Genomic DNA, 72,089 nt, shown 5'->3' on the forward strand with positions numbered 1-72,089 from the left:
ACTTACTAGCTATATGACCTTCAGCAAATGATTTAGTTTTTGTTTATTATAACTTTTAAATCATTTAATTTTTGTAAACTTCAAACTCCTAATTTATGATGCTATGATATTTAATGATTAGAATTCAATTCTCAGCTCAAATGTTACATTCTCCATGATTATTATCTGATAGCCACACTTCCTTCTCCCAGCCTGAAGGGATCTCTCCCTTCTACTTCAGCTTAGTGCCCTCCATTTCAGGGCCCTTTATGCATTTTTATATTCTATTTTGTATTCTCATTACATGTGAGTTTTTTTCCTCACCTTTGGGATTGTAAGTTCTTTTAAAAATATCCTTGTCAAATTGTTGGCAAAATTGGAAATTAGTATGGCAGAAACTAGGTATTGAACCATACTTAACACCCTATGCCAAAATAAAATTGAAATGGATTCATGATTTAGACATAAACAGTGATATTATAAGCAAATTAGAACAAAGAATAGTTTACCTCTCAGATCTGTGGAGAAGAAAGGAATTTGTGGTCGAGAACATTATTGAAAGCAAAATGGATAATTTTGATGATAGTAAGTTAAAAAGTTTTTGTACAAACAAAACCAATGTAGAAGAAAACCAAATTAGAAGGGAAGCAATAAACTGAGAAAGGCCTCATTTCTAAAATACAGAAAGAATTGGCTCAAATTTATAAGCCTTCAAGCCAGTTTTCAATTGATAAATGGTCAAAGGATATGAACAAGCAATTTTCAGATGAAGAAATTAAAATCATTTCTAGTCACATGAAAAAGTGTTCTAAATAATTATTGATCAGAAACATGCAAATTAAGATAATTCTGAGATACCACTACACACCTCTCAGTTTGGCTAAGATGACAGGAAAAGATAATGATGAATGTTGGAGGGGATGTGGGAAAATTGGGACACTAATTAATTGTTGGTGGAGTTGTGAACTAATTCAACTATTTTGGAGAGCAATTTGGAACTATGCTCAATGGGCTATCAAACTGTGCATACCCTTTGACCCAGCAGTGTTTCTACTGGGTTTGTATCCTAAAGAAATCTTAAAGGAGGAAAAGGGACCCACATGTGCAAAAATGTTTGTGGTAGCCCTTTTTGTAGTGGCAAGAAACTGGAAACTGAGTGGCTGCCCATCAGTTGGAGAACGGCTGAATAAGTTATGGTATATGAATGTATGGAATATTATTGTTCTATAATAAAGGATCAGCAGGATGATTTCAGAGAGGCTTGGAGAGACTTATATGAACTGATGCTGAGTGAAATAAGCAGAACCAGGAGATCATTATACACAGCAATAGCAAGATTAGATGATAATCAACTCTAATGGATGTGACTCTTTTCAATAATGAAATGATTCAGGCAAATTCCAATAGTCTTGTGATGAAGAAAACCATTTGCACCCAGAGAAAAAACAGTGGGAATTGAAGGACCACAAATATAATATTTTCACTCTTTTTATTGTTGTTTGTTTACATTTGTTTTCTTTCTCATTTTTTTTTTCCTTTTTGATCTGATTTTTCTTGTGCAACATGTTATTTATGGAAATATGTATAGAGGAATTGCATATGTTTAACATATATTGGATAATTTGCCAACTTGGGGAGAGGATAGGGGTAAAGAAGGGGAAAAAATTAAAACACAGGATTTTGTAGGAGTGAATATAGAAAATTATATATGTATATATTTTGAAAATAAAAAGCTTTAAATTTAAAAAATTAATAAATAAATAAATATCTTTATCCTCAGCACAGTTGTCTTCCCATGGTAAATAGGTAATGTGTTTGTACAATGAATGAATGAATGCATAAATATGTACACAAAAGTATGTAGAAGAGAAAAAGAGATAGAGAGCAAGGAAGTGTATGCAATAGATTTGTTTAATAAGAATTAGGAGAAAAACATATGGCCAGGGTTACTTTCATCTCTAAAATCCTGGCATCTTTAAATAATGATGTACCTTAAGAGGATTCTAGTACCAAATGTCTCCAGATCCCTTGATTTGAAGCAAGAGTGTTGCAAGGGAGCCAAGCTTCTCTGAATTGCATTCTTCTGCCATGTGTACAACCAGTCAGTACAGGGAATTACATTAAGGTATGCATTTCTTCCCATGTGCCTTATAACCATAAATAGTTCTGAAATACCCTTGAGGATAAGAGGAACAAGTTTCCAAGTATGTCAGCTTGTAAAAGGCATTAGAGGAAATATTTGGAGCAAGAGCTAAGGAGTCATACTTCAAAGCTTCTCTTGTTTTAGGTGTATAAGGTTCTTAGTCCAAAAAAGGTTTTGAATTTGAGCTTTTCTTTTGCTCCCAAACACTCCACTAACAATTATTTTCTATATTTTCTATATTAATTTATATTTTATATTTTAAATATTATTTTATATATTTAAAAAACTGAGGTACAAACAGTTTACTGATTCATTGTGGTAAAGAAGAAAAAGCAATGACTTTGGAATCCAAGGGCCAATGGCTAATACTTAATTATTGTGTGACTTTAAACTCCTAGGACCCCAGTTTTCTCAGATGAGGAATGTATTGGAGGCCCCTCTCAACTCCAAAGTGATGATCCTATTATACCAGGAATGTAAGTGTTTCACTTCTTATTTGTCCCATTTGATCTTCCCTGAGTCAGGTCTCCCAGCTTGGAATGACTAGGTACAATCAGATATATAACTAGCTACCAAAAGGCAGCAATGTCAGAAATGCTTATCACAGAATTTCAGAGATTGAAAGGAAGCCATCCATTCCAAATCATACGAAACTACCCAACAAGCAATCTAATCTTTGTTAGAAGTCTTTCAATGATTCAGAAAGTACCTCCCAAAGCAACCCATGCTGCTTTGAAGTATTTCTTTACTTCAAGCTTAACCAGTGTCTGAAATTTTTACCTGTTGTTCCTACTCCTACTTACTGGGGCCAAGAAAAAAAGTTAAAATACCTCTTCCATATGATAGCTCTTCTTATACTAGAATACAATTACCACATCCCCATTTGATCTCCACACTAACTATTCCATTTCCTTCAACCAACTCTTGTATTGTCTCTCACCATTTTGTTTTGTTGGCATTCTTTGTAAAAATGTGTGTTGCCCAAAAGTGAACACAGTGTTCCAGATATATTCCAAATAGGGATGATCATGGGAGAAAGAACTTGCTTTATACATTAGTGGCCCCCCCTTTTCTATTTCAGTTTGACACCATTAACATCAAATTGTAAAGATCCTATTAGAACTCATATTTTTTTTTTTTTTTTGGCTTTTAGTTCTACATGGTAACTTCCCTTCCTAATTAATTATTCTTTCTTTCTGGGTACAAAGTTTATTAGTTTTTATACTACTGAAAGACTGCTGTTGGTGCCTCTCTAAATTTTAGTGTTGTAGGAAAAAGTCTCACTCTATGCTTCTACATAATCAACTATCAAATATTGTTAATTTTCCCTTTAAATTATCTTTCATGTTGATCTCCTGTTTTTAATTCCCATTACCCCTAAAATATTATAACTCAATCAACTTTTTACTCCTATACAATAGCTTTTTAACTGACATTACAGTATTAGAACAGTCTTCTACCTCCTCTCTCTGGTTGGTTTACCACACCACCACAATGGTCATCTTTTAAAGGTTATTACTCATTATATCACTAAGAATCTTCTTTAAAATCCCTCAGTAGCTTCTTATTACTTAATATTATTATAATATTACTTATTATAGGTTAAAGTCCAAGTTTCATAGGTTAGTTTTCATGGATTTCAATAATCTGTCTCTAGCTACCCATATTTCCCTACTACTACCTGCAATTTACTCTCTGTTCCAATTAGGCTGATTACCTTTATGTCCTTCAGATTCAACATAAAAATTCTTGCCTACTTGAGTTTGCTCATTCCATATCTCTTACCCTTCCCAAGATTCTCTACCAATAAAAATTCTACTCAACCATTCAAGGCTAAGCTGAAGTCTCATCTCTCTGAAATCTTCCCTTACCACATCTATGACTTATCAACTCAAGCTCAGCCAAAAATACATTTGAACCTTTCATTATATGTCCTTTCACGTAATTATTAAAATATTTCATCTTTGTATAAGAACTATGTAACTTTCAGCCTATTTGTGCTTTTTTGCTTCTACATCCTCAATATTTTGCACATAAATGAACATTCTCAAATTAACATCTGGGGGATCCCTCTTCAGGATTATGGATTGGTCAATTTTTTCTCTTACTTGCACATAAACTTACCTTAATGGTAGCCTTCAATAGATTACACCTCTCCTCCCCACCAGCCTAAGTTTCCTCATATATAAAAATTGATACCACTTCAACATGGGATCATCTAATACAGTGGAAAGAATACTCCAAAATCTCTCTTTGTACACTTAATATCAAAGTTACCACGAGCAAGCCACTTAATCTTACCCTCAAATTTGTAATCTGTTAAATGTGGATAAAAATATTTGTAAAAACTTCTTCACAGGGTTAGGTTGGAAAATGGAATTGTTTGTGGGTACTGAGTGAAATCACATATGCAATTTGTAAATCCTAAGGTACCCTAAAATGTTGGTAAGGAGGAAGATGGATGTATAGATGGATGAGCTTTATGCCATTTTTATCTTTTTTTTTTTTTAAATTGGGGTTGTTACTTCCCCAAAGTCAATCACCAAGCTAATAAATAAGTCCAGATTTGGTATCCTGACCCCAGAATTAGTGCTGTATTCATTGCACCATCTAGTCTCCCTGGCCATTTTCATTCTTAAAAATAAAAACTTGGCAGCAACTTATATTTTCATAGTCTCTTGGGCAAAAGGAGATTATGGTTTCTGGTGATTTTCGTCAGCCTTGTTCATTAGATACTATGATATGGCCCATATGTAGACATCTTAGTAAGACAATTATTTTGAGAACACAAGTATCATATGTAATGTAATATTACTGAGACAACTTTCCAAACAACTTCCAAAACTCCATCCAAAGCCTGATGTCTGGAAGGTATCAGCTAGGTTCATCCTATGGTTCATGAACCAGAAATACATATTCTACTCTTTAGAAGACTCGGAAGAACATAGTACAGTCTATTTGAAATCTTCACTCACATTTCTCCAGGTTGTATGGATGGATGTATTCATAGGTGTTATTTACTAAATTCTTGGAAAAGGTAGAAATCCTCCTTCGTATCTATCCATAAGATGCATTTTTCATGGCAATAAGATTTAGTAAATGTGACTTTATGTAGGATAGTGTTTATTATTATTATTATACTATATGTTGCTTGAGATACAATTTTTCTCTAGGCAGTTTTTCCTTAATATAGGAACTTTGTTACTTTTATGTCTTCTAGATGGTTAAGATGAATCTGTCTGGCAGGGCAGAACCCTCATCTTCGGGGATCATCAGAAAAGCTCAGGTCCTTTCGCCTTTTTTTTTGTTCTTTTTAGTACAAATGTTTTCATTTGCATTATTATAGTTAATGTATATGTGTTTCTTTGTAGCTTCTCATTTCACTTTGTTTTGATTCAGGTCCATTTTTCTTTGCTTTCTTGTAGTTGTTACATTCATAAAATGATATCAAAAAAATTTTTCAGCAAGTCACTCTGATTAAGCCCTCATTTCTTAAATACATAAGGAAATGAGTCAAATTTATTTTTTTTAAATGAGTCATTTCAAATTGATAAAAGGTCAAAAGATATGAATAGGCAGTTTTCAGAAGAAGAAATCAAAGCGATTTAATTATATGAAAAAATGCTCTAAATCACTATTGATTAATGAAGTATAGATTAAAACAACTCTGAAATATCACCTCACACCTATCAGAAATGACAGATGCTGAAGGACATGAAGGAAAATAGGTATACTAATAAATTATTGATGGAGTTGTCTACCAGTCCAGTCAATTCTTGAGAACAATTCGGAACTTTGTCCAAAGCAATACTACTACTAGACCTATACTCCCACAGAGAGATCAGAAAGATAGAAAAGAGATTTATATGTACAAAAATATTTATAGCAGCTCTTTTTTCATGGCAAAGAATTGGAAATTGAGGTGATGCTCATCAACTGGGAATGGCTAAACAATGCATGGTATATGATTGTGATGGGGTACTTATTATGTTATGAAAAACTCCAGAGGGGGGATGGTTTAAAAAAAAAATGACAAGATTATATGAACTGATATAAAGTGAAGTGAGAAGAAACAGGAGACCACTGTAAGACACAGTAATAGTAACGTAATATTGATCAATTGTGAAAGATTTGGCTACTCTGATCAATATAATGACACAATATAATTCTAAATGACTCATCATGAAAAATGCTATCCACTTCAAAAGAGAGAACTGATCAACTCTGAGTGTAAATTGAATATAATTTTTATATAATTCAAATATAATTTTCTTATCTATTTTTGCTTTTTTCTGGTATGGCTAAATGGAAATATATTTTGCATGATTTCATATGTGTAATTAATTGATATCATTTTATTTGCCTTCTTAGCAAAAAAGTGATATGTAGGAGGGAGGGAAAGAATTTAGAACTCAACATTTAAAAAGAAAAGAATGTGTTAAAATAAATAAATAATTAAAAAAATTTTTTTAAAAAGAATACAAGTCAAATAAAGCAAAGAGCTTATAGAAAAGGAAAAAACAAGAAAATGTAGTTTCATCTCCTCTGGATGAAATCTATGCTCTAATAGAGTATTCTGTTTCTACCAACAATAATGAAAGATGAAAACTTTATAGGAAGATTTGATTATCTTATATCGGCCTCCAAAGGCTAAAACCCCCAGAATTTCTCTAGTTTTCCTCAATAATTTATCAGTCATCAATTACCTATAAAATGATCTAACTGCTTTTGGACAAATTTTCATTTTAAGCCTAGAGGTAGCTAGGTGAAAAAGTGGATAGAGCACTGGGCCTAGAGTTAAAATAACTTTTGAGTTCAAATCTGGCCTCAGATACTAGTTACTAAGTGTATGACTCTAGGCAAGTTACTTAATTCTGCTTGCCTCAGTTTCTTTATCTGTAAAATTAGGGTAATAATAATAATACCTACCTCCTAGAACTGTTGTAAGGATCACTGAGATAGTAAAGTGCTAGAGTACAGGAGGTACTTAATAAGTGCTTGTTTCTTTCCTTCTGTACTATCTAATTAGTTGGACTATCAAGAGGCAGCATGATATTAATGAAGAAAGTCAGGGACTAGCAGTTAAAAATAAATTTCTAGCTCTGACACAAACTGTGTAAATACAGGTAAGTCACTTCCTTTTGGGGTCTCACTTTATTTTAAAACTGAGAGGGTTGGAGAATTGCATGTAATACAACACATGTGCATACATATATACATATATTTGTTTTATGCATGTATGCATGCAATGAACTGTGCACGTGCATATATACATGCATGCATGTATGTGTATGTCTGTATTTAGATTTCCAAATTCCTAGGGGCTCACATTCTTAAGTTACAAGATTTGCAAATGCTATCATAGTTTAATAAAATGTGATCCTATTGTCTCTTACTTTTTGTTTTATCAGGTTGAAGTATCCTCATCTTTTTAATCTGTTGTCACATACAAGTAGGGCAACTAAGGGGTGCAATGGGTAGTGTTGGGCCTGGAGTCATCTTCCTGAGTTCAAATCTGGCCTCAGGCATTTACTAGCTATGTGACGCTGGACAAGTCACTTTATCTTGTTTGTCTCAGTTTCTGTAAAATAAGCTGGAGAAGGAAATGGCAAACCACTCACGATCTTTGCCAAGAAAACCCTAAATGGAGTCACAAAGAATTAAGATACAATTGGAACGACTCAACAGCAACACATACAAGTGATTCACACACATATGTACAAAGCCTGATGATTTCAGTTTCTTTTATCTGCACATTCTTCAGCTCTTTTGCTGCTTCATTGGGGTTTGATAACAACAATCAAACACAGAATTCTATTTTTTTTATAGCTTTTTATTGATAAAGCATATGTATGGGTAATTTTTCAACACTGACCCTTGCAAAAACTTGTTTCAACTTTTCCCCTCCTTCTCTCCACCCCCTCCCCTAGATGGCAGGTAGTACCATACATGATAAATATGTTAAAGTATATGTTAAATACAATACACACACACACACACACACACATTTATATAGTTATCTTGTTGCACAATAAAGATCAGATTTAGATAGAAGATAAAATAACCTGAGAAGAAAAAACAAAAATGCAAGCAAGCAGTAACAGAGTGGAAATGTTATGTTGTGGTCCATACTCATTTCCCAGTATTCTTTCCCGGGGTGTAGGTGGTTCTGTTCATTACAGACCAATTGGAACTGATTTGGATCCTCTCATTATTGAAGAGGGCCACATCCATCAGAATTGATCATCATATAGTATTGTTATATACTGTGTATATAGCTGTGTATAATGATCTCCTGGTTCTGCTCATTTCACTCAACATCAGTTCATGTAATTCTCTCCAGGCCTTTTTGAAATTATCCTATTGGTCATTTCTTACAGAACAATAATATTCCATAATATTCATATACCACAATTTATTCAGCCATTCTCCAATTGATGGGCATCCATTCATTTTCCAGTTTATAGCCACTACAAACAGGGCTGCCACAAACATTCTTACACATACAGGTCTTTTTCCCCTCTTTAAAATATCTTTGGGATATAAGTCCAGAAGTAATACTGCTGGATCAAAGGGTATGCACAGTTTAATAACTTTTTGAGCATAGTTCCAAGTTGCTCTCCAGAATGGCTGGATGTATTCACAATTCCACCAACAATGTATTAGTGTCCCTGTTTTCCCACATCCCTTCCAACATTCGTCATTGTCTTTCCCTGTCATTTTAGCCAGTCTGACAGGTGTGTAGTGGTATCTCAGAGTTGTCTTAATTTGCATTTCTCTGATTAATAATGACGTGGAGCATCTTTTTATGTGATTAGAAATAGTTTCAATTTCATCATCTGAGAATTGTCTATTCATATCCTTTGACCATTTATCAATTGGAGATGGCTTGATTTCTTATAAATTAGAGTCAATTCTCTACATATTTTGGAGAGGAGGCCTTTAGCTATAAAAATGTTTTTCCAGCTTATTTCCTCCCTCTAATCCTGTCCGCATTACAAAGACAGAATTCTAATTGTGGACAGACCATGGTTTTATTCAAGAGTGGGAATAACTTGCTTGGTTTCCAGTCTACTTCTGGATGACATCTGATATTTTGACTGCCAAGAACAACTGAAGATGACTCCTAGGTTGTAATGAATAATCTAGGAACCATTATGCTATACCTTGGATGGTTTTTCTGTAAAAAATTTCTGTAAAAATGCTATGACTTTGTATTTGCCCTTGGTGACGTCCATCTGCTACCTCTTGGTCTAATCATACAATCCAAATCTTCCTGCCATTTGTCCTTCTCATTTTGGCATTTCAAAATCCAAAGAACTTAGATATTACCAATAAACTTGAAGGTAATGTGCACACTCACATCTTCCAGATCACTGATTAAAAGGTTAAATTAAGGGACCTGACAACACTGAAACCTTTAATTTTACTTTATAAGCTTATAGATTACCAAGAACACAGTAAAATTTGATTCATTTTTCCTGTGACATTCATTAATTATGCATTTCAATTTTGTACTTCTGAAAAATAGCATTAGCCTGTTTACTTACTTGCTTAGATAATGAACTTCCTTCCGTAGAAAAAGGTGGCTTGATTTCCAAGTAAGGATGTAATAGAAGATAGAATAACAGCTATTTCTTATGTAGAGTGCAATATATTTGTTTTTTTGGGGCACATTTTCAGACATATTGATTGAATCATTTGACCAGAACAGAGTAAGTGGGATGTTACATTTCCCTTTATGTAGTTCAAGACTTCATTAACTTTTTTTGGCAGCTACTTTCTGCTTACAGATCAAAATTTGCTAACAATCAAATAAAGCTTCAACTTTTCAATAGATAAATTATTGTCAAAAAAACATATCTTACCCATTCTGTATTTGTATGGATGATATAAAAAAATGAATCATGGGACTTTACATTAACCATATTAAATTTCTTTTTTTTTTTTCAAATTGAATATAAATTTTATTCTTTTTATTCAACCATATTAAATTTCATTCAAAGTTTGTTCAAAAAAGCATTAATTAGCCCAAGTTTAAGAAATATTAATTGCTCCTAGGTAGGCCTAATTAATAAGGTAAAAAAAAATATGATCTAAGTTAATTCACTTATTCATTTCCATATCAAACTACCAAAGAATTATTTTATAGAGAAATTTTTAAAAACATAAAATTCAACAGAAAAATAATGAAAAATAAAAGTGAGAAGGAAGGAAAGCTAGCAATAATAGCTCACAGACTATTCTTGAAGCTGCAATCATAAAAATAATTTGATACTAGCTTAAAAAACAGCAACATTAATCCATGGAACATATTAAGTATACAAAACCAACCATAATAGCATAGTATTCAATAAACCCAAAGACCTAAAATACTAAGATGAACTCATTATTTGATTAAAACTGCTAGGAAAATTGGACACCAATCTTTCAAAATTAGAAATGTACCAACATCCTATGTTTTATCTAAAGAAAAACTCCAAATGAGTCCATATCTTAGAAATAAAGGGAAGTATAATAAACAAACTTTTAAGTTTATGGTAAAAATTGCCTATATGTGGATAGGATAAGAATTCATGACTAAATAACTGATAGCATCAGACAACATAAAATGAACAATTTTGATTACATAAAATTAAGAGAATCACATGTACAAAAATATTTCTGTACAAAAATACATAGAAAAATTCTTTTTGCAATACATTTTTAAAAGAATTTAGCTTTTGATTTTTTTACCCCCTAATGGAGAGGGTGGTGATAGGGAGAAAAAATGATTATTATTTATTATAAAAAATTAATTTAAATTGAAAAATAAAATAAAAATAATTAACTTAACACCTATAATGTACAATGCTAGCTACTGGAGATATGAAGATGAATTTTTGAAAAGCTCCTGCCTTTAAAGAATTCATTCTAATGGAAGTTCCTTGTTGTATCCTAGAAAGACTGTTAGTACATGATTCCATTATCCAATATATTTTCTGTGTTCCACCTAGCTTTTCACCATTCTATAAATGTTTTTATAAAAATTATGGATAAAAATGCTGGACTAAAGCAAGAAAAAAAAATTGACTGAAGCAGTCAGAAATATAGATAGATAAATCATTTTTCATGGCTGTAAAGTCAAGAGATTGTGGATTAGGTCAGAAAGCAATTAATTACATCTGAGATTATTCTTAATGATTACTATAGATCAAAATTAGCTCCTCTTTCTGAGTTCAAACCTGGCTTCAGACACTTCCTAGCTGTGTGACTTTGGGAAAGTCACTTCATCCTGTTTGCCTCAGTTTCTCATCTATAAAATGAGCTGAAGAAGGACTAGCTTCAAAGAGTGGCCCAGGGACCGCTAGTGGTCCCCAGTACATCGACACAGGCAATCTGTGAAGTCAAAACCATTTTTATAATAATATTAAGGTGTTTTCAGTTTTTTATATGGTAAATATCGATAGCCATAATTTATAAACAAAAGCACTAAGGGGAAGAGGGGGATCTTCAGTCATTTCAAAAGTAATAAGACAATACAAAAAAGTTCTGCTAGACTAGACTATTATTTTATATGAGAAATTATTATATAATAATTTTATATTAAATCCTCATTTCCTTCCCTCCTTCCCAGCTTCTAGTGCCTCCTCAACAAAATTACCTTGTATTGTACATATGGGTGTGTATGCATATTGCACAGATTATTTTTGTCTATGGAATGTAAGCTCCTTAAAGGCATTATATCTCATTTTGCCTTTGTTTTTCCAGCACAGTTCCTAGCACATAACAATGCACATGTTAACATTGTTTTTAAATTGACCTTTTGAATTGAATCAAGAACATTCATTCAATAGGAGTAAAAATAATAATTGTGTGACTCCAGGAAAGTCACTTCACTCTGTTTGCCTTGATTTCTCATCTACAAAATAAGCTGGAGGAGGACTAGCCTCCTCACTTAAACCTGTGTGAGAAATAATTCATTTGGATCCCCAACTATTTTCTTCCAATCGTCATTAATCAGTTTGATATTTTACATAAATCACGTAGGAATAATTAGATAGATAGGTTCTTAATTTACTTAATGTATTGTTCTGGCTGTAATGTAATGGCTTTAATTACTTTAATATAATGTTCACTACTTGTTTATTAAGTTAGGAGGCTCATTTGTACAATCATAAGAATGCTGAAAAAGATATCTCCATCTTGTTTTCCTCAAATTCCATGTCCAAAGCCAGCATGGATGGGATTCCTTGATGCTTTGGAAAATCCTCCAATTTATTTTTGTACCTCCAGACCTTCCTGTCTCTTGTCCAACATGAGCAAATGACCGTCTTATCTCCACTTAGTGGAGAGGCCCAATGCTTTGCCCCACCCCCCACTGTTATTTTTGACCCTCAAGAACAAGGTCTATAAACCAATGAGATTCTGTTTTTCCCTATCTCTCTTTTCCATATTTGGAAGCCCTACAAAAACAAGGATCTGGAAAAGGAAAAATGAGCAAGATCTGAGGTCCACTTCATTAAAGGGGACAGACACTTAATAAAGTATCATTGGCTCAGAGATCTGCCTCTTTTATTCTAGTTTGGACAATTGTAAAAACTAAACTGCATCTGAGTTCAAATGAAGAGACAGAAGGGGAAGAAAACTGATAGTCACACTAGTAAATATCTGAGATTACAATCAAATTTTTCCTACTCTAGATCTGGTGCTCTAGTCACTGTGCCATCTAGTGGCCAAGAGATGTCAAGGGATATTTGGAATAGCTATGAAGATGTAAAAAAAAAGGTATTTATATAGATCCATCCATCCATCCATCCATCCATCCATCTATCTATCTATCTATCTATCTATCCATCCATCCATCTATCTATCTATCTATCTATCTATCTATCTAATCTGTCTGTCCAGCTGGCTGCCCTATCTATCTAATTTAAATGTACCTGCATGGATGAATACAGAGAGGCTTGGAGAGACCTACATGGACTGATGCTAAGTGAGATGAGCAGAACCAGGAGATCATTATACACTTCGACAACGATATTGTATGAGGATGTATTCTGATGGAAGTGGATTTCTCTGACAAAGAGACTTAACTGAGTTTCATTGGAGAAATGATGGACAGAAACAGCTACACCCAAAGAAGGAACACTGGGAAATGAATGTGAACTATTTGCATTTTTGATTTTCTTCCCGAGTTATTTTTACCTTCTGAATCCAATTCTCCCTGTGCAACAAGAGAACTGTTTGGTTCTGCAAATATGTATTGTATCTAGGATATACTGCAACATGTTTAGCATATATAGGACTGCTTGCCATCCTGGGGGGGGAGGAGGGAGGGAGGGAGGGGAAAAAACGAAACATAAGTGATTGCAAGGGATAATGTCGTGTAGAAATTATCCTGGCATGGATTCTGTCAATGCGAAGTTATTATTAAATAAAATAAAATTTATTATAAAAAAAAAATAAATAAATAAATGTACCTGCATGCTAAATGATTATCAATTAATAAGGGATTCTCATCTCATCTGTTCTGCAGAAAAAGTCTTTTACCTTCTCTGTGCTTTGGGTTTTTCTATCTGCAAAATAAAGATCTTTTTCACCGACAAACAAGAATAACGGTAGAAATAACTCATTTCTTAATTGAGGCTAAGTGAAGTGAGAGAACCAAGAGAACACAGCATACACTAACAAGATTATGTGATGATCAATTGTGATGGACATGGCTCTTTTCAACAATGAAGTAATTCAGGACGATTTGAATATACTTGTGATTCAGAGAGCTATCTGCACCCAGAGAGATGACTATAGAGACTGAATGTGGATCACTACACAGTATTTTCACTTTTGTTGTTGTTTGCTTTTTTTCATTTTTTTTTTCCTTTTTGATCAGATTTTTCTTGTGCATCATGATAAGTATGGAAATATGTATAAAAGAATTGCACGTGTCTTAACCTACATTGGATTATTTGCTATCTAGGAAAAGAGGTTAGGAAAGAGAGGGAGAAAAATTTGGAACAAAAGATTTTGCAAGGATGATTTGAAAACTTATCTTTGCATGTAATTTGAAAATAAAAAGCTATTAAAATTTTTTAAAAGCAAATCAATTCTTAGGGAAACTTGGATAAATGAAGCATTGCTTGATGAAGGACTTTTAATAAAGTCAGCCTGCCTCATAAGAATATTATGTTTCTCCTATGGTTAGACATGTATTTGTAGGATAACAGGAAATTATTTTACAAAACTAATGCCTTACCCCAATTTCTAAGGACAGGTGATTCCTAAAGGGATCACAACATAACAAGATTATCTTGTGGCTCAACTATGAAAAAGGAGGATTTGAGAATGTACTTTTCAATTTGCTGGAAGGTAAAAATTCCACACCTGTCATCATGGACTTAAATTGTCTCTGATTTTGAAGACTCTTGACAGACAATATTTCTGTCTTTTTTTGTAAGATTCTTATTCTGTAAGAAATGATCAACAGGATTATTTCAGAGAGACCTGGAGAGACTTCACATGAACTGATGCTGAGTGAAATGAGCAGAACCAGATCATTGTATTCAGCAACAAGATTATGTGATGATCAATTCTGATGGATGTGGCATTTTTCAACAATGAGATGATTCAGCTCAGTTCCAATGATCTTGTGATGAAGAAAACCATCTGCACTCAGAGAGAGGACTGTGGGGACTGAGTGTGGATCACAATATAGCATTTTCACAACACTTTGTTGTTGTTTGTTTGCAATTTGTTTTCTTTTTCTTTTTTTTTTCCTTTTTGATCTGATTTTTCTTGTGCAGCATGATAATTGTGGGAATATGTACAGAAGAATTGCACATGTTTAACCTATATTGGATGATTTGCTTTCTAGAGGAGGAGGTTAGCCAGGAGGTTGAAAAATTTGGAACACAAGGTTTTACAAGAATGAATGTTGAAAATTATCCATGTTATATTTCCATGATATAGATATCCATTTATATCACATAAAGTCTCAGAGCTATTTAAAATGGATAGTAAAATAGACTTAAATGGACTTTGAGGGCTCCTTTCAATTCTAAATTTATGATCTTAGGAACTGTCAAGTGTGAATTTAGGATTAGGGTTAAGATCACTGAAGAGTTTCATACATCAACTCAACAGCTGCTGCTGTTCAAATTTTTATGTAAAATTGGCCTCTGTATAAACTGTCTAAACTTCATCCCAAATTAGTTGTACTTCCCCAGCTGCCAGCTTTAGGAGAAAAAAAAAGCATACTGGGTTTGGAGTCAAATACACTGAACAGCTGAAGCAATACAAAGGGGATTTTTTTTTTTTTTTTTTTACCATTTTGGAGCATTTGTGATCTCACCAGTGGCCACCTGTCATCACCAATCTTTCTATGATGCAAAAATCTACAAACAGCTCGTTTCATTCACCTCCTAGAACTGGCAGTACAATTCCAGTAAGTTTCCCCTCTGCCAGTTTAAAAATGTGTTCTCTGAGTACTAAGAAAAAATACTGGTGAAATGTTTCTAAGTATTCAATCCCTGAATCTGCCGGCCATGTAGCCCAGCAAGTTGTTCTCCTGCCACTGATTACACTGCCAACAAAAACTGGGTCTGTCTTGTTCACAGCAGGATGATGATCCCAGTAACCAGTTGGCAGCAGAAGCCAACCTGTCAAAACGTGGCACTGACACCAGCTCTTAGTGCCAGAGCTGCTGCAGGACACCAATATTCTGGCCAAAACTTCTTGCTCGCTGCTGAGTTGCTTAATTGTCTTATAATGAGAGGACGCAGAGTGAAGGTTCTAGAAGCAATAGCTAAGTACCTCTATCAGTTCTCTCTTACTCTGTCACTTAAAAGTTGATCTCATCGATGCAAAAACTAACTATAATCCTAAACGACCAGTGATAAAGTGAACTATCCACCTCCCATCATCCTAATGGAAAACAGAGCAGTAATGAATTAAGGAGTATGATTAATTTTTGAACATGATTAATAAGGGAATTTATTTTGTGTGACTATTCATACTTCTCCCAAGTTTTCTGTTTCTTCTCCCCCCCCCAAGCTGTATAGAAAGCAGAGAAAATTTTTGTTCATTGAAAAAATAATTTTTAAAAAAGCTGACTCCAATACTTTATGTGTATGAGGGAAATGCCCATATCTCCTTTTGCAGACCCTCACTTTGCTCTAGATTTCTAGATTTTTGGGTTTTTTCTTCACTTAAATAAAATTGCTTGAAAAGATCACAAAGAAAGACTTTTTCATTTTTATGCATTGCTCCAGTTTATTAAAAATTGGCCTCTGCACAACTCAGCAATATTTAAATAAAAAGCTAGAAGCAGAAAAGCTTATGAAAATGACAATTGTATGTAAAGCTCTGTAATTCAAACTCATAAATAAATATAAGTAGGAAACATTTCTCTATACAGTGACTGGCAACTTTTAATAATAAAAGCTAAATGAATCCACGTGCAAATAATAGAAAACATTTTTAGCAATTTGATTACAGAAAATATAGAGAAAACAACTTTAAATCATAAAATTCTTTTATTCATATTCCAAAAACATACCAAAAAGTAGGGGGTAGAAGAAGGCTTTAGCTGTGCCCTTAAAACATATGAGAAGGGTGTGTCCTCCCAATTCCTCAGTCACTGACTAGCATCTGCTTAAATGATCATTAATCATTCTAAGGCCTAAAGCTAGTCGAAGCAAGTACTAAATAACTGAGCCCTAAAAATGATACATTCTTTTAAAAGGTTTTAGTGTATTTTAAAATGAGGCTTTAAAAAAAAAAAAAGCATTTTTATTTAAACCACTGAATTTTCAGATAGAAAGGGACTTAGAACTCATCTAACCTAACCCTTTCAGTTGCATTATAGCAGGAACTTTAAATGCAAATAGTAAGAAAACAGAATAATGGGACAAATACATAGGATGATCATAACTACATCATTTTATAATTAGTTTTAATAATGAACTTGCCTATCTTTTGGAAAATATATACACCTTCTAAAAAATATTAAAGTGTCTTGTGCAATTTAAAAAAGAAAACATTATTGAGTGATTAGTTGGGAGAAAAAAGTCCTTTGAATTTAAAAGGAATCTGTCTTTTGATTTAACTATAGTCTATTGGTGGAATGTGTGGTAAAATAATAAAATACAGAGATGGGATTTGGTAATGTTAACAAGCGATCTAAAGCTTGGATGGGCTCAGCTGAGTGATCCTATACTGCCACCTGGAGAAAAATCACTAAACAAACTTATTTATCTTAGGGTTTTGTCATTTAAATGAGTTTGGCTTTTTTTTTCCCCATCCTGGTTTAGTTTCTATTTTTGGTAATCAAAGTCTACTTCATAAAATTTGAACAAACAATGCAATATATTCCTTTTAGCCTTGTGCTGGCTAACTTAAATCACCAGGGAAGGCAACCTATTGTAACACAACTCATCTTTTGAAATGTAACAAGTCCAATACAGTAACTGCTTGCTGTAAAACTCAGCTTAGAGAAATAGGAAACACTATTATCTCCCTCAACACAAGGATTTAAAGAGAGATTGAATGATATCATTTCACCTTTAGTACATTAGGAGGCCACTTCATAACCATTTTAGAGATGAGGAAATTGAAGAACTAGAAGGTTTTTAGGCTTTTCCTAAAAAGTTAAACAGCATATTGGTGACACGGCCCAACACAGAATGCAGATTTCTGGACATTCTATCTAGTACCCCTTCAAACAGTGAAATAGCTCCCATTAAAGGCAACTTTCTTTGAAGCTGCAACAGTGGTAACAAATGACAGCATTGGCTAACACTTTGCCACAAAAACGAAGTTCTTAATGCTTTACATTCATTGTGAATATGAAGTTAAAAGACATTCATTTAAAAATGAATCTAAAAACAACTACATACACAAAAATACAAAAAAAAAAAATTCAGGTATAAACTCTCTATACAATGTTTCCACTGATTATTCTCAAGCTGATCACCTAGAACCATCCTCTTTGCAGAGTTCTCTCTTCCAAAGATGTTAAGTCAAAGTCATCAGGAGTCCAAGAACCAAGTTTCTGGAGACTCCAGGAAGAAGCTAGAGAGGGCTTCTGCAGTAGAGCTCTTTAACATTCTCTATATAAAATATAGCTGCATGAGAGACAGTATGGAGTAGTAGATAAAGATCCTTCTCGGAAAACAGGAAGATCTGGATTCAAATCTTCCCCAGGCAAGTCACTACTCCAATCAACTTTTTAAGTTGCAAGGAAGTGGCTGACCTACCCTGCTAGACCAAAGTCCCTTGGTCGAAGCATCTATAACAAATGAAATCACAGATCCTTTCCCTGTCCCCTGTCATTGTGTAAGATATTGCCAGCTAGAAACTGAGCTATATCAGTCATCTTGTCACAGAAGAGATTCTTATTTCTTCCTTCCCCCCTACATAGTACTACAAATTGCAGCCTAACCTTTATACGTGTGATATCCAAGAGCACTGAAAGAGTAAGAAGAGACGTTCTGACTGCAAATTTTATACTTTCAGGTAATTGGTAAGTTCCATCTGAGGGATTTAAGTGGACACTCTTGCGGTGACATTTTTGATCCGCTGCCTGCATCTCAAAATTTGTGATGAGTCAAGCAATGAAAAGCAGAAAGCATAACTGTTGCTGAAAATAGCCTCCTTGTCAGAGTGGTGTCTGAAGCCATCTGTTCGCTGTCACAAATCCAATTTTTTTAATTGTTCATATGTCACAAAGAACTGTAATAGTCAGTTAAGGCCAACAATAAACTCCTTCTTGAGTCCAATAAAGTAACTCATTGCACGAAAGTGAACATACCGAGTCTAGTCCTAGAGTTGAGGCCCAAAGAAATGGTAAAGCTGCCAAGAATTTCTCTTCAATAGGCCTGCCTTGGTGCCATCCCCTACTCTACTTGTGTTGGAAGCAATTCCCAAGAGCCCCAGTTAAACCATATGCTAGGAGGAAGCAGGCTCCTGGCTTTTCTCAATATTACATTAGTGCCAATTAGCTTATGAGATTAGTTAACAGACACGCTACTTTCTGAGTAATGTGATACAGGATGAAGGCGTTTCAGAGAGGGAGAATTTGGCATCTGAAAATCCTGGAGGGGAATGGGGCAGCATAAGGGGAAGAGGGCCAGGCTGCTGGAATGGGCACTGAGGAAGGAAAAGGCTTGGGCTAAAAGAAAAGAATAAAACACCAAGCTGTTTTCCAACTTCACAATTTTGTCTGGGTTGAGTCCTGGACATGAAGTATTCAATTATTTTCTCCCTTCTGTGAAAATATGAATAACAGCCTTATAACATTCTCAGCTTCTACTCATGATGAAAAATGCTATTCACATCCAGAGAAAAACTATGGAGTCTGAATGTGAACTGAAACATACCAATTTCACTTTTGTTGTTTTTTTTTCCTTCTCCTGATTTTTCTCTGTTGTTTTGATTCTTCTTTCACAATATGACTAATGTGGAAATGTTTAATATGATTGTACATGTATTGTGTGTATACATATCAGATTGATTTGTCTTGAAGAGTGAGTAGAGGGAAAAAGGAAAAAAAAGGGAAATAAAATCTTATAAAAATGACTGCCAAAAGTTAATAAATGTATTAAAAAGAGAAAAAAAAATCCTCAATTTCTAACACATATCAGCTAAAATTGAACTGTCATGTGATATCACCATTACCTCCATTAATATATCATTTTTTAATACATCCAGGCTTCACATTGTCTGAAATGGAAATTCTAAATACTGTTCATTTTTTAAAAGCAGTCTAATACAAATGTTTCTTAAAATCATAAGCAAAGGGATTTTTAATATCATTCCCACTCTATTTCAAAATAGCATTAATCAAGTGATGATCACAACAAAAACTAAAGTCAAGAACCAAGTACCCATCTAGTGCCAAAATATAAACTTTTAAATTGATGAAATCTCCAATTAAATTTGTCAAAATAAATAAACTGGACTAATTGTGGGTTGCAGTGGAAATTGACTTCCATCTAAGAGTTGAAAATTCCCAATGAAATGTAATGAAATAGGCTCAATCACTTTTTTCCTGTGGTCTTTTGGTTTCAGAGCTTGATATATGGTAGTACACTAATAAATGTTGGATGAATGAAACTTATTACATTTGTATGGGAAATAGTGCCAATGGGTAATTATTGAGCATGTTAACTTCAGGTAAACCTCTCTATTAAGTTATGTCTAACAGACTTGTTATTAAGGTAAAAATCCATCTGGTAATCTATCAATTCAATTTTTTAAAAAATCACTCCTGCTTCATGTTTGACAGAATATAACCTGTTAAGTAAGGCACATAATTAAATTAGTAGTTGTGTGAAAATAGGAGTTCTGATCTTCTGACAGAAAAGAAGTGGCATATTATATGTGAATGGGTGAATACAAAATTAAAGACAGATTTATAGCCAGAAGGGAGGTCAGAAATTATCTATTCTACATTTTTTTGTTTTACTAGATAAATAAAATGACTTGCTCAGGATCATATAAGTTGTAAACGAGTCACATTTAAATAAAAGTTTTCTGATTTCCAATCTGATATGCTTGTCCATTATCCCATCTTCAGACTTACTCAAGTTTTCTATAAGCTTGATATGAATGCAAAGTCTGGTACTAATAATTATGTCACTTTGCCCTTTACTGACATCTCAAAAGAACAAAGTTTTTGGAGACATAATTTAAAAATTTCTCCAAAAAAAAAAGAAAAAAAGATATACAAACTCAATATTTTATGTATGAAAATGCAGGAAGTCATAACCTAAAGAATATGATTACCAAATCAGATTTGGTCTTTAGAATCACAAAGGAAAATAAATTCTGAATACCAAGACTATAATTCATAGCAATATGATCATTATTATTTCAAAAACAGCATTCTTATATTTAAATTACCTTCAGACTTGATGAAACAGAAAAGGATACAATAATATTCCAAGGACCGAGTCTCAACCAATTTGGCCAAAATCCTTTATACAAAGCAAAAAATCCTTCATTCTTCCATGTCTATTGGGGAAGAAAGAGACATTATTTAAATTGTGAAGTGGTCAAAAGCATTCTCAATTAACAATATATCTTATTTACTTCCTGTGAAAAGAAAACTTTCTAAGAAGATTTTTTTTTTTAAGAGACTCTTCCATTTAGGAAAAATCCAGTCCTTCATGTATAGACTGACACAAGACTAATGATTCACCCCACAGCATAGTGTTATATTCATAGAAAAGTTCCAAAAAACTTAGTTTGAGTCTAACCCATAGTCTTTCTGTAGTTTCTGATTGACTGATTTCCCTGCTGAGCTACATAAGGGCTTAGACTAGAAGAACAAGAAAGTCTTATAAAAAACAGCTATTCAGCTCTTTTCTGAGGGGAAAGAACTGAAAACTGAGGGGATGCCCATCAATTGGGAGATGGCCAATAAATTTATGTGATCATAATGGAATACTATTATGCTATAAGAAATGATAAGCAGGATGCTCTCAGAAAAACCTGGAAAGCTTTCCATGAGCTGATGCAAAGTAAAATGTACTGTACACAAAGGAGCAGCAATATGGTAAGATGATCATCTATATATATCATAAGAGTTCTTAGAAATATAATGTTTCAAGACAAATCTGAAGGATTTATGATGAAAGATGCTGTCTACACCCAAAGAAAGAACTGATGGTATCTGAATACAAATTAAGGCATCTTTTTTTTACTTTATTTTTCTTGTGGTTTTTTTGGGGGGAGAGGGGATTTTTTTTAAATCTATGTTTTATTTCACAAAATGACTATTATGGAAATATTTTGCATGGCTACACATATAATAACCTATATTTTATTGCTTACAATCTCAATGAGGGAAAGAGAATGGAAAAAGAAAAAGGGAGAGAATCTGGAACTCAAAGTTTTAAAAACAAAGGTTAAAAATTGTTTTTAACATATAACTGGGGAAAAAAATAAAACGCTAAAAAAAACCCAACAACAACAAAAACCACTGCCATTTTCATAGGCAAACCAAAAAATAGTCAAAAATTAGGAAAGCCTGCTCTCTTCTCCATACCTTCATACTTTTTAAAAACCTGTATAAAACCTCTGTAGAAACAGAGAAGTACAAGGATTAAAATTAAAATGAACTACTTACAGTGTATCTTCTAAGAAAATTTTGTCCATTTCTCCATTTACACTTTCAGGAACAATAGGGTTCTACTCAGTTCATATAAAGTCATTTCCTCATTACTTTCCTCATTACTTATAGGGATAAAAAGAAAATAAACTTTGCTTTCCTGTCACTTTTACAGATTAGAACAAATTAGAACAATGAGCCATAATGACTAAAACTTTGTGAAGTCTATTACCTTAGAACCTTTGAATATTACTCCACTTAGTTTGATTTTACTGGCAATAATCTTTGCTTTTTAATAAACATATATTGTGGTTGATCTAACAAAAGAAGCATCAGTGGGGGCTCATGGACTGTAATTTTCAGCAGATGCTAATCTAAAGTGTGCTTTGTTCTCAATTTGATCTCAGAAATAAACCTTTCAGAAAGAAAATGAAATGTCCTAGGGAAGAAATTTTCAATGCTACACCTGCCCACCCCATCCTCATAGTGATAGGTACGCATGCATACATTCCAAATTTATTCCTAGAAATTTATCCTTACCTGTAACAAGCAATCCAGGGTGCTTTTATAACCAGAACATGCTCCATCTTGTAATGCTCTCTGATTCATCATACGTGTTCTCACAACGTCAATAGGATTTGAAGCAAGAGCTCCAGCTAAACCACAGGTGAAGCTTGAGCTAGTAAGAAAGACAGATAACTTTTGATATCTGAATTAAATACTACTATCAAATATTGAGTAATAAGGCCTTCCTTCATCATATTAGATTTCTTGAGGGAGACTTCTAGACTTGTAGAGGGAGATGTGGGCTAGAAGATAATGATCAGGATTTTGGTGTCTTTGGTCAGGTTATGACTTATCATGTCTATTCAGGTTCTTTAGGTTTCACATCAAGAGTTATAACTTTGAATATCAGACAAAAATTCAGACAACTCACAGGTAATGAAAGAAAATCATAGATATAAAGAAGATTAAAATCCATCCCCCAAGAGAGAAGAATTTTAAGTATATTAGCAAATAGTTCTCAAAAGAACTGAAAATTATTAACAACTATATGAAAGAATATTCCTAATCACATTCTCTTTCCCTAACAAATACCACTATCTTTTTCATTTTAAATAAAATCTAATCAACTGTTGGAAGTCTTACATGCTGCATTTAGCTCAGGGCACACACATTCTAAGAAATTGGAAGGACTTGGTTTTGAAAATCTCAACATCTTATCCAAAATTGAAAAACTTTTAAAAAGAGACACATAGTGAACATCTGGAAGTTCTTACATATGTGTATGATTTCTCTTTTCATTATGATACCAATTAAAATTTTTAAGAATAAACTAATAGTATATGCATTAGTGATTTGAAAACTCTTTGAAAAAAGTGCTTTTGTACAGACTTTATTTTGAGTATCTATAACAACTTTCTTGCATATGTGATCAAATTAAATTTCCATAAGTGTGTATCAAAAGACTTCATGTCATGAAGATCTGGATTCAAGTCCTACTTCTATTAAATACTGGCTGTTTGACTGTAAGCGAGAGACTTAACTTCTCAGGGGTCCCAGGCAATTAAAATTCTAATTTGCAGAATAAGTAATAATCTGCTTTGGAGAGAAGCATTCCCAACAACTATGAAATCACAGGTCTGCCCCCGATAACTAAACAAGCAAACAAAAAGGATGTATTAAATCTTAATTTAATACTCAAACGAAGCTAATATATTTTTAAAGAGACATTACATGGACATACAGAAAGTGTGTATAGACAGTATCTCCCATAAGGCCAGACAGAATGAGATGCTTCTTGGTGATGTCATAGACTGGTAATTCCACTCCAACAACAACGGCGGCTCTCTGAGCAGTTAGGGATACCCCCTGAATAAAAAAAAATGAACAGAATATAGCACATTAAAGCTAATCTTATCCATTATGCTGCATAATTTTGCAGATAGTTTTACATACGAACTAAACAATGTTGGTATCTTTTTACCCAAGAAGAGACAAACCAAAAGATACTAAACTTTCAAGAGATAAAGCCTACACCAGAATTTATAGAATAGGAATTTATATTCCTATGAGAAGGAATCATTTTAACAGCTACTTTTCCTTTTCTCACACTTGCTCAAGTACTTGCTACAGTACTGAACTGGGGGGGGGGGGGGGGGGGGATGCGATAAAAAAATAAAAGTTTTAATGATAAAATATAAGTAGAATATAAACTATCTCAGAGTGTTATCATAAAGAAAGCACTTTGTAAACTGTAAGGGATATAGAAATGTGAGTTATTATTGTTAGATATTATATATGTATCATTAATATATCATTATTTTTATTATCATTATTAGGGCTAGAGAGAAGAGTAGGAACCAGACCTGAGATTTCACAAGTATAAGGAGCTACCTGATAAAGAAACCTCCTCTGCCATTTACCCTCTCAGAGAAATACCTAGAACACTGACAAGTTAAGTGATTTGCCCAGCCAGTATGTGTCAGAGGTCGAAGTGAGCACTGGTCGTTCTAGCCTGAGGTTAGCTCTCTACTCCTAAATTATTGCTGCCTTTCATCAGCATCATCATCATCATATATAATAAAATTTAAATACTTACCTTCCAAAGTCCTCTAGTTCCTTCTTGTTGGTAAATATTGATGAAATTGCCTATCATTCCTCCTTGAATCACATTGCTTTGAGCTTGCATTCTTATCTAAGGATTATTTTAAAGATCCAAGTTAGAAAAAACAAGCATTTTCCTCCAAATAAATGTACCTGAAGACTATTAATTAATAATGAGTCATAGGAAAAGGAATGTACAATACAAATAATTTCCCAAGATTCTCATCAAAAATATCTCCCACCCTTCAGGCTGTACCAGACCTAAAACTATATTATAAAGTGGCAGTCATCAAAACCATTTGTTACTAAATAGTGGATCAGCAAAATAGGTTAGGTTCATAAGACACAATAGTCAAAGACTATAGTAATCTAGTGTTTTATAAATGAAAAGACTCCAGCTTCTGGGACTCACTATTTGACAAAAATTGCTGGGAAAGTTAGAAAATAGCATGGAAAGAAAGTAGGCATTGACCAATCTCAACACTCTATACCAAGATAAGGTCAAAATGGATTCATGATTTATACATAAGGGGTGATACTCTAAACAGATTAAGAGAACAAGGGATAGTCTACATCTCAGATCTGTGGAGAAGGAAGGAATTTATGGCCAAAAAAGAACGAGATAATACTATGGAATTCAAAATGGATAATTTTGATTTAATATTAAAATAAAAAGGTTTTGAACAAATCAAAATAATGCAGCCAAGATTAGAAGGGAAGCAGAAAACTAGGAAAAAATGTTTATATCTAGTGTTTCTGATAAAGACTTCATTTCTAAAATATATAGAGAACTGACTCAAATTTATAAGAAATCAAGCCATTCTCCAATTGATAAATGGTCAAAGGATATGAACAGACAATTTTCAAAGAAACTAAAGCATATGAAAAAGTGCTCTAAATCACTACTGATTAGAAAAATACAAATTAAGACAACTCTGAGATACCACTACACACCTGTCAGATTGGCGAAGATAACAGGAAAAGATAATGATGAATGTTGGAGGAGATGTGGGAAATTGGGTCACTAATACATTGTACCATATTGAGTTTTACAATTATCTCATTTGATCCTCACAATAATCCTGTAAAGTAAGTGGTGTTAATGTCTCCATTTTGCAAATGAAGAAACTGGGACAAAAGCTAAGTGACTCGCACAGAATCTCATAGCAAACATCTGGTACCAAATTTAAAGTCAGGTCTCCCTGAATCCAGGCCCAGAACTCTGGGAGCTGTGATTCCCCCCAGATACTATCCTATGTCTCTAAGCTCCTACTGCACTTAATGCAGGAGTTCGCATATGCTGGTGTTCAGTCCAGATTCTGAATTAGTTACGAGCCAAGCCACTACTATTTTCAAACCGCTGTCCTGGAAAGTGTGCCAGAGAGGGTAACATGGGACTCCTGCATGATGCCCTTTATACCATCACCTCACTTGAACTTATCAGTGAACTTATCAGGTGGCAGGGAGTTCACACAGATAAGGTTCCAATATAAAGATTGCTTAATACAGTCTTGGGCATTTTTTTTTAAGAATGAGAAAGGATTTCTCTTGAATTCTTTCTTTCACAGCATGGGCACTTGATATACATGAATAGAACTGAATGAACTACTCGGCTAACCTGATTTTCTCAGGGACAAATGATTTGCTCCTAATCTGGACAGAAAAAAATATCATCATCATAATCTTAACTTTCTAAAAGATCTCTGATCTCTTGAGCTTTAGTAAAAGCCTTTATCCTTAAAAATTAAAAAAAAATTTCCCCCCAAACCTCTTACTTAAAATAAAGGGAAGCCATAGGAAAGTTAAAATTTAAGTCAGTTTTTCAGGAAAATAGTACTTGCGTTGAGCTAAAAATATGTTCTTTATATGAAAGTCAAAAAATACCCAACATAGGCTTAGAAACTATGGTTTTCAAGAAAGAACATTCTGCCTCAAGTTTTCACTTTCTTAACTTCCTATGATAGCAGCAGAGCCTGCTATTCTCTGTGTGGAATTCCCTTCCCAAATCCTGCTTCCATTTATTCAATTTTTTTTTTTTTTTTTGCTGAGGTAATTGGGGTTAAGTGACTCACCCAGGGTCACACAGCCAGGAAGTATTAAGTGTCTGAGACCAGATTTGAACTTAGGTCCTCCTGACTTCAGGGCTGGGGTGCTCTATCCACTGCACCACCTAGCTGCCCCCCATTTATTCAATTTTGACTCCAACAGATTAGCTCAAATTTTCTTTTACAAACCCTCCTCTAAAAGTTTCAAGCAGAATCAAGTTCTCTTTCCTGAATTTCTCTTATACTTTATATCTCTTTTTATCATACATTCATATTGCCCTAGGAGGCTTCTGATTCCTTTTTAAATTACTAAACCTTGAAAGTGAGCCTTTAATACTTATGACTTGTTATTTATAGCCAACATCATGATCTGTTAATGTGGTTATGGTTTTTAACTATAAAGGGTCCCTGTTGTATAGATGCATTTTTTATTTATTCAGTTATTAAAATGGAAATTTCACAAAGGAGGTATTAATCTGTTGTATCCAGTGTAAATAGCTGGCACAAAAATTTTGTTGAATGAATAGTCTCTTTCTAAACCCTAAAAAGAGGATTAACAAATACTACATTGAATACCATTATTGCTCCAGGAAATTATGTTCCAAAACAGCTAAAGTCCCTTAATTAATTGAACAAATCTTAATTTGCTTATCTTTTTAGTTTGCAAATGGCAGTTCTTTTCTGAGATGATCATTACCAAATATATTTTATAAGACAAATTAACCAAACACGGTCCCTGTCTTCTATGAAATCTCTATAATTTGTATTTATGAAAGTAACTTTAAAGGAGGAAAGAAAAATTCACCCCTAGTTTTTACATACATAATACAGGTATGTGGTAGAAAATATGCTTCTTAAAACATTTCTATTCCCAGAATCAAACACAATATCTGGTATACATCAGATTTCTAATAAATACTTGTTGACCTACTGATTCACTGAAAAATAATGTTCATAATTATAAAAATCAAGATTTAAAAATCATATTACTTTTGAAATGGGCTGAAAGATTTAAGGTTTGCCACAAAGTTACAAAGCTGGGCCATGTCAAGGTCAGGACTAAAACCCATATTTTCTGAATTATCAGTAGGAAAAGATGTTCAGAAAGCATGTAATATATATCCTAGATTTGTGCAAAGCACACAACAGCATCATTTCTGATGAATAAAATAAAATAAAGGGAAAGTAATATTAATTGGGAAAAAATAAAATTTTCTTTCCTTAATTCTAACAGAGTTCAGAAAATTAGTCCCTTTTTTAATTCAATTTCAGGTAGAAAAAAGATACAATTTTACATAGGATACGGACCTTGCCGTCATGGAATTTATTAGTAAGATAACATGGCACATGCACAGATAACTATAATATAAAATTATACATTATAAGTAGATAGGGAAAATAAAGACTATGTGAGTTAAGTGCAGAGGATTCTGGAAGCATTCAGAAAAAAGATATCATCTAAGTTGGACTTTAAAGAAGGATCCAGAGTCAAACACAATCAGGCCACAGAAAAAGAATAAAGGCAGAGAGCCAGGAAATCCCAGAATATGTACAGGGGTAAAAAGAGCAGCCCAGCTGAGCTGAAGTGTAGAGTATATTATGAGATAAAGGTGGAAAGATACCCTGCAACAGATTGGAGCCAGATTGTGTAGAGCCTTGAAGGCCAAGTTTGAGTTTGAACTTTACTCAATAGGCAATAGGGACCCCTAAAAAAGTTTTAAAAGTAAGGGAATCATATGATAAATCTATGTATAGGGATTAGTCATGAAGGGATGTGAAAGACTGAGGGAAAAAGAGATAATATGGAAACAGGAAGACTGCTTAGCCAGCTCAAAAAAAAATCCATAAAAATTAAGTTCTCAATTGGTTTATGTTTTAAGGAAGATGCTCTACTAATGTTAATACCTTTTGGCAGTTAAACCTCCTAGTGAATTATTTCTATTATGTACATACAGCAAAATAGGTTTTTCCTGCTAAAATTCTCATAAATTAAAGTTTTTTGTCCTTTGGAAGGAATATAGATCAAAGTTTCTTAAAGTGTGGGTAGGGACCCCACATGAGGTCATATAACAGAATGTGAAGATTGTGGAAAAAATGACAATAATAAAGGTATCAAATATTCTACCAAGATTTAGTTCTTTATGTAAAAATAAACAAATACATCCATCTCATTAATATGGAAATTTGCTTTCATCTTTAACAAATGGTAAAATTATATGTATATCAAAAGAATTGTTTTAAAATAAATTTCTTTATGATTTATTATCAGTTTAAATATTTTATTTGTATTTTATATACCTATATACTTAGGGTTGCATAAAAATGTCTCAGGTGAAAAAGGGCTATGAGTGGAAAAAGTTCAAGAAGCCCTGATATAGATGAATCCACAAAATATATAAAAACACATAAAAATAATAACTTACTTTCAAAACATCTGTTGGATTGGCAATGGATGAAGAAATAACTCCAGAAAGAATCCCACATATGACATTTAACAGGAGGGTTTCATCTATGAGTAAACAAAAGAAGATCACTATTTTGTCTTTGATTTAAATAAACTTTTCACTGAGAAAGTTATGACTTGGTTTATGCAAAGATGAAGGTCTCTTCATCTTTCAGTTTCCTTATCCATATAAAGGGGATCAAAGCAGGTGCTACTTTGTAGTTCAAATGAGCTAATAATGAAAATAAAGTGCTTTGCTACATAAATGTCAGCTCTCATTATTATCCAGAGGCTACATGGTATGGTAAGAAAGAGACCTGGTCCTGGAAAAAGAAGCCTTGATTTAAGTCCTCCATCTCTGACACATACTTATTGGAAGACTCTAAGCAAACATACTACTCTAGGCAACCAAGATTATAAATGGCAGAGGAAGTGTTTATCTGTATTGACAGAAAGAGTTTCCTCATCTTGAAGTTCCCTATACCTATGAAATCACAGCTCTCATTTTATCATCATCATCATCATCATCTACTAGCTAGTATTCCTTCTAACAGAATATAAACTCCTTAAAGGCAGGGGACTCTTGTTTCATGTTTGTATCATCAATGTCAATAGAATTGAACATAACTGTGACAAACATTCTTATCATTTTACAAATGAACTGAGAACAAAGTCACAGAGTCACATTTATTTAGCACCTACAGTGTGCTAGGCACTGTATTGGACAATGGGGATGCAAAGAAAGAAAATTAAATCAATTACTTCAGAGAGGCTTATATTGTCTCTGATGATAGCACAGAACTCAGAATTCCTAATTTTGACACATGAGTAGCCTGTTAAACTATGCTGCTCTGTGGGGAAACAAACGGTTAATAGAATCATAAAATTTCCAAGCTGGAAAGGATCTCAGTGATCATTTTATCCAGGCTTTGCATTAGACAGATGAGGAAAATAACTATAAACAGCTGCACAGATTTCTCCTCTCTGCCCTAAGTTCTTCCCATTTACTAAAGTTGTTCAAGCGCTGGCTGAATTTTAGCTAGAAGAATGGTTCCTGGGAGTGTTTGTTTAACAGCAGATAACCTGGTATGACTTTGTTCAGATAAAAGCCCACAATTCATTGGTAAATAACAGAAATGAATGAGTCTGAGTACAATCAACCACTCACAATCCCTTTTCTCATATACTTTTGCTTAATTGCTATGGAGTTTTGTTTTTTTTAAACTTGTTAATCTTGTTTGCTCTGGCTTTGATTTTGCTTGTCCTGTCTCGGTCTCTCTGTTTCTCAAACTTTCTCTCACTGTCTCTGTATCTCTCTCTGTTTCTGTCTCTCTGTTTCTGCTTCCTTCTCTCTCTCTCTGTCTGTCTCTCTGTCTGTCTGTCTCTATCTCTGCTTCCTTCTCTCTCTTTCTCTCTCTGTCTCTCTCTCTCTCTGTGTCTCTCTATCTGTCTCTGTCTCTCTCTCTCTTTCTGTTTCTCTTTCTCTCTGTGTCTCTTTCCTCTTGTTCACATATTTGAATGCCTGCATATGTTATTGAAAGCTAAAAAAAAAAAAAAAAAAAAAAAAAAGATAAAAACAACTTTGTGTAGTAATCAGACAATTTTTTCAGTGTATAAGAAATCCTGGTAACCTAGGCAGCTACGTGATTCAGTAAATAGACTACTGAGTTCAAATTCAGCTTCAGAAACTTAGTTATGTTAATGATCTAGAAAAAATAACAACAAAATTCATATGGAACAATAAAAAGTGGAGAATCTCAAGGGAATTAATGAAAAAAAAAAATCAAATGAAGGTGGCCCAGCTGTACCTGATCTAAAATTATATTATAAAGCAGCAGTCACCAAAACCATTTGGTATTGGCTAAGAAATAGATTAGTTGATCAGTGGAAAAGGTTAGGTTCACAAGACAGAATAGTCAACTATAGCTATCTAGTGTTTGACAAACCCAAAGATCCTAACTTTTGGGATAAGAATTCATTATTCGATAAAAACTGCTGGGATAACTGGAAATTAGTATGGCAGAAATTAGGCATGGACCCACACTTAACACTATATACCAAGATAAGATCGAAATGGGTCCATGACCTAGGCATAAAGAACGAGATTATAAATAAAGTGGAGGAACATAGGATAGTTTCTCTCTCAGACTTGTGGAGGAGAAAGAAATTTGTGACCAAAGATGAACTAGAGACTATTACCAATCACAAAATAGAAAATTTTGATTATATCAAATTAAAAAACCTTTGTACAAACAAAACTAATGCAAACAAGATTAGAAGGGAAGCAACAAACTGGGAAAACATCTTCACAGTTAAAGGTTCTGATAAAGGCCTCATTTCCAAAATATATAGAGAACTGACTCAAATTTATAAGAAATCAAGCCATTCTCCAATTGATAAATGGTCAAAGGATATGAACAGACAATTTTCAGAGGATGAAATTGAAACTATTACCACTCATATGAAAGAGTGTTCCAAATCATTATTGATCAGAGAAATGCAAATTAAGACAACTCTGAGATACCACTACACACCTGTCAGATTGGCTAAGATGACAGGAAAAAATAATGATGAATGTTGGAGGGGATGCGGGAAAACTGGGACACTGATGCATTGTTGGTGGAATTGTGAACGAATCCAACCATTCTGGAGAGCAATCTGGAATTATGCCCAAAAAATTATCAAATTGTGCATACCCTTTGATCCAGCAGTGCTACTACTGGGCTTATACCCCAAAGAGATACTAAAGAAGGGAAAGGGACCTGTATGTGCCAAAATGTTTGTAGCAGCCCTGTTTGTAGTGGCTAGAAACTGGAAATTGAATGGATGCCCATCAATTGGAGAATGGCTGGGTAAATTGTGGTATATGAATGTTATGGAATATTATTGTTCTGTAACCAGCAAGATGAATACAGAGAGGCTTGGAGAGACTTACATGAACTGATGCTAAGTGAAATGAGCAGAACCAGGAGATCATTATACACCTCGACAACGATATTGTATGAGGATGTATTCTGAAGGAAGTGGATTTCTTTGACAAAGACTCAGTTTCAATTGATAAATGATGGACAGAAGCAGCTACACCCAAAGAAAGAACACTGGGAAATGAATATGAACTATTTGCATTTTTGTTTTTCTTTCCGAGTTGTTTTTACCTTCTGAATCCAATTATCCCTGTACAACAAGAGAACTGCTCAGTTCTGCACACATATATTGTATCTAGGATATACTGCAACATATTTAACATATATAGGACTGCTTGCCATCTAGGGGAGGGGGTGGAGGGAGGGAGGGGAAAAATCGGAACAGAAGTGAGTACAAGGGATAATGTTGTAAAAAAATTACCCTGGCATGGATTCTGTCAATATAAAGTTATTATAAAATAAAATAAAATATTAAAAAAAAAAGAAACTTAAGTTATGTGACTTAGACAAGTTGCTTAACCTGTGTGCCTCAGTTTTCTCAATTATAAAATGGAGATAATAATAGTACCAATCTCCCAGGATTATTGGGAGGACAAAATGAGGTCATTCTGAAGAGTTTAGCACAAGATTTGACACATGATAAACAAGAGTTTACTCTCTTTCACACACTGTTCACAGGATCATACATATAAAGCTGAAAGAACTTTAGTCCAATGTCTTCATTTTATAGATGAGGAACTGAGGCTCAAAGAAATTACATGACTTGCCAGGAAGTAATGCAGGAAAGTAATTTAGAGTTTTAGTGATTTACCAGGGGACTTGTCTACAGTGACACAGCTAGTATGTGGAAAAGAATATAAACTCTGGTCTTCCTGATACAAAAACCTAGTCCTTAAACCATTAAGCCATGTTGTGTCGCAAAGAAAAATATGTCATATCCTTTTAAAAATAAAGTATTTATTTATATATTACTCAGAGTTGTTTTTGATAGTATAATGCCAGAAATGAATAGAAATAATCTGATACCAAACTGTAATGAAATCAAGAAGGAAGACAACTGGGCTTCTACCCATTAGGAAATAAATTTTAAAATATGTATATTTCCTCACTCACCTTCTGGTCGATCAGCAAACATTCTCTTCAAGCTCTGATAAATGCCTATCTTTATTGTACCATAAGAAGCTTGCCGTAACATTGCGGGGGCGATCCTGGTGCAGCAAATGTACAAAAGAAATATAAAAGAAGAAATACCAATAGGAAATATAAAAAATCATCTGCAATTACCCTAAAAATTCAGGCACCTATCTTACAGAGAATCTATTAGAAAATGTCTAAGGTCTTTTCAACTTGAGATATTATGAACTTTTTCCTATGAGGGCATGGTATCAAAGTGGTAATACTAGATTTGGGAATCAGGAAGACCCGACTATATTCCCAACTACTAACAGTTACTAGTTGTGTGACATTGTGGCAAGACACTTGACCTCTATGAGCCTCAGTTTCCTCATCTGTAAAATGGAGATAATAACAGCTTCTCCTCATAGGAATATTGTGAGGATAAAATATGTATAAAGTATTTTGCTAACCTTAAAACTCTATATAAATGCTAGTTATTATTATTTTTCTTATGTATAACAGGCTTGTCTTTCACACTAAAATTGTATTAACCAATTTCTTAATTCAATGCCTAAGTTCAATCATCTCATCTTCACTCATCTAGGAAAATAGGTACTTTTTTTTCATCATTTGTGGTAGTTCAATAAATATAAATTAGTAATCAACCTTTCACACCATCAGTGAAAATATAAGGGAAACACATAATTTTATCAACTGCTGCCAAAATTAGATATATGAAAAACTGTGATGTATAAAAAGTTTAAGAGACATAATTTATGGGTAATTAATCATTTTATTAATCATACCAGAATATTATTAACAAAATAATTAATTAACTAGAAGCTATATGTCTTGAACATTTTCTACACCACAAAATAATATATTTATCATAAAGGGTTTCCATTTCTGTCTGCAAAGTATCATGAAATATGGTCACTGATTTTCATGATTCATTTGATAGGATCATAGACTTTGGGTTGAAAGGAACCTTAGAGATTATCTAATTGTATGCTTTCATTTTAAAGATAAGGAAACTGAAGTCCAGAGAGATTAAGTCATACCAAAGTATCACAGTAGTTTAGCAGAAGAGCTTGGATTCCTATGTACATCCTCTGATGCTAAATCTAGTACCCAACCTCTATCCATGTTAATATAGTGAAAATATCACTCATGGTAGCATGACAAGTATCCCTGTTGTATTTATCTAAGGTACTAGATCTCTGGGATCTCTGGAGGTCCCAGAGATCCTTTCAGGAGTCCAAAAGATCAAAACTATTTTTAAAATAATATTAAGATCTTATTTGCCTAATAATAAGTAAAATTATTGTTCTTCCCTTTTCCAAATGCATAATATGTTAAGTTGAATTTTCTTCATTTACCTCAATCAAAACAACAAATCACAAAAGACTGAATACAGAAACAGATAGGTAAACCCAACTATCTTCTATTAGGTTAGACATGAGAGAATTTTTTTTTAAATACCTTTTTATTTTCAAAATATATGCAAAGGTTCTTTTCAATATTCACCCTTGCAAAAACCTCCTATTCCAAATTTTTTCTCCCTCCCATTAACCCATCTCCTCCCTTATTAAAGCAGCAAGTAATACAATATAGATTAAACAAGATATTAGAGAAATTTACAAAAATTTATTAAACAATGTTACTTTTATTACTATATTGGAAAATATGTATTATTAAATGTGATACTTATAATGATATATAATGAGCTTATTATTATTTCAAATGAATACATATTTTAAAATTTTATCCATTCTCATTTTGTTACAGTGAATATTAATAGATATAACTACATAAAAACTTTTTGGGATTCTCAATAATTTTTAAGACTATAAAGAGGTCCTGAGGCTAACAGGCTTTAGAACTGCTGAACTAAATAGACCACACTCCTAAAATGAAATCTATCTGAAAGTAAAAACATATAAAAAATAGATATAGATGAATGAAAAAACATAATTGATTAAAGCTTATTTATGCAAGGCAGATGTAAAAGGCAAAGTTTTGCCTCTATACAGATCAAATATCAGACATAGGACTATGTGTTATTATTGGATTTGTATTGTATTATAGTATCATATACTATGATATAGAATATGTAATACTATATTGATTACAGAAAGTTCTCACTAAATCAGGATAGCATAAGTAAATAAAAGCAATTTGAAACAGTGTGGAATATCTGTATTTGAAGCATTATTAATTAAGTAATGCCAAATGCAGCAGATGACAGAAAAATAAGTGTATAGAAATGAAAAATATGGATGAAAAATCTTGAGCGTCATCACATTTTTAAAGATCATAAAAATCACTTTTATTTTTTCTGTAAGCATTACTTTGGAGAACTTTATTGATTTTAGAAGTTTCCCTTACTACTAAAAAACTAAATGCACAATAAAATTTTATTTACCCAGAATATAATGCTTTCAGTCCTTCTTCTCTGAATATCCTTACTAATGCATGTAACATTCCTCGATATCGAATTTCCTTGAATTTGGCATCATTTGTCTGTCCCTGAATCTGGAGACGTGTCTTGGTTAAATCAATTGGAAAAGTACCTTAAAATTTAAAATACAGAAATTAGTAACAGAATTAATTTTTAAAACTTCATTTTAGGCTATGTAAGAAGAGGATAAGAATCAAACAATAGCAGACATAGGATAATTTATTTTTTCATATTCCTCTGTGTTCAGAATCAGTCAACAAAATCGTGCAAGACATTTATCAGTGTTACACACATATGTTTACCTGAAAATATGATTAATATATACATATATGAAAGCACACACATATATTTATACAATACATATATACACACATACACATATATCTGTGTGTGTCTGTGTATCCAAAACAATGATGTTTCTTCTACCCATAAAGAAGAGCAATGAAACCTTGGTATTTTTGTGTATAAGAAAACACATTAATACAGTGTTAAGAGAAATGAGATAAAATGCTCATTTTTTAAAAAACAAAACAAAACTCTAACTTCCTATACCAAAAAGGTTTAACCCTATTCACTCATAATGAAGTAGTATTTAGCTAATCATGAACTTGTTTATTGAGTACTGAGTTAGGAGGGCAATTGTAGATTCAAAATCTTCAAATTGTAGATGCATAAATATCTTTTAATGGAAATTACTGAAATTGGGAAGACTGAACTCATACAAATAAAAAAAGGTAATGAAATAAAGATTATAAAGTTTTAAGAGAGAAAGAGAATCAAAACATCTCCGACATTATCTAGACCAAATCAAAGGCAAATGTTGAAAACTATCTTTCCATGTATTTGGAAAAATAAAATACTATTAAAAAAAAAAAACCACAGCTCTGCTATAAGTACTCATCAAGTTCTTAATAAATATCTCTAGTGATGGGTAACCCACTACTCATTTCATTTCAACACATATATAAAGCATCTACTGTGGAAAGATGAATAAGTACTTGAGAAGATATAAAATTTAGCTATAAATAGTCCTTGCCCTCATGCAGCTTAAGGTCTAGTAGAAGTATAAAACATACACAAAAATATCTATAACATATACTATTATATGATAAGTATATTAAAAGAAGTGTTGAAAAATATACAATGAAGCCCAAAGAGGAGTTACAGGGGAGGATCAGAGAAAACGTCATCAAAGAAGAAGCATTGGGCTTTAAGGTTTAGGTAGCACTCAATAGGCAAAGACTGAGAAAAAGAGATTATTCTTGTCATAGAATACAAAAGCCAGATATGGAAAAGCATTAAATATATTCAAGAGATAAGAGTGACTCAATTTAAGGAAAGTATATAATACACTACAGGCAAATCTGAAACAAGCTTCCAAAGAGTGGCTGCAGAGCATGAGGGGGAGGCACGTCACACAAATCTGAGACGTGGAATGAACCACAGACGTCAGTCTCAATTATATCAAAAGACAATTAAGAACTATGGAAGTTTTTTGAGCAGAGCAGCAACATGACCAGATTGATGCAAAGGAAAGTTAGCCTGGCAGCAGGACAACCTATGGTTTGGAAGGAAGAAGAATTTAATACGACAGTGAAGGAGCAGAACTATTTTACTCAGACCCAGAGAGTAGAACCAAGAAACCAGAACCAAAAAGGTCCTTAAATCCCTGCCCCATCTGTCTCCAACGCAAGCACACACATTGGGGGGAAGATCTTTTTTAGTTCTCTCTTCTCCAAACTCAGTGTTAATTAATCATCAAATAACGTGGCTTCCGGTTTCCTCACCGCCCTGGTCACCATCCGGCTCCAGGTTGCCAATGTTCTTTTGGAGAGGTGACCTCCAGAACTGAATACAGCCTGTCCTGTGTAATGTGACCAGGGAAAAGTACAGAGAAATTCTAGACAAAATAAGATCAGAATCGTTTTTCTGCCTGCTGTGTCACATCGCTCACTCATATGGAGTTTAGGGTCCACTAAGCTTTCCAAGCCACACCCTTGCCACACACAAAAAAATTGTGTATCGTGAGTGTGGGTTTATACACATACACATACACCATTGTCTAATCATACGACAGCCTACGTTTTATCATCAAAACCACAAAAATCCATTGTACCCATAAACATAACATGGGAAACTGTCAAAGATCTAAAATCTTGCCATACAAGCCAATTCAACAAATATTTATTAAGCATCTATTATATACAAGCCATCATGTTAGCCATAGAGGATACAAAGCCATAAATAAAATGAGGAGCCTGTGTTATCCAGAGTCCTCCCCCAACAAGAGGCAGCTTAGCACAGTGGAGGGAGCACATGCTCCCACCTCAGAAGGCCTAGGATTAAATTCAACTTCTGATGCTTCCTTTATTTCGCTTCTTAGGCCTCGGTTTTCTTACCTTGTAAAATCAGAAAGTTGAACTAGGTGAATTTTGAGATTCCTTCTGCTTCTCAATTTGTGATTTATGATCATGATTCACAATCTGTTGTTGTGAGCCCAATTTGGGGTTTTCTTGGCAAAGATACTGGACTGGTTTGCCATTTCCTTCTCCAGCTCATTTTACAGATAAGGAGACTGAGGCAGGGTTTTAAGTAACTTGTCCAGGGTCACACAGCTAGTGAATGTCAAAGGCTAGATTTAATTCAGGATGAAGAGACTTCTTCCTGATACTAGGCCCAACATGCTATCAGTTGTGCCATCCAATTGCCACTCTTCTTACAAAGCAGGAAGGCTCCCTGATATGGCTTGTTTGTGCTGAACCCATGCTGGTTCAAAATGATTATTGCTTTCCTTTCTAGCTGAATTATGACATTAAAAGTATTAGCGTTATCAACACAGAGAACAGAAGTAGTTAATCAGCAACCATTTCCTTCCTATTGCCACCTACTCTCTACCAGGAAACACTACACAATTTTTCCTATCACTTTTCACATGGAGCTTTATCTGACTTTCCCCTAGATCAACAAAAAAGGTAGCCTGGAAACTTTCCTGAACAAAAGTATGCTAAGGTTCAAAAGAACATTGCAGACTAAACAAGGGAAATTTGGGCATGATAGAATTCAATAATCCAGTGTTCAATGAACCAGAAAGCATGAATTACTTATGAAAGAATGTGTTTCATTAAAAAAAAAAAAACCTGCTGGGAAAACTGGAAAACAATCTGGCAAGAATTAGGCTTAGACCAACATTTTACAACATCTTCCACAATATGGATATGTGATGTTAATATTAAAGATTATAGATTTTTTTTTTCCTTGCTGAGGCAATTGGGGTTAAGTGACTTGCCTAGGATCACAGAGCAAGGAAGTGTTAAGTGCCTGAGACCATTTTTGAACTCAGGTCCTCCTGAATTCAGGGCTGGTACTCTATCCACTGCACCACCTAGCTGCCCCAAGATTAAAGATTTTAAAATTTAGAAAAGAAGCTAGGGTTCAAAGCTAGGGTTTTAGATAAATATAGACAGCATATTAAAAAAATATGTGGATAATTAATAGTTAATTAAGTAATTATAGATACAGTGATATATATATTCTATATGCTCAAGAGTCATTGGAGTGATACCAACCCATTGGTTTTTTTCTGTATAAATCTAGTCAACTGTGGGTTAACTATGGCATTGAAGAGAGAAAAATTAAGCCAGATAAAGGGAGACAGCTGAAAAAATACAGACAAATGACCTCGAAATTTTCTTTGGCCAAAAGATTTAACCCTTCACCTATTGGACCTTGAACACAGCTGCTAATAAATAGCCAAAGTGTCTTCTTTTGTTTAAAAGAAAATTTACCAAATATAGGACAGTTTGAACTCTGAAGTTTGCATTTGAAATTTGTTTACATTCAAACAGTATTTGTTGATTTAAGATTAAAACACTACTACGTGGAACTACTATGTGGAGCTATTACATGGTACTACTACATGGAACAGGCAAAACATCCTCAGTGACTTGCTCTCCTTACCACATTCTGCAGTGATAGAGGCCAAACCTCCATAGACAAATGGTTTCCAGCTAGGAGCAGACATTCTTCTTATAAATGCTTCCTCCCCTTTTCAATTTACAGAAGCACATCAATGTAGTTTCCTACAAAGAGAGAAATAAGATATTTCAAAATTATAACTTCTCATAAGATTCACTTTACTTCCTCTAAGTGCTTCACATTTTCTTTCATTTGAGAAAAGATTGCAAAGAACCAGACATAGGGATTCCCAAACTATCAATGGTAAAATAAAGGACCTAGAGATTAGAAACTAAAACAATAGAGAAATGAGGGACGACCAAAGCAGAATGTTGTATACATTGTTAGATGGGTCACTATATCAGGTATTTTTTGCTGAAGTGTTTTTCTTTTTTTTAACTGGAGATAAATACCTGTTTTACAGCTGAAGAAACTGAGGCCAAAAGAAGTTAATTTGACTTGCCCAGGATCAGACAGCTAGAAAATATCTGAGGTCAAATTTAAATTCATTTTTTGACTCCATGTGTGGCATTCTATCCACTATACTGTGAGCTGTCTAGGTGGGTCTACTATACTTCTATAGCTATGGAGGACACAGTTTGATCTATGTCTTTGTATCCTAGTCTCTAATACATAGTAGCTTAATAAATATTTATTGATTAATTGACCTATGGCAAATTTAAGAAGTGACAATGTATCTGATGGAGAGGTAAAGTGGAAGTTGCTCTAATATTAACAAACAAGAAATAGCTGTAAACAGATCAAGTGTTGTACATGTGTCAAGCAGAAATTATCCTCTAGTTTGGTAGGAGCTAAATAGTTACTGAAATGACTATGGGGATAAGTGTAGCCCTCCTCAGCTGTCCATTCTCTCAATAGGGAGTTCCACAGTAGAATTAACACTGGGATAGGGAGTCAGAGGATCAGAGAACAATTCTGTATCTACTACTGGATCAAATGAGGTAATATTTGTAAAGTACTCAGCACATGATGTGGCTTACATTAGGTACTTAAAAAATACCTGCTTCCATGCTTCCAAAATCCATGAGCAATAGGATATGAACATATAGCACAGTCAAAGTCAACACTGGGCTTTAATTCTGTAGCACTATTTTACTCACACTACTCTGAATTGTACTAATCAGTAGATTTGGGGAGAGTTTTGTTTGGACCTGTGATTTCATTGTTGTGGAAAGAATTCCTTCAATTGATACAACTCCTGTGTAATTTAATCTTAGAGAGTTGTCTGGGACAATTGTGGAAAGAATTCCTTCAATTGATACAACTCCTGTGTAATTTAATCTTAGAGAGTTGTCTGGGACAATAAATGATACTTATTTAGTTTAATGTATACTTTACTTTAATATACCCTGATGTAAACCAAATTTATAGTTTCACATATAAGCCTCTTTTCTGTTCTTTGTATAGTGAAGTGTTGATGTTTGCCAATGTTTCTTAAGTTCTTTTTTTTTTTTAAATCAAATATTGAGAAGCAATGCATAGTGGATAAAGAACTGGTCTCCAGTTAAGGAAAATTGGATCTAAGTCTGAGCAACTAAGTGGTGCAGCTGATAGAGGACCAGGCTTGGATTCAGGAAGATCTGAGTTTGAACCCAGCTTTATTTTAGGCTGTGTAACCCTGTAAAAGTCATTTAACTCCTATGTGCTTCAGTTTCCTCATCTGTAAAATGGGGGCATATGGAAAAGGAAAGAAATGGCAAACCACTCCATATCTTTGCCAAGAAAATCGGTCCACGAGGTCACACTAAGACACAACTGAAGCATGGAACAACAACAAACTGGCTATTTGATCCTTGGCAAGTAACTTAGCCTCTCAGTGTCCCAAACAACTCTTTAAGACCATGCATGACAGAACAGGTGCTGATCTGCACAGGTAGAGGAAGTTTCCTTGCACCAATAAAATCACAAGAATTTTTTTAAACCCAAAGAAGTTAAATAATTTGCCCAGAATCATGCAGGTAGTGCATGTCAGTGTCCCCTTTTGAATCTAAGAACTGTCTGTCCACCTTGGTCTTACTTTATTTACCAAATAGCAGTCAAAGAGATATTACAGAAGAGCCAGACAGCAGATTATTTAATGACTATTTAATAAAATCTGCAAAACCAATGTACTACTACTATTCTCTGAGGTGTCACAATTTTTAAAGATAACTAATTGTTGGCAAGTGGCCTAAGACCTAAGTCATTATTAACTTCAGTTTTCATCTGGATAGAAACCCTGGCCCTTCAGAAGGATGCCAATGAAACAAAGACCCAAACAATGAAGGAACCATAATTTCATGTCACTGTCTACACTAAAGGTTTTAAGAACCATAAAAGATTTCATCATATTATCTGTTGCTACATGGAAACAAACCCACAAATCAATAGCTCCTTCATCTCTAAATGTATTTGCATCACTATGTCTAAGAAATACTAGTGTGCATGAAAGCACAACTCTTCCACAGTTTAATTAGCTGGAAAGAGGATAGAAATTCTCAAAATAGCTCTGACCTTTGCTCCCACCCTTTCCTAAGATTAGATAAATTCCAAAACATGGTAAGACTGGTGGATTTTTCCACAGAATATGCTACTAATTTCCATGACTAAACCATCTTCAAAGATTGTGCCTCCATCAAAAGGAGAGAAAGTATGCAGCTGGCAGTCATTTAAATGGGTATGATCCAATTACTATCTCTTTCTTATTTAATTAATAATAGCAGAGGCTTGAAAATTTACAACATATTTGAGAACTTCATAAGCACTATCTTATAGGAGTCCTTCATAAAGATGTTCAGGGGACATAGGGTGGAGAACAGAGAGAGTGACAGATACAGGGAAGGGCTGAGTCCCACATCTTCAGTAGAAAGAAAAAAGTGGTGTGGTTGCTTTTCCTTGTCAGAAAAAAAAAATAAATTCAACTCAACAAATACTTATTAATACTTACCCCAAAAGGCATTATGATAAAACTCTGAGCAAAAATAAAAGCAAAACAGTCCCTGTCCTCAAGAAGCTTATATTCTACTGATACCATATAGTTTTTGCTTACCTAATGCAGATAAATAAAAACAAAGTAATACAAAATGTAATTTTAAGAAGAAGAAAACACTAATATCCAAGTGGATTAGGAAAGGGAACAAGGGTTTTAGAGCTGTGCTTTGAAAAAAGAAAAATCTTAAGTGGTAGAGAAGGAATGAATGTATTTTAGACCTGGAAAACCACCTTGGTCAATGCATGGAGGGAAACTACTACAATGATCCAACTGACTAGGTCCCGAACTAGTATGAAGTATCTGAGAATTGAGAGATATAACAAGATCTGGTAAAGCTGTTTGGAATTAAGGACAGTAAGGAAGAGATAAGGATTTCTCAGAGGTTGTAACTAGAGTGACTAGAAGAATTTCAATAGAAATCTGGAAGTTTAGAAAGAGATGGATTTAGGGATGTGAAGGAGAATAGATATGTTTGAAATGCCCCTTGTATTAACAGTATGAACATATTATGTTCAATAAAGTTTGGATAAGCTCTTGTTTGGCAATCCTTTTCTAGTATCTCTTTTTGAATATTATCTAGTAAAGTAAAGTCAGTGTAGATACAGAACAGGCCATGGAGACAAGAAGATTCAAATGACCCTGGTATGGTGTAGCGGACTAGGGAGGAGACAGAAATAACCCCAAGTACATCTGGCCTTGGGAATGCACTAGTTTCACAAACAAGGCTGGCTGTCAGGGAACAATCTGTTGGTCAGTAATAACAAAGTTTCTGAGACAATTTAAGTCAAAGAATTCAATGATGGGGGTGCAATTCCATCTCTAAGGCACAGAATTCAATAATGGTGTACATACCAGACCACTCCTCAACTCCACCCCTATCTAAAACTACTCATTTCTACCTCTAAGTCATAAAATTAGCATATCAGTGACACGAAACACCTGGTCTTTCTGTCTTTTTCCTATAAATTTATCTTCTTGGTCCAGGTTCTTTGCTAAATTTTTTTGGAACTTAGCCCAAAGGCATAATAAATCTTTGCCCCTAAATTTGGAGACAAATGGAGTTTGCAAATTCTTTCACCATACCTGCAATACCAAGCTGGGGACCCTAAGATTGCTGGGGTATCTTACACCTCAACAACCTTGACATGAACTATCTGTGTGACCTCAGACAAGTTACTTAATCTGATTGTCCAGTCATATCTGACTCTGTAACCTTGTCTGGGGTTTTCGTGGCAGAGATACTGCAGTAGTTTGCTATTTCCTTCTCCAGCTCATTTAATAGATGAGGAAACTGAGGCAAGAAGAGTTAAGTGACTTGTCTAGGGTCACAGAGCTAGTAAGTGTCTGAGGCCACATTTGAACTCAGCTGCAGGCCTGGTGCTCTGTGCTTTATGGCACCATCTAGCTGCCCTCATTACTTAATTACTGCGAGTAAAAAAAAAAATTCTTATAGATTGTAGATTTCACTGATGCAAGGAATCTTTCATCTTACACAGAAAAAGAGATGTCTAGTAGGCAGTTGATAGTGCAGGACTATAATTCAGGAGAGAAATTAGAATTGGACATTGGGGATTTGAGGACTATCAATCCAGAACAGACACTATAATAGAGCTTGTAGAGGAGAACAAGAGATCAGGAAGGGCTTTGTGGAGTCTCTATATTTAAAACCCTTTTTAGGTACTAAATATTTTAAATTATTTTAAATTTATTTTTCTTAGTGGAGATGTCTAAAAACACTGCCTATAGAAGGGGGAAAAAGCGAACTATTAAAAAGCAAGCAAGTTTAAGGGAATCACTTTTTTTTTTTTTTGGTAGAATGAAAACTCCCTATTTTCTCTCTTTTGTACGTCTATTATCTTTAGTTGTATTTTCCTCTTGTCGGTTTTTCATAGTCAATCTTATAAATGAACCGCTAGGCAGGAAAATCCAAGTTATGTTAGATTTCCTATATAATCTATGCTCAATCTGTGCTTTTAATTTTAACAGCCTCTTTTTTCTCAACCTTCACTAATTTCCCTATCCCCACCATATCCTATGATTTATTCCATTTTTCTTATCAGAAATAATATTTTCTTTCTGTTTTCATCTAGTTCTACTAAAAAGTACCTAATCCAAAGTAAGTCAAAGCTAATCTATTTCAATTTTTGTAGAATATTTTCTATGTTATCTTCCATTTCTTCTGGCACTTCTTTTGAATATTTGTGACCTTCACAAAATCGGGCTTGTTGTTATCACCAGTTGAATTGGCTGGACCTGCAGAAAGAGATTTTGTTCTGAAAGATTAAGAGAATTATGGTACAGCTGAGGCACTGAAGTTCTTCCAGAATTGAGCAACTGAATGATTCAGGCCTATCAATATCTTCTGGGCAAGAAAAGTGGCCGGTTACTTTCATAAAACAGAAAACAAAACCAAACCAAGACGATCAGTAAATAAACGGCATGTATTTACCAAACACTATTATGTGCCCAGTGTGTGCCAGGGTACACTGAGGATAAGGAAATACAATTCTTATCTTTTAGGAATTTTATAGTCTAGCTAGAGAGATAAATCACACACATGGAATAGTCAGTGAGATACAAGATAGATTAGAGTGGAAAAACCTTACGACTTTAAATAAATGACCTGTGGAAATAAGTATGCATTAAGCACCTACAATGTGGCTCGGTTTTCTTTTTTGTAAATGAAGCCCCTTACAATTTTAAATCTCTAAAAATAAGACTGGGTCTTGAACTGGGTTCAAGAGATGGGTCCTAGTTCCAGCTTCACCATGAACAATTGCAAGACCTCAGAGAAGTAGTATATTCTTCCTAGAATTCATTTTGGGTACATATAAGATCGTTTCTAAAGACTCTTCCAGCTTGAAATTCTTTTTCAGCAGATGACACCACTTTATGCTTTACTGAAATGCTTTACCATCCTGAGGTATCCCATATCTCCTTTTGATACCTAAAAACCTGTAGCCCTTTACCTATTCCCTCTTTTCTGGTCTCAAAGGATGAAGTGATTCCTCTCTTCCACTCCTGACAAGACTTGACCCCTTATATCCTTATTCTAATCATTCCTTATCTCCTTCAGGACCTTCTGCTATTCATAACTTCAATTTCATCTGCAATCTCTTCCTCTCTAAGGACTACTTCTACTCTGCCTACGACTACACTTAAATCTTCCTCTCTACCCCTTTTACCCCTACTAGTCTAGAAAGACCAGACCATCTATACCACCTGCCTCTATTTCCTCACCAACCTCATTTCTCAAGTCCATTCAGTCTTGCTTCTATACCTGATCCCCACTCTATTCAAATTATTCTCTACACAACCACCAATGATCTTTCAAATTCAGGAGACATTTCTCAGTTCTTCCTTAACTCTCTCAAAAACATTTGACACTGTAATTCACTTGCCTTCCTTCTTGATAGGTTCTTCACTTCCCTTGCCTTCCAAGACACTTCTCTCACTCAATTTATTCAGTCTTTTGACAAGTATTTATTAGGCCCTTATTATAGGTCAAACACAATTCAATAAATCATTTATTAAATGTCCATTATATACAAAGAACTATACTGGGGCCTTAATTAAAAGATGAAAAATAAGACAATAGTTTTATATAAAGAGCAAAGAAGAGGTCCAGGGAAAGGTTTTAGGAAAACCCCACTGGGATCTTCAAAGTCATCCTACCTCTCTCTAACTTCTCCTTACTTCTTTTCATTTCTTCTGGTTCTCCTTCTTGCTCCTTTAATGTGGGCTTTTTCCTTAATTCTCTTTTCTATTTGTCCCCTTTATCATTTCAGTCATTCCCACTCTTTTAATTATTACCCCTATGCAAATGAACTAAATTCTCCAAGTCGACTGTGGTGTAGCTACAAACTGTCAACACTTCAAATTCAGGATGTTTAAAAGGGAATTCATTTTTACCTCTAAATTTAGCCTTTTCATCCTCTCAGACACTCAGATTTGAAACTTTGCATTTTTCTTACTAACCCCATCTACTCTGGCACTCAGTCCTGTTAACTCTACTTTCACAATCTCTTTCACAGTCCAATTATTTTAGTGCTAATCTTCATAATCTCTCCTGAAAATTTTAATAGCCTCCTAAGTGATCTCTCTCCTTCCAGCTTCTCCGTCACATCACTTCTAAAGTCATGTGTTTTATACACACACACACACACACACACACACACACACACACACACACACACACTTTATACTTCCCATTTGAATGCAATCTTTTTGAGAACAAGGATTGTTTCATTTTTTTTTTTTATCTTTCTATCTCCTGCAACTAGCTCAATAGCAGGCCTGTGCCATTTAATAACTGATTGATCCTCCCAATATACAAGTTTTATTACATAATTGCTATTCAAAAACCTTCAAATGACCAAAGAAAACAATATATGTGTAACAACTTAAACTCAACATCCCCCAAACTGAATTATCTTGCTTCTTTCAACAGTCCCCTCTTACAAACTTATCTTTCCAGTCATCCAGGTGTCATACTCTCTCAGTCTCCATACCCATTCTATTACCAAATCGTATTGATTTTTCCGTCTGTAAGAGCATTCCTGTATACCTCCTTCTCTCCTGTAATACATCTATCCCTCTAATGTAGGCTTTCATCTTCTCTTGCCTGAACTATTTCAGTAACCTCAAAATTCTCCCCACTTTCCATTCTCCACTTAAGCTACTAAATAAATCTTCTTAAAGCATAGATTTGGCCACATCACTGTCCTTATTTAATAAAGTTCACTGGTTTAATAGTTTAATTAATTTTATTTAATTAATTGGTTTAATAATCATTGGTTCCTTGTCACCTCCAGGATCAAATATAAAGTCCTCTATTTGACAACCTGATTCCCCTCCTAACTTTCTAGTTTTCTCACACTTTATTGGATTTTTTAATCCAGTGACAATTCTGTTCCAAACTTTTTCTGATTCCCCCTTTAATGCTGTCTTCCCTCAATCATCTCCAGTTTTCCCTGTATATGTCATGTTTGTACATAGTTGTCTTCATGTTGTTTCTCCCATTAGACTGTGAACTCTTTGAGAACAGGGATTGTCTTTTGTCTTTCCTTTAATCCCCAGAATTTAAGTGCCACGCACAGAGCAGGCATTTAATCTTTGTTGATTGACAACAGTGATGTAAATGAGCAGATGAAAAAAAAAAAAAAAAAAAACTGTCCTGAGGAACTTGAAAACTAACAAAGGTCCCAGAGAACAGATAATATCTGTCCTCTCTCATAATAGAGATGTGGGGGGATGAAATGTCAAATACACTGTCACATGTGGTAGTTGTCCATATTGAATATTTTCTTAATTGTTTTGCCACAATGGATGGTTCAATTTGAAGGGAAGGATTCTTATAAACACAAAAGCCATCAACAAAACAAAACAAAAAATTCAAATGCATATTCACTATGTAAAATAGTTGCAATTAAAAGAGCCATTCAATCTATTTTCATTCAGCTTATTTCACAGGACTCATCTTTATATTCCAGCCAAACTGAACTATTGACTTTTCCCTATCTCCTTCTTCAGCCATCCTCCATGTCTAAAATAAACTTGACATAGTTGATAAAGCATAGAGTCAGAAGTTAGAAAGACCTGAATTCATATAAGGCCTCAGACATTATTTGTGTTCCTCTGGTAAGTCACTAAACCTGTTTGCCTCAATTTTCTTGGCTGTAAAAAGAAAAAAAAAAAACTGTGGAAATCAAAAAATGCTTAGCACAAGGCCTGATACATGGCAGGCTCTCTATAAACAGTGGTTCCCTCCCTCTTTATTTTGAAAACTGATCCAATTTAAGGGCCACAACTTCTGTGGAAGTTTCCCAGATGCCTTCCAGCTAGAATCTAACCTTTTTCATTTTTTTAATTCCTACTTGTTCTGACCTGTGTATTAGACGAATCTACTCTGTAACTTGCAAACTTATCTGTGTACATTTTATCCCAACACTGAATTCTAAGCAAAGTTATATCATGGACCATTGCTATTGTTCATCTTTACATTTTCAAAGATTATACAAACTACATCCTTAATAAAGTTTTGCTGAATTAAACTTAACTCAGACTTCTGTGTGATTTAGATCTTTCTCAGACTAGGAATTATCAATTCTTTTAAAAATAAAAAAGAAATTAATCTTTAAATTTGTGAAAATTTCAGATTTTCAGCAATCACACCGGGATCTTTGGGTTTGCTAGGATGCAGTCAATAATTTTAGACACAAAGTCGCTCTACCATCATTATTTACCATTATAATTTTAAGTGTCTAACTTTCTCATAGAAATACAGAACTGGAAGACACATTAGAGATTATTTGGTCCAACTCATCCATAGATGAATAAGGCCCAGAAATATTAAATGACTTACCCAACATCACTAGCCTGTGGTAGAGTCAAGATTAGACAGCTGGAAACTGACCCACCTGTGTAGCCCTCTGATGGGACTAAGACTTATAAACTACTAATGGAACCAGCAAAAGAAAAAAAAAGTAAACTCCACAATACAAATAAGCATTGCTTATTTATTATTGCTAACATTGCTAAAAGCTCAAGTAACAGTTTATGGTTTACAAGGTGTTTTACTCACTTTTTGAGTCAAATATTCCCTTAATTTTCAATCCTCCATTTTATAGAAGTGGAGGAGAGGTTCAGAGAAATTAAATGACTTGCCCAGAGTCACTCAGCTATCAAGCGTCAGAACCAGAATATGAACTTAGTCCTGACTCCAAATCCAACGCTCTAAATTACAATCCTGTTGCCTTCTAATTTTTTAAAAAAGTATACATATAGTTTATAATACCCCAATGTGAGAACGTTCTGCTGATATGGGTATGCTATAAATCACAAAAGGAGGGCCCAAGTCCTGACTTGATACCCGTAGGAGCACCTGTACAGTGACTGGCACGGTTGCAAGTGTCGCTCAGTGGGGAGGCCACCCACAGTTCAGCCCTGTCCCCTCCAACCTCCTGAGCTGCCCTAAAACCCTCTCTTGGGGGCCAAGGAGGAAGCAGGCTTAATACTCTAGCTCTACGCCGGGACCAGGCCAGCCTTAAGAGGCCGGGGCCGGGGCACGGAGCTGCGAGACTAACCAGAGCGCAGCAGCCCGGGATCGCCCGGGAGGAATTCCAAGTCCAACCCCGCCTACATCTCCGTAGCTCGGGACCCCATCCCGGGCTTTCTTTCTCCAACACCTAGACCGTATACGTCCCTGAAGCCGGGCGGAAAAAAAAAAAAGCAGAAGCTCTCCAGTAAGCATGAGCTGCTCAGGTCTGAGGAGCACGCACGGCCAAACTCAAGTGGTACCCCTCCAACTCGGGGCAGAGGAGGAGGGAAAGTCCCGCGGGTTCCCTCCGACCCTGGGGAAGCCTGGGGCACCGAGCTCGCAGAACTTACGCTTGGAGATCGGGCTCCGGCTCAGAGAACGCGGCCCAGGCAACGAAGCAGCGACTCCAGCAGCAGCGGCAACTACGCTCCAGACGTACAGAGTCTCTGGAGACTCGCGAGCAGCTCGCACCGCAGTCCGCATGGAAACCCCGCCCTCCGCGTGTCCCGGCCGGCTTGCCTCCCATTGGTGGGAGTGGGGCCGGCTTCGGCCGTGGACCAGCTGGCCCAGACTGGCCGGGAGCCTCCGGGCCGGTTTCCCGCAGCTTCCAGAGCTGGTGTGATCTGCCGCCTGCCGAGAGGGGCAAGGGAAGCCAGCAAACCACATTTTCACGTTGTCTCCACGGTCCAACGGGAGTCTCCCAGAGAACTGGGGTTATTTTTTGCTTCTCTTTGTCTCCCCACCCTTTGGCACTGCAGCCGTAGCACACAGTAGGCGATGAATGAATGCTGATTCCTTTCCCGCGGTATAAGCAGGAAGTTCCCCCGTACGAAAATCCCGAGCTGGGTGGTTGCTCGGGATGAAGGAACTAACCTTGTCCCGATTGTGTAATCTTTTATTTTTTGTTTATAGGAGGGGGAGTAGGAGAACCCTCCAACCCAGTGGCTGCCACGGCATTGCTGGACTTGACTCTTCAAGTCAATGAGCAAATAATAAGTATCTGAAATGTGCCAAACACAGCGCTAAATTCTGGAGGTACCTCCCCTTCCCCCAAAAAAGCAGTAGAGAAGCTGCCATTAAAAAGCTCACAATTTAATGGGGAGATTGCAGCCAAGTACCCTCACTTTCCTTCGCTGTTGTGTGCGGCCAGGGGAAATCTGGGGATTTCGATCTGAAGCCGACCTAGTCCAACGTCTCAGGATGCAGAGGGGCCCTTTAAAGGGAGGAAGCTCTTTCAGGCAGCCCCTACCTCCCCTATGTTTGCAGAGAGGAAATCGTCTTAGCAGGAAGTAATGTAGTGCAGCAGAAAGAACCCAGGCTGGTGAGCTAGAGCCCGGGGGTTTGTGTCCTCGCCCGGTGTCTAGCTTGCCACCTCGGGATCCCTAACTTTGTTTCTTTGGCCAGAAACTCCGTCACCTCTGAAATTAAGGAGCTGGACTGGGTGATTCCTTCCAGATCTAAGCCCTAGGGGGCTGGCAGGATTTTTCCTTTGATCCCCAAAATGAAGCGAAAACTAGCCCTCTGACTTTCGTGCTGTTTCCTTTTTTATAAGAGAAGGAAACTACCAGTTCCTAGCTCCAACCCCCAGGAGTCCAAGCCCAGATCTTAAGTAGACCACAGTAGCCCAACTATGATGGGAGTTTTATGTGCACTCCCTGGGGTTTTCAGAGGGGTGGAGGAACCTTCCCAGTAACTGGAAAGATTGTCAGTCCCCCTGTTGTATTCCGAATTAACTGTTGTTTGTTTAGAATGTTTCATAGCGACTTAAGAAACAAAATAAAACGATTCCAAGAATATGTGGGTGAACGGAGGAAGTGAAAAAGGGTGTGAAAAATCATTAATATATAAACTAGCTGTATGATCTTAGCAAAGTAATTTGAGATCTCTTTGGATCTGTTTCCTTTGTACAATGAAAAATTGGGCTAGTTAGCTTTTTTCTTATATAATTGCTTTTTATTTTTCATACAGCAACAAGAATATTTTGTGATGATCAACTGTGATGTACTTGGCTCTTTTCAACAATGAAGTGATTCAAACCAATTCCAATAGACTTATAATGGACAGAGCCTTCTGCACCCAGAAAGGACTGGGGGTTGACTGTGAAGCTGGTTTGGTCCTTTTAATAAACTATTTCCTATTGATCTGTGATTCCTTTCAGATTCTCAGCCTCTCCTGGCTGAGGCATATCCTGCCTAGATAAGTTGTCTTTCCAGAATGCCAGAGCCTTTGATTCAATTACAAATCCTGGTCAAAAAGCATCCCTTTGAATTCCAAAGGAGATCTGGGCTTGTTCCAGCCCCTACTGGGTCTGAGCCAACTTGGGCTCTCCCAGCCTCCACTGGTTTTGATCTGCTCAGGTTGTCCCAGCTCCCACCAAGACACCTAATATAATAAACTTCCATCAACTAAAGTCTTTGCAGATGGACCTTGGCAGCTCCCTTTACTGTCAAGATCTTCTCTGTCCATTGAGAATTGCATTCCTTGTGCAAAACTCCATTTTCCATAGATCTGCCACTATAGAAGTCAGTCTCTTGGTAAACTGATTTCTATCTAACAATAAACTTTCATTCTGCAACTAATATTCGGGAATGAGTGAATTCTTTCATTCCTAAAATCTGTGGCTGATAGTCACTAACCTCTAGACCATTAGGAATCTAGACCACTCAAACAGCATCAACTGTGGATCACAACATAATATTTTTACTATTTGTTGTTTGCTTGCTTTTTTTTTCTTTCTCATTTTTTAACCTTTTTGATTTGATTTTTCTTGTGTAGCATGATAAATGTGGAAATATGTTTAGAAGAACTGCACGGTTAACATATTAGATTACTTGCTTTCTAGAGGAGGGTGGGAAAAAAACTAGAACATAGGTTTGCAAGGGTGAATGTTGAAAACAATCTTTGCATGTATTTTGAAAAATAAAAAGCTATTTTTATTTTTTTTTAAAGTTACCAAGTCCAATTTTTTCATCATATAAAGAAAACTGAGATCCAAAGAGATCTTAAGCTACTTTGCTAAGATTATACAGTTAGTTAAAGGCAGCAACTACATCACTAGAATCCCAGTGTCCTTTGCAATACATCAATTTCATCTCATACCATTTGCCTAACTACCACCATAACCAGGAAATGGAAAACTACTTTTGTCATCTAGTGTTTGGTTGTAACTATATTTATTTAAAAAGCTCTTCTATTGTGTGTGTGTGTGTGTGTGTGTGTGTGTGTGTGTGTGTGTGTGTGTATTGAATGTAGGCAAATCTCTGAAAAGGGGTATTATCTGCCCAGGCCTTACCGTCCAGCCAGTTCCAGTATTATGAATGCCAAAACAATTAAAGCAAAGAATTGTAAAAAGTAAACAAGAGAATACTTTCGTTAATCTATAAAACATAGTAAATAACTGTCAAAAAAAACTGTGGTACATGATTCCAGGGGATTGGCAATAAACAGGTTTACTCACCTCCAAACAGGAGAGATAATTGGATAATGGATTCAGGATGTGGAATGAGATATTTTGGACTCCAACAATATAGGAATTTGTTTTTCTCACACTATGTAAATGTAGGGCAAGACAAAAAAATTAAACTGTTAACAGTGTCAGAAAGGGGATATATTCCAGAGATGAAGAATAGTATTGCCCTTTATCTGTAATAGAGATATGGGAAGAAGGTAGGGTTTAGGGGGAAAGATAATGAGTTTAATTTTGGACATATTGTTTAAGGTGTTTACTGGACATCCAATTTAAGATGTCTGAAAGACAGTGGGAAATGTGAGATTGGAGGTCAGCAAGTTGATTTGAGAATCATTAACATAGAGATGGTAATTAAATCTATAGGTTCTGATGAGAATACCAAGTTTAGTATAGAAGAAGAGAAGAGGGCCCAGAATAGAACCCGTTGGGACATCATTGTTAAATGACATGACCTGGAGAAGAATCCAGTAAAGTAGACTTACTAGTTTTATGTCCTTGGGCAAAAGTCATTCAGTAACTGAGCTTCAATTTCCTCCCCTGTCACCCTTATCTGACTCCATCACTACATGTACTATTCATCTCACTGCATTGTCCTGGGGAGATAAGTTCATTTCAAACCTTAAAACAGTTCACCTTTCCATAACATTTCAAGTTTTGAAAAGTGATATACAAAAGTTATCTCACATAATCTTCACAACAACCCTGGGAAGTGAATATATTGATGAGGTTTGAATGCCCTCAATTCCTGGTGGTGATGAGGTTAGTGACAATAAGAAAATTGTTAAAATACCCCCTTTAGATATGAACAGACAATTCTCAGACGAAGAAATTGAAACTATTTATAGACATATGAAAATATGCTCCAAATCATTATTAATCAGAGAAATGCAAATTAAGACAATTCTGAGATACCACTACACATCTGTTAGACTGGCTAGAATGACAGGGAAAGATAATGGGGAATATTGGAGGGGATGTGGGAAAACAGGGACACTGATACATTGTTGGTGGAATTGTGAACACATCCAGCCATTCTGGAGAGCAATTTGGAATTATGCTCAAAAAGTTATCAAACTGTACATACCCTTTAATCCAGCAGTGTTTCTACTGGGCTTATACCCCAAAGAGATACTAAAGAAGTGAAAGGGACCTGTATGTGCCAAAATGTTTGTGGCAGCCCTGTTTGTAGTGGTTAGAAGCTGGAAAATGAATGGATGCCCATCAATTGGAGAATGGTTGAGTAAATTGTGGTATATGAATGTTATGGAATATTATTGTTCTGTAAGGAATGACCAGCAGGATGAATACAGAGAGGACTGGTGAGACTTACATGAACTGATGCTGAGTGAAATGAGCAGAACCAGGAGATCATTATATACCTCAACAACAATACTGTTTGAGGATGTATTCTGATGGAAGTGGATCTCTTCGATAAAGAGAGCTTTAATTGATCAAAGATGGATAGAAGCAGCTACACCCAGAGAAAGAACACTGGGAAATGAATATAAACTGCTTGCATTTTTGTTTTTCTTTCCGGGTTATTTTTACCTTCTGAATTCAATTCTCCCTGTGCAACAAGAGAACTGTTCAGCTCTGCACAGATATATTGTATCTAGGATATACTGCAACCCATTCAACATGTAAAGGACTGCTTGCCATCTGGGGGAGGGGGTGGAGGGAGGGAGGGAAAAAATTGGAACAGAAGTGAATGCAAGGGATAATGCTGTAAAAAATTACCCTGGCATGGGTTCTGTCAATAAAAAATTATTTTAAAAAATATATATCCCCTTTAATTGGCCGCAGGTTTAAAAGTGAAAGAATTCCCTTATTCCTGAGTTATTAATTGCAAAATGAAAGTTTATGTTGGATAGAAATCAGTTTGCTAAGAGTCTGACTTCTATAGTGGCAGAGTTCTTTTGGGAAATGGAATTTTACACTGGGAGAATCAGCGGGCAAGGATCCTAGCAGCTGAACAAGCTACTTTAGGCTTTCTGCAAAGAGCTTAGTTGAGGGAAGCTGTTATATGTGCCTCTTGGGGGGGAACTGATCAGACCAGGATTCCTCAATTGAATGAGAATTTAGAATTTCTATGGGAGATTGATTTGCCCTTGAATAGTATTGCTTCTCTTATCCAGGGAGTATGGGCCCTGTCTCTAGATTCCTTAGAGCCTGGGAGATCCAGATCTCTGAGATCAGAAAAGGGGACAATCTCAGAGTGATAATCTTAAAGGGAACACAGCTTCAGTAAAGGGAACAGTTTCCTCCTGCTTCCCTATGATGATCCCAATATACAGATAAGGAAACTGAGGCAGGCAAGGGGCCAGAGACACATAGGTGAATTTGATTTGCAACTCATCACTTCTTGGTTTCAAGTTCAATGTTTAATCGACCCCCTAACTGTGCTAGATACCACAACTGATGGAGCTTTGAACTTGGATTTAGGAAGTCCTGAATTCAAATACAGTTTCAGATACTTATTAGTTGTGTGATTCAACAAGTCCCCTAATTTTGTTTTCTCATTTGTAAAATGAAGATAAAACTAGCACCTACCTTCCAGGGTTCTTGTCAGACTTAAATTTGTAAAGTGCTTTGCAAACTTCAAAGCACAATATAAATGCTAGCTATTGGCATTAGAACAAAAATCTTAAATGTGAGGTAAAATTATTACTTTTGTTGATCTTTAATGCCCTCCACTTCTCCTTTCTCAACCTTTTTCTTTTTTTTTTTTTCCAATATATTCCTCCCTCTCACCTCCCTATTCCCAAGGTTACCTATGCTCTTAAGCTGCCTCACATTCCTAAATTTGGTAAGTCTCTTACCTGAGGGAATTAGTTTCTTTTTCTTTTTTTTTTTTCCTTGGGGGGAAGGGGATTAATTTCTTATGTCACTTAGCCAGAAGTATTTGCATTTTAACTTACTCTTTTCTTCAGAACTTGAAGGAATGAATCTCTAAAGATGAAATTTCAGTCAGTCTATACCTGGAGAGGAGAGTTATTGCTAACCTGGGAATGTTCCTGGTGCTCTTCAATTATACTATATGAGTGAATGGGTATGTCATAGGACATATTCCAAAGAGGACATTTGCCCTGAATTAAATAGTAAAAGAAAGGCCTTATAGTAATGATCCCAGATCTTTTAATTATTATCCATTGATATTTTCAGTTTATTTATTGAATATTAACAGAGGTTTATCATCTAGGAAGCATGATGGAGTAGAAAGAGCATTAAGTTTAGAGTCAGTGAGTTTAAGTTTCCTAGGCCTCAGTTTCTTTATCAGCAAAATAGTTTAAGATGATCTCTAAGGGTCTTATCAACTCTAAATCCTATGATCAGTTAACATGATGCATACAAAACATTCTGTAATCATAAAGTACTATACAAATTCAAGTTATTGTTCTCAGGTTAAAATTGTGACTAAAAATTCATCGAAGGTGAAAAATCAGTGTAATCTGTTACTGAGAATCAAATAGATTCCAATGGTTTAATTTAAATGTTTTCTGTAAGCATGAATGGATGTGAAGGCCAGTCCTTGAAACACACACAAAAATCTATTTATTACATGCTTCCTGAGTGCCAGGCATATCTATTCAAAATAAAATAAGAGCATGAGTTTTTTTTTTCCCCCCAATGACTTAAATATTATAAAAGGTTCACTATATTTAAGAATGAAGCATGGAAGGGTTAACTTTTCTATGTTATGAACTTCTGTAGCCATCTTGTGAAGTCTATGGTCCCTTTTCAGGATAACATACATGTAATCCTCAGCTCAAACGACCAATTGTATGGGACATTCTCCTCATTATTTACTTAGTACCCCCTTAGCTACATGACGTAAAATTGGTAAAAGCCAAATAGAAAAAAAATGTATTTTGTCTAATAAGACATTGATTCCATGAAAGGAGAAAGAATCTGTTTTATGGAAATGTTTTCCACAACTTCACTTTTGCTTTCTCAATGAGTGGGGGTGGGAGGAAGGAAGGGAGAGAATCTAAAACGTAAAGTTTTAAAAAAGGAATGTAAAAAAATTGTTTTAAGTGTAACTATGAAAAACAAAAATAGTAAAAAAAAAAAAAAAAAAAAGAAAGTGAAGGACAAATAACAACAACAAAAGAAAAAGAGTCTGGGAAGAAGCTGATATATAAAGAAGTTGGCAATCCCTTTCATGTCCTTATCTCAAGTTTGCTATGTTACAGACATCAGATTGAACTACTTATGTACTTATTCAAACGCAACAATATTTTAGGAAGCAGATGTATAATTCTAGCCCAGCATCCCTTCTCTCTGAAGAAGCAGGGTAGTCAGCCTCTGGTCACAACCTTCTGCTTTCCTTCAAGGTAGGAATGGGTTTTCCTTCAAAAAAGGTAGGAAGAAGAGATATTAGAAACATCTATCCTTGCCTCCTTTCAAGTTACATTATGTGGATCATATATAAGCTACATGGGCCAAACAAAAACAACAGCCAAAAACATTTCCTCCTTATAAATAAAATAAAATATTTAACATTATAAAAGAAATCAATTACAATAAAGTATGGTTATCAAATTATTTTTAAAGCACATTTTTATGCCCTGGCTAAAAACTCCTGAGGCTATCGTTATATAAATCTACCCAATATTACTTAGAGTTTTCAGTTTAAAATGTGCTCTGAATCCAATTCTGACTCTTTAAAATTAAAAATGAAACACCCCTGCCTTCTCTCAGTAGAGATAAAGAAGACTGGAGGTATGAAATGCAGTATATACCATTAGACATAGTTGTGGTATCAGTCATTCTTGCTTAATGTTTTTTGGAGTTTTTTGTTACAAGGAAGGGTTTGATGGAGGAAGGAGGAAAAGGAGAAAGAAAGACTGATTCAAAGGGAATTGATTTTGATATAAAAGCATAAGGTAATGTAACATTTAAAAAATATTTTTAAAGGAGGCTTTGAATTTAATATGTACTCAATAAATAAATTAATCAACTAACAGTCCAGGCAGCAGCCATACCTGACATCCTAAGACTGCATGTGCAAGCTTTATTTATGATTAACTGGGAGTGAAGAAAAATGAGGTATAGGATTTTCCAGGCAATCTCCATCCTTCCAAAGGACAGATCAAGGCCAATCTTTGTTACAATGGCTTGAGTAACAAAGACATTCCCGTGGAATGAATCAATGCCAACTTTGTCCTGTAAAGCAGAAAAACAATGAATGATTAGATAACTTATCACCAAAAAAGTTGGGGTCTACAGTCTTCAGTGTCATTAGGAACTCATCTGTTTCTGCTTTTCATTTTCTAGGCACCTGGATACAATCTCTAGCACCATCTTTCCTTTTCTCTACTTCCCTGAAAAGGAGTGATTATACCCTCACGTGGAAGTTACTGATTAATCCAGGGAATGCTTCTGTACTTTTTGACCTTTTAAATACTGCCCTAATTTATAATTATGTTAGTTGGTCAGTTGTCCTCGTTCTTGAAGAGGACCAAAATGATATCACTATGTTAGCCAACTCTGTGGCAGATCAGACCAATAGGAGTTCCGAATGTTCTGCCACAGGTTGGACACAAAAAGACCCTCTGAACATTTGAGATGGCTTCTCTAACTTTGGGCATTTTGCGTTTCTTCTGAGCTAATTCAATTCTGCTAGCTCACAGAGCACAGTACCTTTTCTGGTGAGGGCACACCATACTGAGCAGTCTTGTGCCAGTGTCTCCCATGTTTCAAAATCAATTCTAAAATTCTTAAGAGGTACCTTGCATTGCTTTTTCTGACCTTCTTGTGAGCCCTTGCCCTAGGTGAGTTCTCCATAAAATAATCTTTCTGGCAAGTATACATTTGGCATTTGAGCAATGGGGCCAGTCCAACAGAGTTGTGCTCCCTGCAGTAAAGTTGAAATGTTTGGCAGTTTAGATGGAGAAAGGACCTCAGTGTCTTATCTTATCCTGCCAGATGATCTTCAGGATCTTCCTAAGACAATTCAAATGGAAGCGATTCAGTTTCCTAGCATGGAGCTGGTAGACTGCCAGGGTTCAGAGGCATACAACAATGAGGTCAGCACAATGGCTCTGTAGATCTCTAGTTGACAGTCAGTCTAATATCTCTCTTCTGCCACACTTTCCTTCTGAGTCTCTCAAACACTGAGCTAGCTCTAATAATACATGTGTCAATCCCATTATCAATGTGGACTCTATGGAAAGTATATTGTCAAAATAAGAGAACTTATCCACAGCATTTAAAACTTCACCATTTTCTGGAACTGATGGTTCCACATATGGATAGTGTAGTGTTGGCTGATGGAGGACCTGTGTCTTCTTGGTGTTTTGTTAGGTCAAAATTAGCACAAGAAGCAGAGAATCGATCCATACTTTGTTGCATCTCAGCTTCGGAGGGTGTATGGAATGCACAATCATCTGCAAACAAAAATTTATGTATATAAATATAGATATAAAGAAAAAGAAGTCCTGAATACATAAATAAACTTCTTTTAGATTAGCATTCCTATCATGAAGACTTATTTGAAATGGGACATCATGAAAACAAATGGCAAAAGTAACTTATTTTTAAAGGTTAAGACACTCGACTCATTTTTATGCAACTCTATCAGAAAGACCTGAGTTTCAATTCTACATCTAACAACTATTATCTAGGTAATCATAGACAAATCACTCACTTAATCTCTCCATCTCTTCCTCTCCTTACCCTCATTAGTTCTTTGAAGCTTTAAATTATAGATGAGTAGCTCATTTGCAATAGAAAAGTAAGTTTCCACATAAGGAGATCACCACCCAAACAGATGAAACTATTGGTCCAGACTCAAAAAGATAAGGAAAAAAAATTTATGTATTTTTCAAATGTAAGTTCAAATATGCTAACAGATGGAATCATCTAACTATTCCAGTTGTGAAATATATGTCATCCCTAGGAAAATATGGTTACTTGAAAATACCATTTGTATTAAATAACAGCAATGCTAGTGTTGAAAATTACAAGGTCAGTCTGTTTATGGATCATGAGATGTCATTAAAATACCAGAAGCATGAAATACAATAAATAGTCCTGCACTTCAAGAGCATTGGCAAAATGCTTAGCAATGATGATGATGATGATGACAATGGTGTGTGTGTGTGTGTGTGTGTGTGTGTGTATGGTGTGGCATATTTGCTGTGTTGTTTGCAGCAACACAATAAACCCAAAATCATAGAGATAGGATAAACATTAGAATCTGGACTTATAGTAAGCTGTAAAGTTTATGAAATTAATTTCTGCAAACCATAGCTCCATATCCCTAAATTCTCTGTTACAGAGTGATGACTAATTTTGTTTTTATAAGCAGGGAATTTTTATAAGCAATTACTATCTCTGCAAATCTCAAATTATTTGATTTTTTTAATCTGCAGAAGGACAATACAAGAATGATGGGCTCCTAACCAAGGATGAAGTAAGTACACCTAGAAATGGCTTGTAAACATGTGTTTGCTTGAATTTTGCAAATCTAATTAAAATGGTTTTAAGTTAAAAGAGATGCGGGAGGTAAGAGTGGAGTCCACAGGTACAGAATATTTCATATATGATCAGATTTGTTCAAGTATTGATCAGTGTGCTGATGTTTTCCTCTTCTTTTTCTTTAAAAAAGTTCTTGTTATATGGAATCACTCTTTATGGGGAGAAAGAAAGAAATGGAAGGGGGAATTTAGACAATGTACAAATCAGTAAAATATATTTTCAAAAGAAAAGAAGAAAAAAATGAGTAAGAAAAATCATGGTCTCAGATTTAGAGTTAAAAGGGACCTTACATAGAACATAGTTCAAGCCCTTCTTTTTACATGTGCTGGGATGTACGGGGAGAGGAAGGAGTTGCTCTCTGACCAACTTTCCATTCCAGGATAAGTGAAATTAAGAGGCAGATAATGAAGTCTCAAACTAAGTATAACCATATATCCCTATCATTAGCTTGGCACTACAGTAAAAAAAAACCCCAGCAAAACTGCAATAATTTTTTTTGCAGATTTCATGATGGTTTAATTAAAAGAACTCCAGAACTTCAAGTAAAATTTAATTTAAACAGACTTCAGTAGAGTAGAAGTGATGTAAACTGTGTTCACCTTGATTTTTTTGGGGGGGAAGCTAAACCTCAAAATTTTGCCAATTCCTAATCAGGAAAGACCACTGAGAAATTGGTTCTTCTCCATGTAAACCCATCTTTGCTAAAAATCCTATCTTTGCTAAAAATCCTTTCAGAATTTGGCTGCTGAGAAAGTTATTTTCTCAGTGTAACAAATCCATTTTTGCCACAAACCTCACTAGTATTCATTCGGTATTGTGAATTCTTTCACAAAGCCTGCAACACTAGTCAGGGGACCCTATTGCTATCAGGGGTCTCTTAACCCTCATTTCTCACACCTCAACTTTTGGTGGCTTGTTACAGGGATCCCAAAATTTTGGCCAAGGTAAACCTCTTACTGTTGTCTATTCTATAGCTGGGATACCTGAACACCTGGGAAGATTTGGGCTGTCGGAAGTGCTACACTCAAGCAGAATTCCTTGGCTGGGAACACCAAGACTGGGAATTCTTGCATTTTTAATAGAAGTCCCCTTAATCAGAGAACTTCTGTCACCTCTCTCCTTCTCCAGGGATGCCTGGGAGGATGAGGTACTATAGAATCTAGGAAAATCAGACTTGTGGGGAAAAAAATGGCACAGTCTACTTCTGTCTCTATTCCTAAGGATTTTCCCTTAGGGTGTCTTTTAAACAGAGAAATTTGGCTTAAAAGATCTCAAAACAAAACAAAACAAAAAAACCCCATAAATTAAAACAGCACTGCAGGATGCTGGAGAAAAATCAAAATTAGATACTAACCTTTTAAATAACCCCCTCCTTCCTGCTCTTCTAGGGACACAGGATCCCTCCTCTGCACCCCTATGCAGTCCTTATCAGGAGGCCTCTGAATCCCTTTCAAAACCACCTCCTTACTAAAGACAGGACCTTATATCCGACAATATTTCTTTAACTGTCCCCCTCACCCCCTGAACCAGATCCTGAGACTTCCCTACTTCCATTCCTCAATTCCTCTGATACAAAGAGTGGGACCCCTTTTTCTCTTTCTCAGGATCCTGATTCAGCCACCCCTTCTAACTTCTGCCCTTTGAGAGTAGCAGCAGACTCTCAGGGAGAGACATTCAGGGTACAGGCACCTTTTTCAATGCCAAATCTCTCCCAGATTGGGAGCTCGAAACTGTCCTAGGAAACTCCTCAGTCCTAGCCCTGAGTGCAACCAGGAGGGACAATGAAAGAGAGACTGCCTATAGGGGACAAACTGTCCCTCCAATGCCCTGCCCTCCAGCAGGAGTTCGAGGCTTGGTCAAGCTCCCCCCTCACTCCACCAGAACAGCCCAACACCCACATGTGCTCAGTAAGTCCATTGAATTTCTTTTTGATACAGGGACTTTTATTTCCACCTTGCTCTGGCACTCTGGTCTCAATCCCCACTCCCCCCATAGAATGGGGACTGAAGGGAAACTTAAGAATTGTTTTGAGATTTTCCCTCTGCCCTGCCAGTTTGGTGACCTGTTGTTTAAACATTTGTTTCTTATTATTCACTCCTATCCTGCGCCCTTATTGGGGCATGATTTAATGGTAAAATTGAGGACCCAATTTTCTCTTCTCAGACCTCCAGGTAGCTTTTTTGTGCTGCTTTCAAAGCCCTCGCATATTCCCTCTGAAATCTGGAAGAAAACAAATTCCTCTGTCTGGGACCAAGAAATTCCTGGGTGAGCCACTTCAGTCTTAGTCAAGATTGAGAAATTTCTTAAGCACAAACTTTTAGCACTAGCTAAAGATTTAAGAGATTTCAAGCTGCTTAATTGCAGTCTTATCTTGATCTGCAGTCCCATCCAAGAGGCTTTCCTAGATGCAGCCATAAAAACCCTTAATTTTACCTTAAAAGCCAAACTGACTTTTGCTCCTGATCTGGCTCTATCTAATTTAGAAAAGCCTTTCACTCTGTATGTAGATGAAAAGCAGGACCAGGTCCTGGGGTCTTAACTCAAAGTTTGGGACTTGATGCCAACCCAGTTGCCTACTTCTCAGTTTCCCTAGAATGGCTCTCTTGCCTTAAGAGTCTTTTTTGCTACAGCCCTTCTAGCTGTGGAACTGGGGAAGGAAATGAGAGTGAACATCTATACTGATTCTAAATATGCTTTTCATATTTTGCATGCTCATGGAACTATATGGAAAGAAAGGAAATACACCCTTTCTCCTTCTGGCTGGTTTCAAACACCCTCAAACCAACTTTTAATTTCAGAGGAAAGTCAGTGGAAACTTATTTTTGGTTTTCATCAGGCTACACACTTAGGCAGAAATGCTCTTCAATCCCTTGTGAAATGCAATTTTACTGGTCACAAGCTGGGAGCAACAATCAAATAGGTCTGCCAGGCCTGCCCAGTTTGTGCCCAAGTAAATCCTGAAGAAGCTGTTAGACCTCCCCCTCTCCTGACACCTATTCAGTGAAGGGGCACATACCCAGGGGAAGATTGGCAAATAGACTTCTTGCAGAGGTTTCAAGTTGCTTTTGGTCTTTATTGACAATCTTAGTCCCTTTGAACTCCTGTATGGAAGGCCCTTCTGGGGCTCAGGGCCACAAAAACCCAATATAATAAAAGGCTGAACCCCAAACTTTTGCCAATTCCTAATCAGGAAAGCCCACTGAGAAGTTGGTTCTTCTCAGTATAAACCCATTTTAGTAAAAATGCTAAAAACCTACCTTTGCTAAAAATCCTTTCAGGATTTGTCCCACTGAGAAAGTTGTTTTCTCAGTGAAATAAATCCACTTTTTGCCTCAAACCTCCTCTGTATTAATTCTGGATTGTGAATTCTTTCACAAAGCCTATAATATTGGCCAGGGGACCCCATTGCTGTCAGGGGATCTCTTAACCCTCATTTCTCACATCTCAACATACGGATATAAAATAAAGTCACAAAAATAATTAATCTTTCTGTATATTACCAATAAAACCTACAGGAAGAAATAGAAAAAAATTTCTTTCAAAATAACAATAAAATATATAAAATATCTAGAGGATCACCTACCAAGAAACACAGGAAATATATTAGTATAGTTACAAAACATTTTTTATAAAAATGAAAAAAGACAATTATATGGAAAGAGATTCTTCATTTTCTTTTTCTGTTAGCCAATTTGATAGATGTGACATGATATTTCAAATTCTTTTAATTTGCATTCCTCTAATCAATACTGATTTAGAACATTTTTTCAAATGACTAATGACAGTTTTATTTCTCTCTCTGAAATTGCTTGTTCATACCCTTTGACTATTTATCAAGTGAAGAATAGCTTTATTCCTACAAATTTGAATCAATTCTCTATCAATATGAACATAGAGGTCTTTATCAGCAATACTTGCTATAAACATTTTTCCAGCTTTCCTTCTAATATTAGCTGCATTGATTTTGTTTGTGTAAAAAGAATTTTTTTGCACATTTTTTTCTGATTATATATATGCATTCATTTTTTTTTTACACATTTCCTTATAAATCATGTTGGAAAAGAAAAATCAGAATAAAAGGGAAAAATCATGAGAAGAAAAAAATGGAAGAAAAGGAAAAAAAGTGAACATAGCATGTGCTGATTTACATTTAGTCTCCATAGTTCTCTCTCTGGATTCAGATAGTGTTTTTCATCCAAAGTTTATTGGAAATGATTCAAATATATAAATACAGGAGTCATTACCACAAAGGTAATTGATCAGAGGATAAGAACAAGCAGTTTTCAAAAGAAGTAAAGTATCACCTGCCAGATGAAAAACTCTTTAAATTACTAATAAGAAAAAAACACATTAAAACAACTTTGAGAGTCTTATCTTATACTTATCAGACTACAAATATTATTTAAAAAAAAAGAAGAGTAGAATTGTTAGAAAGGATATGGACTCTGACAGACAGGCATATTAATATACTGTTGGTAGAGTTATGCATTGGTCATTTGGACCAACTGATAAAAAGTCGTTACACTGTGCTATGTACTCCTTTTGAGTTAATAATATCAATCCTAGGCATCTATTCTGTTCTGAGCTAGTCTGATTCAGATCAATCCCTTTGTAATTTAGGTTTGACACTAGAACAAAATGAGACATTTCACAGGTATAAAAAGTGGTTTACTTATAAATAGCTGGAAGATATTCAAGAAGGATTGGCATTGAAGTCACCTCAAGCTGATTCAACTGAATTACACTTCCTTGCCTCAGTTACTTGTCATTAAACATTAAATATCAGGATGTTTTGTACTCAGATAACCAGGAAGTGATGTCATCACCCTGAAACCTTAATCCCCTAAACCAACCAAAATCGAAGAATGGCCTCATTACCATATTTTTCCTGAGCAATTGGGGTTAAGTGACTTCAGCCCAGGGTCACACAGTTAGGAGATCGAATTTGAACTCAGGTCCTTCTGACTTCAGGGCTGGTGCTCTATCCACTGTACCATCTAGATAACCCCTGGCTGATTACTTTTAAAGGAAAAATTAACTTGCCTGGGAGAGGGTGTATAATATTACTCCTACTCTACCCCCTCCAAAAAAAATCAGACAGAAGGAAAGGACCCAAATATACAAAAAATATTTATAGCAGCATTTTTTGTTGTGCCAAAAGGCTGACTGAATGAAAAGCCTTTACCAAGTCTTACATATGTGCCAAGCACTATCTAACTGTTAGGGGATATAAATAGGAGAAAAAAGTTAATGGTCTCCAGAAGCTTACCTTCTAATGGAGGAAATAACAAGTATAGTATTCAGTGACAAATAAGAGAAGTCACTTGGAAAGAACTGGAAGCAAAGTGAGTGACCATCATTTAGGAGGTATCTGAACAAATTAGAATATATGAATTCTGATGACAAATGTTATAAGGAATGGTTCTAAGGAAATTCTGGGAAGATTTGAATGAAGTAATGCAAAGTGAAGTGAGTAACAATATGTGTACAATAATATAATGAGAGAAAAAAAAAACTTTGAATGGCATAAGAATTCTGAACAATGTAATGACCAATAATGTCTCCAGAAGACTGATGATGAAGCATATTTTTCACTTTTTGGTAGAGAGGTAATGGATGAGAGGGGCAGAATGAGACACACATTATCAAACATGACTAATGTGTGATTTTTTTGTTAGACTATACTTGTTACAAAATAGAGCTTTTATTGGGAAAGGGGAAGGGTTAAGGGCAATATAGGAATAATTACAGCAATTCAAAGAAAAGAAAAAGTGTCAATGAAACATTTAAATAATACACAGAAAAGAGAGCAAAATAAAGTTCAGGAAACAGACAAGTAGATCAATGTTGGTACTCATATACATGTATATGTATATATATATATATGTTATATATATATATATATATATATATATATACATATATAAAATAAACTGTATAAAATAAAGTTTCATTGTTCCAAGTAATTCTGTCTTCCTTATCTATTTTCTGAATATGGAAACATCCATGTTTGTAGATGTTTGTCCAGTTCATAATAACAAATTTTAAGATATCAAAAGAAAAAAGAATTTATTTATATGTTATTCAGTTGCTTTAATTATAACATAACAAAAACCTGGAAACAACCTATTATGTCCAACAAACAGAAAACAGCTAAATGAATTATAAAAGATTAGTGTATAATATAATTATACTGGAGATTTGATATAATGGCAAGATGGAATTTAGATCTTGCAGTCAGGTTATCTTGGATTTATGTCCTAATTCTCAGACATGCTACTTATGTGATGCTGGGCAAGTCATTTAAACTTTTCTAAACTTCAGTTTTCTTGTTTGTAAAAAGGGAATAATAATTATAGCATCCACTTCAGAGTTGTTATGAGAATCAAATGAAATAATATTTGTAAAGTGCTTTGCAAACCTTAGGACATTATACAAATACTAGCTATTGTTCTACTCTTCCTCTTCTTCCTTCTTCTCTTCCTCCTCCTCCCACTATTCCTTTTCTTCCTTCTCCTCATTTTCCTCCTCCTCCTGCTTCTACTCTTCCTCCTCCTCTTACTATTCTTCCTTCTCCTCCTTATTCTCTTCCTCCTATTATTACTCTTCCTTATGCTCCTACTACTACTATTCCTCCTCTTCCTATTCCTCTTCCTCCTTTTCCTATTACCACTATTCCTCCTCCTCTTCCTCCTCATTCTCCCCTCCTCCTAATTCCTTCTCCTCATCTTCCTTAATCTCCTCCTAATATTCTTCTTTCTCCTCCTCCCCCTACCATTCCTCCTCCTCTTTCTCCTCCTATCATTACTATTCCTCTTTTTCATTCTCCTGCTCCTCCTTCTCTTCCTATTGTTCCTCCTCCTATTACTTCTACTACCATCCATCACCACACCTTTCAGTGCCCTAATCAACTCACTAATTAGAAATATTATGAATTATAAAAAAGTTCTAAATATGAAGAATACAGAAAAGTCCAGGAAGACTTACATGAAGTCAGCATGCTACACTAGAAGAATAATGGTCCTGGAAATAGAGGTCTTGGGTTCAGATTCCATTTATGATCTTTACTACCTGTGAGAAATTGGGCAAATAATTTCATCTCCCAGGGCCTCAGATTCCTCATTTGTAAAATGAGAGGCCTGGACTTGGTAGCCTCTTAAGTACAGTTCTAAAGTCATGAACATCAGGAATACAAAGTGAAATCAATACCACCAGAACAATGTACACAATAATTATAACTGCATAGAAAGGAAAACAAAGCCAAAGGTCAGGTGGAAATCAACCTAGCAATATACAGTAAAAGTTACTCTTGGATCTAATGATCACATTATTAGAATTATAGACTGAAAATATCACTAGAACAAAAAAAAGATCTCTCTGAACAAAAGGATTCTTAGGGACTTTATTTTATGTGCATGTATGTGTATGAAATACATACATATATATGTATATTTTTTAATTGGAATTAATCTATGTGAGTAACAGTGGGGGAATGATTGAAGAGTGATTTATTAATGTAGTGGGATATTTTGCCATAAAGTGTGCTATGTCTTCTATTAAGTGATACAAAGCAGAATCACAACACACACATGAATTATATATGGAGTATGCCTATAATACTGTATAAAGTAGCCCCTGGGGTCAGAGAGTCCCTCTTGACATGAAGGGACTAGATACTCCTTGGAGATCTTTCACTTCTCTTCTTATTTCTCTTTTATATCCTTGTGGAACTTAGAGATATTGTTACCTGGTACTCTCCCAAGGGCAGCTATTAGTTTGCTATTATAACCCCTTAGGCTCATAAAGATCAAAACATAAAACATTTATTTATTATTAACAGTTATTTATTTACTTATTATTAAAGTTATTGATTTACACATTAAAAAGTACAGAGAAGCACGAGGACTCTAAGTGGACAGTTTGTCCTTTGTCCTCAAAAGGGACCATAATGTCAGATAAGTGCTGTCATGACTTGCAAGGTTTAAGTGAGGAAGAACTATGCAAAGTCATCAGCTTCCCTCTCTCCTCTGGAGCCAGTGGCACTCTGGTCCAGTGGCAATATGCTGTTCAAGACAACAACTTGATTTTTCCTTGGGTCATTCATCAATTCTTCCAGTTGGTCCTAAAAGTTGGTTAGATGAGGTATAGGGGGAAGGCAGTTGCAAATGAGGTTATGAGCACATGGCCACTTTTAATCTTTGTTCTTTCCTGATCTTAGCTAAATGGGCATCCCAAGATGGAAGTATCCAGGTAGCACTGTGAGTTGTAAAATGTCTGTCCTGGGAAGCCTGCAGAGTAATAGTTGGAATTTAGTTAGACGACTCAACAGATATCTAAAGAAGGAAGCTTCAGGAAGCATGATACTTATGGTTCCCCCCTGGAGAAGCTGTGAGGGCTTTATGAAGAGAGAAAAGACTTCCAGGACCTCAGTTCTAGGTAAGTTATCCTTTGTCACATGTATAGGCTACATGAGTGCCTGGTTGTATTATAAGTTTGAGCCAACTTATCTCATTACAACATTGCTATATGTATTTATGGCAAAGTGCACTGAAGAATTTTTAAAGGAGGAAGCTCAGTGCCAATTGTCCTTGAATTGCTATTTGAGTAAATAAATGCCTTTAAGAGCTAATTTAGACTATTGTTAATGGGAAGCACCTAAGTAGGGACTTGAGTGTACAATGTTTGAAGTATAGTCCAACAGAGTTACTTTTGACTTCCAAGAGTAGAAACAGCCACTTTCTGGGAAACCTAATCTGTGAGTGTAAATTGCTGGGGAAGTTTCCCAAAGGAAATATTAAATTATGATTTTTAAAAATTTTACTTTTACATATTTCCTTATAATAAATTAGAATAATTTGTCAGTTTATTGTTTTAAATATGATTTTATTCTTTATTTTATGAGTTTATTTGGTTATTTGTCCTTGTTGATGGTTATAAAGTTTTATAATTTTTCAAAAAAGCTTATCAGAGACCTATGACCTCTGGCACAGGCCTTCTCAAGAGAACAGGAAATGGATCTAAAGGTGTGATCAAGGATTGCTGCTAACCTTGCAACACAGTCATCATCATTTCCAAGTTCTTTAGTGTAATAATATCACCTAGAAGTTGAAAGGATCTCAGAGGTGATCTAGTCCAATCTTCACTTTTTATAGAGCAGGATATTGAGGCCAAAGGTCACATAGGGGCTGAGTGTCAGAGTAAGATTCTATGTTCTAGGGTTCCAATGGCAAGGCTCATTCCACTATACCACAACTAAGATCTCTACTCCAGTCCAAAGCAAGAGATTTTTCCAGAGACCCTCAAAAGTAAGGAATGAAAATAGAGTTATTTGCAGTAGATAATTTCCTTTCTTTATTGTAGAACTTGAAGAAAATAAAGAAGACAATCTTTTTCATTTTCTATTCATGGGGATAGGATCTTTGTCTTATATGCTCTTGGGGAAGCACTAAGATGGGCTTAAAGAATTGTTTCCTTTATTGTCAGATTGGGTCAGTGCTGGTTCACAACCTTTCCTACTAATTTTCACTTCAAACAAATCACTCAACTTCCAAAAATCAGTTTCCCTACCTGTAAAATGGGAATAATACTATTTTTCCTACAGTCATTACAAAATTGTGAAGAAAATGCTTTATAAAATGCAAATTCATAAAAAAAAATAAAAGTCATACCTAAAAAAGTAATTCTCCTTGAAGCAACGATTCCTTAAATATGAAGGTTATTATGATCTCAATGCATATTTGTCTAATGCTTTCTCCTTTTGGTGGTCAATCTCTCTTCTTGTTCATTTCTGCTAATGGATACTAATTATTCTTTATGTCCCTTTTATATTTTAAAGGTTCTACCAGAACAGAATAGAACCTAGAGATTTTTTCACCTGAGACAAAAATTGTTGGGAGGGGTATAGAAGACCTTGATTTTTCTTAAGCCATAAGAAGGGTGGCCCATCTGGGACTCACTAAAATGTCAATGTTGCACTGCTGGCAACTCCAAGTTCGCTTTCCTTTAGGGGGGGAATTTAAAGACTACTGTAGGTGCTTTATATGCTTGTTTGTTTGTTGTTTTTATATCTCTTTTAGAGCTTCTGTGAATCTTTTCTGCCACTACTATTTTCTGTGAGTTGAAATAAAAGTTGTGTCCTACTACACATGATTTTATTACACTGAGTGCTTATAAAGGAGATTTACTCTATCTCTTACTGGGGATTTCAGTCAAGACATCCTGCTTTGAGCTTTAGTATCTTCATCTATTAAATGAGGAGATTTTGACTAGGTGTTTTGTCATCTTTAAATTCTATGATGCTTATGATATAACTTCAACATTGTACATTATTGCCTCCCAAACCTAATTCTCTTTTCAGCTTTTCTCAAAACTTCCAAAATCCCTGCAAATCAAAGAACTGAGAAATTTTAAGTGAAGAGTGTATAAACAGAATTTAATAGAGTGAATAGAATGTAAAATGAAAAGAATTTATTTACTCTTTATTTATTTATTTGTTTGTTTTTTTGATGAGGCAATTGGGGTTAAGTGACTCTGGGTCATACAGCTAGGAAGTGTTAAATGTTTGAGGTCACATTTGAACTCAGGTCCTCCTGACTTCGGGGGGCTCTATCCACTACACCAACTAGCTGCCCCTCCACCCCTTAAAATCATTACAGTTGTGGGCTTCTTTTGCTTCCTACTTACAATAAAAATTATTATCTAGCACAATCTCTCACACAAATAATTACACAATTCAATATGAAAATAAGACCCACAGATTTGAATAAATTGACTCATAATGAAAGAAGCAGAACTGACAGCAAAACAGAATTAACCTAATGACTACAATGATGTAAATGATAAGATACTAAAATAAAATCAAACTCTAAGAAATTGATAAACCAATTAAAATTTCTGAGAACAGATTACGAAACCCCTCACTCCCAGTATAAAGTTAAGATATAGAATAATTTATATATGTACTATCTGCAGTGACTATATCAAATGTTTTTCCTTATTTTTCTTTGTCAGAAAAGAATTTTTCTAGGCATAATGAGTCAAGTCAATGAACATTTTTAAGTGATTACTATGTATCAACAGTGTTAAGCCCTGGGCATTATGATGAGTGAGAAGCAGGGTTTATAGCTGTGATATAAGAACAAAAGGCATCAATAAAAAAGGTGGTCACTTTTTTCTTTTTTCAATGTGACCTAGACCAAGTTGTTGCTATCAAAATTATGGTTGCATCTAGTTCAAACAGGTCAGAATAGGTTCCCACATTCCTTTCTGCATTTCATAACTGCTAAAAGCAGACCCAGAAATTTATCCAAGCCAATACTGGTCTTTTCTGATACCCAAATGAAA

General features: G+C 35.2%; 1 protein-coding gene and 1 long non-coding RNA gene across 2 annotated transcripts; both read right to left on the minus strand.

The window, feature by feature from the left end:
* Positions 1 to 16,345: 16,345 nt before the first annotated feature.
* Positions 16,346 to 50,225, minus strand: SLC25A30 (solute carrier family 25 member 30). Its single transcript, XM_051983839.1, has 10 exons — positions 50,146 to 50,225; positions 39,768 to 39,889; positions 35,775 to 35,922; positions 33,347 to 33,441; positions 29,290 to 29,375; positions 24,817 to 24,912; positions 23,962 to 24,086; positions 22,755 to 22,893; positions 21,035 to 21,115; positions 16,346 to 18,832 (listed from the first exon to the last, which is right to left on the minus strand). The coding sequence occupies exons 2-10, from the start codon at positions 39,829 to 39,831 to the stop codon at positions 18,791 to 18,793; spliced, it is 876 nt and encodes a 291-aa protein (XP_051839799.1). The 5' UTR covers positions 39,832 to 39,889; positions 50,146 to 50,225; the 3' UTR covers positions 16,346 to 18,790.
* A 6,172-nt stretch (positions 50,226 to 56,397) lies between these two features.
* LOC127553249 (uncharacterized) lies at positions 56,398 to 59,650 on the minus strand. The gene is made up of 3 exons (XR_007951700.1): positions 59,488 to 59,650; positions 58,250 to 58,430; positions 56,398 to 57,614 (listed from the first exon to the last, which is right to left on the minus strand). It is a non-coding gene; the product is annotated as an uncharacterized LOC127553249 (long non-coding RNA).
* Between the last annotated feature and the right edge of the window lie 12,439 nt (positions 59,651 to 72,089).

Source organism: Antechinus flavipes, chromosome 3, assembly GCF_016432865.1.
Source record: "Antechinus flavipes isolate AdamAnt ecotype Samford, QLD, Australia chromosome 3, AdamAnt_v2, whole genome shotgun sequence".
Classification (NCBI taxonomy): domain Eukaryota; kingdom Metazoa; phylum Chordata; class Mammalia; order Dasyuromorphia; family Dasyuridae; genus Antechinus; species Antechinus flavipes.

What these genes read in the sequence shown, in the direction of transcription:
- SLC25A30 (XM_051983839.1), bottom strand. Translation starts at nt 39,831, where the DNA reads ATGTCTGCTCCTAGCTGGAAACCATTTGTCTATGGAGGTTTGGCCTCT. An exon ending in CTCTATCACTGCAGAATGTG is followed by an intron (nt 35,923 to 39,767) that starts GTAAGGAGAGCA and finishes TTAAATTTTAAG; the next exon opens with GTACTTTTCCAATTGATTTA. An exon ending in ATCCAACAGATGTTTTGAAA is followed by an intron (nt 24,913 to 29,289) that starts GTAAGTTATTAT and finishes AATAATCCTTAG; the next exon opens with ATAAGAATGCAAGCTCAAAG.